The sequence below is a fragment of the Akebia trifoliata genome, chromosome 13 (assembly GCF_017979445.1).
Source record: "Akebia trifoliata isolate Shusen 1 chromosome 13, ASM1797944v1, whole genome shotgun sequence".
Classification (NCBI taxonomy): Eukaryota; Viridiplantae; Streptophyta; class Magnoliopsida; order Ranunculales; family Lardizabalaceae; genus Akebia; species Akebia trifoliata.
The window spans coordinates 31,627,239-31,699,327 of NC_141387.1; the positions used below are offsets into that span (position 1 = coordinate 31,627,239).

At 34.1% G+C, this 72,089-nt stretch overlaps 3 protein-coding genes across 3 annotated transcripts; 2 read left to right on the forward strand and 1 right to left on the reverse strand.

Moving 5' to 3' along the window:
- Nucleotides 1-2,516: 2,516 nt before the first annotated feature.
- LOC147388320 (aspartyl protease family protein At5g10770-like) lies at nt 2,517-4,849 on the forward strand. Its single transcript, XM_086421816.1, has 2 exons — nt 2,517-2,750; nt 3,440-4,849. Exons 1-2 carry the CDS (start codon nt 2,555-2,557, stop codon nt 4,684-4,686), a joined length of 1,443 nt encoding a protein of 480 aa, XP_086277942.1. The 5' UTR covers nt 2,517-2,554; the 3' UTR covers nt 4,687-4,849.
- A 12,210-nt stretch (nt 4,850-17,059) lies between these two features.
- LOC147388321 (aspartyl protease family protein At5g10770-like) lies at nt 17,060-19,705 on the forward strand. The gene is made up of 2 exons (XM_086421789.1): nt 17,060-17,279; nt 18,316-19,705. The coding sequence occupies exons 1-2, from the start codon at nt 17,087-17,089 to the stop codon at nt 19,560-19,562; spliced, it is 1,440 nt and encodes a 479-aa protein (XP_086277915.1). The 5' UTR covers nt 17,060-17,086; the 3' UTR covers nt 19,563-19,705.
- Nucleotides 19,706-63,506: 43,801 nt separating this feature from the next.
- LOC147388322 (centrosomal protein) lies at nt 63,507-69,218 on the reverse strand. Its single transcript, XM_086421085.1, has 2 exons — nt 68,973-69,218; nt 63,507-63,873 (listed from the first exon to the last, which is right to left on the reverse strand). Exons 1-2 carry the CDS (start codon nt 69,174-69,176, stop codon nt 63,688-63,690), a joined length of 390 nt encoding a protein of 129 aa, XP_086277211.1. The 5' UTR covers nt 69,177-69,218; the 3' UTR covers nt 63,507-63,687.
- Between the last annotated feature and the right edge of the window lie 2,871 nt (nt 69,219-72,089).

Sequence of the window (72,089 nt, forward strand, 5' to 3'; positions counted from 1 at the left end):
CATTTAGGTCATTCCTCATTACTCTAGATAACACCTAAAATAAGGGGGACAATATAATTAAAAAAAAAATATATATCTCAACTATTTATTAAAATGGTTACTTGTCCTATAAATTAATGTAAAATGACCTCATTATCCTTGTATTAAACTAAAATTCATTTGATTTTGTTTCCCAAAACAAGTCATATTCAACCTCTTGGGTAAAATCTTTAGTCTAATTTTCAACCTTACAAATAATTTAATTTAAACCTTCAAATTTAACGAACAAGATAATAATTTTGAATTGGAAGATGGTAATATTTTTTAATAGAAAATTCTAAGATTTTTTTGCAAAAGATTAAAGTGATGTTCAAATGTATTGAAGATGAAATTAATAGATAAAATTAATTTAAGGTTGGAGAGCATGAAGATGATTGGTTTTGGAAATTTGTTTTTTGAATTTTTGGTTTTTGGTTACAGGATTGAAAACGGGGATATTTAGATTATTTTTTGTACTCTGATAAAGAAGAATAAGATAAGGGGGGGGGGGGGAAGTTTTTTTATTTATTTATGCAATTCAAATAATTCAAATAATAAAAAATAATTTTAAACTAAAATTTTCTTATTGTGCCCAAACAGTAAAAAATGATTTATTTTGAAAATCATTTGTGTAATAGATGATTTGCAAACTAATATTTTCACTACAATCAAACACACCCTTAGTCAAAAATCATGAAAACGACAATACCATGTCCTTACAATCACGTTGATTAATTTTAAAAATTATAAAAAATAACCTATTTATGATAGAATCTTCAAAGCGTTTTTTTAATTAATATTTTAAATTACACATAAACCCTTCTTAGTGCATGCCACCTACTTTGAAAGAAAAGTACAAAGCAAAATAGATTGACCAAGTGAACGACCTTCTCATGCCGCAATCAAAGGAAATGTTGACAAGAAAAAGCAACCACTTATAAATGCCGAAATGTCACCAATTTAACGACACTTGACACTCCTTATCATTTAGTGGGCCTCACACGGTGTGAACTTATTACAAGTTGGAAACTTAAATAAGAAGAAAATTCCTTAGATCATTTAATTAAACCCTTTATCACTATCAGTCCAACCAAACTGGTGTTGATGAAGTCTAGGGTGGAGCCCTCGTCATGTGATGTGTGTGTCCACTTTCCTCCCCACAAAGACATTAATAATTGCAATACCTCTTAAAGCCATCCTATTGGGACAAACAAGTGATAGTTCTCTATTTTATATTTGTGAAAAATGGATTCCATCCAAGATCAAGGTTTTGAAAATCATCCAAAATCGAGATGATTCGTCTTGGAATATTATTCATGAACAAGTGAGATATTCAATTTGAATCATCATTGACATTGATTCGCTCGAGAGTCGATATGACTCGTCTTGTATTTTTAAATCTTGGCTACGTCCAAAACTTGGTCGAGTCAACTGGGACTTTGTATATTTTTATAAAAATAATTTATTTTTCATTATTTAAATATATAGCAATGAATTAAAAATATAGCCTTTTAACTAAGGTTGTTAATGGATCAGATCAGACCCAAAATTTGATCCATTCTGATATGACAACTTGTGGTATTAATCAGTAGTTTGGATTTTGATAAGGACTGATCCATTATGTCATTGGATAGATTCTCGATATATAATGTCCCAATCTGTTAAGGACCAGGTATGTTAAAATGTGAGAAAATATATAAATTATATAGTATATATTATTTAAGTATATGAACTTTATTTCAATTTTATATATCAAATCAGACTTGACCTGATATGATAAGTTATAAGTCGGATCCTTATTGGATTGGCAGATCCATTGACAGCCCTACTTCTGGCTCAGCATTTTGTAATCCAAACTTATTTTTATATATAAAAAAAGCTAAATTTATTCAAGTATATATAAATAAATAATAATAACTCAATTAAATAATTAATCTCATCCAAGACGAATCAGGCGTTTCAACTCTTGATATCCATGTGAAACGAGACGAAATGGAATACCAAGTTTTAAAACAATGCATATGATCTTAGTCATTATTTAATAACGCATATAAACATAGTTTTAAAACTCATTTTGACACCTCGTCTCATGTGCAAATCGAGTCGTCTTGAACGAGTTTTTGGATACATTTAAAACATTTTATTTAACAATGAGAAAAATGAACGTGGGGTTTTAAATCTCGTTTGATACATTAATTTGTCTATCTCGTCCATGCTTGATACTAAGACGACTCAAGCGATAGGCCTCAATCTTGGTCTCGGACGAGTTTTGAAACCATGCATGTAAATGAAGTATTAAAACGATCTTAGTCTTTGTGAACACATACATGCAAAGTCTTCTTAAAGTAATAATTTATGTCTTTTCCAAGTTTTTATAGATTGTTCGTTGTTGTCACTTTCAATCTTTGCCTAACGCGGAAAATAATGCAAAAGTGCAATCATTGCACATATGACCTTAATCCCCTCCCCTTCCCTCTTTATAAATCTAAGAATATTTCACTTCACGACTCAAAAGCTAGTCCAACAAAACCACACTATGGCCATCACCCACTCCTCCTCCTTCCATTGCCTTTACCTCTTCTTTTCACTCATTTTGTTTCACTCTTGGTGTTTGAACAAGGCCGCCTATGCCTATAGTGGTGGAGGGAGAGGCCCAGCAAAAAGCCATCATGTTCTTGATGCCAAATCCTTACTAACATCGTCAACTAGTTGCTCTGATTCCTTCACTAAAGGTAATTAAACACAAACCTATGATGTAATTTTGAAAAATCAATATAGTTCGAGACGGAGATGACTCGTCTATATTTTGAAAATATTTATACCAGTATTTTCAATATAAAATAAATACAACTCTAATTTTTTCATTATTTTGTAAAAAATCAGAAGTTCTTCTATTTGGGGATCACAAGAATGTGAACAGTAAAAATAAATAAATATTATAATGAATACACATAATATGTCTTTTGATAAATAATTAAATATTTTAAGAATATGATTGGACCAGTAATTTTGGCTTTATATTGCACATGACCATTTTGGTACTTGCCCCGGTTTTTTCTTAGGTTCCTCTGCGTTCAACTTACCAAAATTAGTATCAATTGTGGTCAAAAGAACGGTTGAGATGGAATTCCTCAATGGATTGATTAATGAATGAGTGCTGATTTTCTAACTATAAAGTCTTGACTTGGTTGAAGATTTGCAGTTGTGTATCTGAGAAAAAGATCTATGGTTCCATGTCCGTGCCATGTCAGCCGAGTATTGAGAAAGTTAGAAAAAAATAATGATTTTCTTGCTCCCCTCTGACGTGAAGCCCAAATGGGGATGGGAAGTCAGAAAATCACGACTCTTGATTAATAGGCCTAAATGAACCTCATTATATATGCCCGAAGACTTCATTCATATTTTAACATAATCTTTTCAGGTCCAAGACGATCGCCCACAACACTACGATTAGCTCATGAGCATGGGCCTTGTGCACCATTGGTCCACGGACACAATACAACAACGGCGGCTCCCAGTACCATCGAAATCCTCATCCAAGACGAATCCCGGGTCAAATACATCCACTCCAAATTTTCCAAACGAGTAGGAGATATTGAGGAGGAGAAGGCCGTCCCAGTCAGTCCCGGCCAATCCCTGGGAACTTCTAATTTCATAGTTAAAATCGGATTTGGTACACCCAAGCTTGATCTTTCGGTGGTATTTGATACAGGAAGTGACCTGACATGGATTCAATGCCAACCATGTGCCGGGAGTTGCTATCCGCAACAAGACCCAATATTCAATCCCTCTAAGTCATCCTCTTATTCCAATATCTCTTGTAGTGCCCCGGAGTGCTCCCAACTTAGGAGATCCGGTTGTGAATCGTCCACTTGCCTCTATGGTGTCAGGTACGGGGATAATTCGCAAACGATTGGATTCTTTGCACGTGAGACGTTAACATTGACATCTTCAGATGTATTCCCCAATTTCCAATTTGGTTGCGGTCAAAACAATGGCGGCCTCTTCGGGAAAACAGCTGGTTTATTGGGCCTCGGACGCAATAAGGTATCATTTGTGTCCCAAGCTAGTAAAAAATTTGGGGGAACATTTTCTTATTGTCTTCCACCTAGAGCAAGCTCAACTGGATACTTAGCTTTTGGGGCCACTGCCAAGACAAGTCTTAGGTACACACCCTTAGTAACTGACTTGCGTGGCCCATCATTTTATTTCCTAAAATTGTTAGGGATAAGCGTGGCAAATAAAAAACTATCAATCCAACCATCGGTATTTACGTCTTCGGGAACCATCATAGACTCTGGCACCGTAATCACCCGATTGCCTCCAGCGGCTTATGCGGTACTTCAGTCAGCATTTAAGCAATCGATGTCAAAGTACCCATCTGCTCAACCGATTTCAAAATTAGACACATGTTATGACCTTTCTGGTTACACGAACTTGTCGATACCAAAGGTGACGTTGCATTTCGAAGGTGGCATCGATTTGGATCAAAATCTGTCTGGGATTCTAATTGGATCAAGTGTGTCACAAGTGTGCCTAGCTTTCATTGGAAATAGTAATCCAAGTGATTTGGCCATCTTCGGAAATAGACAACATTTGGGATTGGATGTGGTTTACGATGTGGCTGCTGGAAGGATAGGATTCGGGTCTGGTGCTTGTAGTTCATAATTATGAGAACATTTCTCTTCGTTCACTAAAGAGGAAGAATGTGAGAATAAGTAGATATGTAATAACATGAACGAATAAGAATTTAGCTAGAACAAGTTTGGCATGGCATATATGAAGAAGAAATGAAAACCTTCAACAACTTTGTCAGAAAGATTAGAATTTATTTTTGTTGTTGTACTATTTTTACGGATCTATTTTATTGCCAATGTTATTAATTGTTGAAAATGGAATGGGTTCTTGATGATGTTTGTTTCAAATATTAATGTAATTCCTTCAATGTTCAAAATTGGGATTGAACGGATCTTGGAATACCATGTGAAATATTAAATCCTAGATAATATAGATTCTTTAAGCAGCAAATTGTAGTTATAGCGACGGCCAAAGCCGTCGGTATTTCCTACAGCAACGACAGCCAACTTGGTCGTTGGATGGCGCCGCAAGAAGCAAAATGAGATTTGAGCTTTAGCGACGGCCACTGGTCGTGGCCCTAGGGTGAGTTTATTTTTAAAAAATTGCTATTTCCACACAAACTTTTGCTAATGCCATACCTACTGTGATAATTAATAGAGAAACTAGTGTAGCAATAGTAAAATTTGGTGTGATGTGTACTAAGGCACTATCTTGAAGGGGACTACACTACACCAGTTTCCATAGAGAATTTCTTGCAGAATTACACCTTAGGAAGGCCAACCAAATTCTCCTATTAGCAACTCAAGAAGTACACCAACAATTTCACCCAAAAACTAAGCGCTTGTTTATTACCGTTTCAAAACACGGCTTTTACTGTGTTTGCGATGAAAAGCTGAGGTTCCACTCGTAATTATTGTTCGTTAAAAACAGCGTTAAAAATCTGCGTTTTGAAATGCAAATTGGAGAAGCTCGATTGAGACACTTTTTTAATCGCGTTTGCGGGGGAATAAAACACCGAATAAACTGTTGAAGTGAAAAGACGATTTTGCCCCTGCCCCTTTACTCTATTCTCTTCGACAGATCTCACCTTTCTCTCTCGATCTCACCTCTCTCTCTCTCTTTCTATCACACCTCTCTCTCTATCTCATGGTCTCTCTCTCTACTTATATTCGTTTCTTCTCTGTCGAGAAGCCTCTCACACAGCAGCGCACAGTTGTTCAGTCTCGATGTTGCACAAATCTCTCCATCGCGAGGCTTTCTCTCTGTCTAGCCACGCACAGATCTACGTGTAGTCGGAGTTCCACTTCGTCTCTTCTCTCTCAACAAATAGCGGAATCAAACGGGATTTGTGGTTCGATTTTTCTAACCCTATAAACATGGAAGTTTTTGATTTTTTTTTAAAATAATTTTAGGGGCTACTTTGATTATAGTTGTGATTATTATTTTGTACAAATTTCATCTCTTCTCTCTCGACAAACAGTTGAATCAAACGAGATTTTTGGTTCCATTTTTATAACCCTATAAACATGGAAATTTCTGAAATTTTTTTACCAATTTTAGGGTCTAGTTGATTATAATTTTGTTATTTAAACAAATTTCATAGTTTTTTTTATCAATTTTATTTAATTTGGTTCGATTTTTCTAACCATCTAAACATGGATCAGAATATATATATATATTTTTTTTATATATCAATTTTAGGGTCTCATTGATTATAGTTTAGGGTCTCATTGATTATAGTTTTGTGCAAATTTCAAAAAAAATTTTTTTATCAATTTTATTTAATTTGATTTGATTTTTCTAACCCTATAAACATGGAAATTTCAAAAAAAAATTTATCAATTTTAGGGTCTACGTGATTATAGTTTTGTTATTTAAGCAAATTTTAGAATTTTTTTTTATCAATTTGGTTCGATTTTTCTAACCATCTAAACATGAAAATTTCATAATTTTATTTAAATCAATTTTAGGGTCTAATTGATTATAGTTTTGTGCAAATTTCAAAAAAAAAATTTATCAATTTTATTTAATTTGGTTTGATATTTGTAGCCTTATAAACATGGAAATTTCAGAATTTTTTTTATCAACTTTATTTAATTTGGTTTGATTTTTCTGACCCTATAAACATGAAAATTTAAGAAATTTTTTTTTTATCAATTTAGGGTCTACGTGATTATAATTTTGTTATTTAAGCAAATTAAAGAATTGTTTTTCTCAAATTTATTTCATTTTTTGTAGGGTTTGGGTTTCTGAAGGGTTTATTATGTGGGTGTGTTTATTATTTACATATTCATAGTTGAATTAAATAGTCATGCATTACAATGGTTAGCTTCAAGAGTTTATGAAATTCCAATAAGGGCTGGATTCATAATGGTAGTATGATTCATAATGTAATGTTTGCTCGAGTAAGGACTAGATTTTAGCTTTGAATATTTGAATCATGTTTGTTGGATGTTGTAGAATTGTGATGGTTTTTTTTTTTTTAAGTTTGAACTGAATCACCACTAATTGAGTTTTAAAGTTTGAACATTTGAATCATGAATACTTTTCTTTATCTTACACATGCACACACACACACATCAATTACTATACTCTGTACAGTCAAAGATTAAGAACACAGGGATCCCTCACCGTGGGACTGAGAACTGTGTGTTCTTCCGGCTATCTATAGGATAGCCTGACATTGCCTCCTGGTTTCTCTCTTCGATTATACATTGTGCAAAATCAAAATATTTTTATTATTCTTACTTATTTCATATTTTTTTTTTTTGTGAACTAAAGATTTTACAAAAGATTGATGATGAGGTTGAAGTAGAATATGACATGTTTTGTTCCATGCACTACTGTTATTATTACCATTGACAGATGGAAGATAATAATTCAAAAAGTACGAAAGCATATTGGACATCCAAACAACATGAAGTTTAGGTCGAGATATGCAATGAATTAGTTAAAAAGGGGAAGAGACCACATAAAGTACTTGATAAGATTGGATATAAAACATTGGTGAAGGAGTTTAAAAGGATAACTAGCGTTTACTATGATAGAAGGCAAATGAAAAATAAGTGGGATAGACAAAAAGGACTTTGGGGACGTTGGAATAAAATTTGCACAAATACTGGTATCTCTTATAATGTTGAGACGGGTATATTAGATGTAAGTGAGGAGTGGTGGGATGGGTGGTTAGAGGTATATTTTTTTGTTACTTCTTTTTTTTTTTATTTAAATTTTTTTTATTTCTTTTATATATAATTTAGAATTTTTATTTATTAAAGCATCATCCAAAAGATGTAATATTTCGATTGAAGCCTTTGATGTTTGCGAAGCAATTAAATGTAATCTTTGGAGGCACATATGCTATTGGTAGCCGGATGAGATCGCCTGCATCATATACAATGCCATCTACATCAATAAACCAACCTGATAATCTTGGGGATGATCTAGAAGATGTCATGGAGATCTTGCCCCCGAAGTCTCAGATACCTTTAGACTTTACTCCTACTGATGCTGATGAGTTAGGGGATGATGCTACCGCTACTGTACCCCCACCCACAAATCATGTTCGACGCAGAAGTGACGATACTCTACAACCTCAAGGTCGTAGGCAGAAGATGACTGCTGTTATGCAAATTGGCCAGTTATTGGAGAAGTTCGTAGATGCAGTTAACAATCAGACATCTGCTTCTATCAATCTTACTTCTATTAAGAAAGACACTATTCAAGAGTCAATCGACCTCTTAGAGCAGCTAACCCCCAACAGTGATCTCTATCATTTTGCGTTGAAGATGTTTATGAAGAACAAGCAATTCAGAGAGATGTTTTGTGGTTACGATCAACAGATATTCGTTTTAGGTGGTTGGAGAGCGAGATGACTGATTATCTGACTGGGAGAGATTCTTAGACATTTTTTCATGTTATTTTTATATTATGTTGGTTTTGGAATGCACCTATAAGGTGCAATATACTGGTTATTTTTATATTTATATTGGTTTGATGATGCACCTATAGGGTGCAATATACATTGGTTACTTTTTGCACTAATATGATGTAATATACTCTGTTAGATGGATATGTTAATTTTTATTAGACATATATTATATTTTCTTATAGATGGATATTATTTGACTATTGGATGTTTATTGTGATTAATATTGTGGATAATGGGTTTTGTTGTATATGGTGGATATCATTTTATTGTATATTGTAAGTTTGATGTATATATAGCTAATATGGATCCATAAACAAGTCAAATGGATTAAGATGTTGATACCACAAATACTGTTGATACGACTGATGCCATTGATTCAAATGATGATATCAATAATACTGTTGGGTCAAGTGTTTTAAATATAGTTACGAGAGGAGTTATCCTAGGTTCTTTATTTTATTGTGAGAATGTCTTAGATAGGGAGGAACATAGTAATTGTCCGTTCAAGGGGATTCATTTTGTGCGAAAAACACTGAATGATAATACGATATGCTACTCATTGTTTAGAATGGAAAGCCATGTATTTGTGAATCTATGTTCCATTTTGGAGGAACGAGGTCTACTAAAGATGCAACGATATATTACTATTCAAGAACAAGTTGCGATGTTCCTATTGAAAATATAACATAATCAATGACAAATAGTAATTGTAGATTGTTTTGTTCATTTACTTGAAACGGTTAGCAAGTACTTTAACATAGTTCTTTTGGCGATTGTCAATATCCTTAATTTTACCTCCCGATCTCAATGAAATCTCTCCGTACATCCGTAACAAATCTCGTTTTTTTTTCATATTTTAAGGTAATTTCTTATATACATACACTTTAAATATATTTGTTTTATTAATATTTATAGATTAATATAATTAAAAAATATGTAGGGTTGTATTGGAGTGATAAACGTAACATATGTTAGTGCATTTGTACTAATAGCAGACCAAATACAATATCAAGGACATAAGGGACTCACACAAAATATAATGGCAACATGTTCGTTTGACATGTTTTCACTCATGTGGTGGTTGGTTTGGAAGGGTCGGCTAATGATTCACAGGTCTTCCTTGAAACATTGAATATTCCCAATTTAAAATTTGCATATCCTCCACCAGGTCTGTATTTAAAAGTTTGTCAATTATATATATTTATATTCAATTCTACAAATAATTTTTTTTGGATAATAGGTAAATACTATCTGGTAGATGCTGGGTACCCGCTTATAGAAGGTTATCTCGCACCTTACCGAGATGTTCGATACCATTTACAAGACTATAGGAGGTCATGGGCAAATAGTCGATAAGAAATCTTCAATTATTTACATTTTTCACTTCGAAATGTGATCGAACGAACCTTTGGGATTTTGAAGGCAAAATGGCCTATCTTGAAGATGATGCATTCATATAATTTGGACAAACAACGAAACATTATCGTGGCCTGCATGGCATTGTACAATTTTATAAAAAAATATGCGATTGTCGATGAAGAATTTATTCGATTCGAGGAAGAAGGGATAATGGAAGAGGAAGAAGATGGGATCATTGATCAAGAGTATCCAGTTTCCCCATCAGTAGGTCGTCAGAGTCAACAAACAATAAAAATGCATAGTGATTCAATAGTTGATGCCATTTTTACTGGTAATCATTGATGCATTTTCATATTAAATTTTTTTACTTTGTATTGTAATTATAAATACTGTTATTCGATGATGGAATAAATATAATACTATTTTTAATTATATTTCGAAGATTCTATGCTTATTTATTTATGTTCTTTGTGTATGATGAATAGCATTGATAGCAAATTATACTTATCCACCATGTTGTTCATGTGGTCGAGTGATGACATTAATCATAGTTAAAACAAAAAAAAATTATGGGAGGATGTTTTATAGGTGTCCATCTTGGCAGGTAATATGATATTGATATTAATGTTGGGTGCATATTTATATTTAGTGAGATTGATATTAATTCATGTGTTATTTAACTTTATAGAGACATATAGGGTCTTTTGTGTGGACAGATGAAGTTGACATTATCAATGATAATGTTCCTCAAGATAAAGTAACGGAGTCAAATAAGAAGAATGAAAAATATATTTTGTATGCATTTGTTGGATGTATATTTTACATGTTTTTATTTATTTCAATTTTACTTATTATATTAACTATGATTATTATGTTTAAATGATGTCGGAATGTAAATTAGAAGTTATGTGGATGTGTTATGTATATATAATGTGATGTAGATATGTTATGTATATATGATGTAATGTGAATGTTGAATTGCTTATTATGCAGGTATTTTGTTTATCAGAAAATTTTCATATGTCCATTTTTAAGAGGAGATGCTGCCGAAATTTCTGTAGAATTATAAATTTTTCTATAATTTTTTTTTTTGAATTATAAATATTTTAAAATTAATACAATTATTTTTAAAATTTTTTATATAATTTTATTACATTTATATGTATTTAGTGTAATTATATATTTATAAGGGTATTATGGTAATTTTTTATGCATTTTGAGTGTTTTATCAACATTAAAGGTATTCTGGTCATTTTAACCTAAACAGCAGATTCTAGAAGCTGTATTAAACAATAATTACTAGATTCTGGTCAACAGTACAGCACTTTTACAAAGTTCTATCAAACAAGCTTTTCAGTGGTTCAGTTTCTGACAGTAGATTCAGGCAGCTGAATCAAACGGGGCCTAAATGACTATCAAAAATCGAAAAATCTAATAAAAGATCACTAAAAAATACTTTTACTCCTAGTCATTAGTTCATATATTTGTCTATAATAACATATATACATGCAGGCAAAAACCCAGACCAAAACTAATAACATCTCATCTAAATTATGCAAGGAAACATGAACATATAACCATAATACAAGAATTTTTTACTTATTCTTTCTCAACATACCTAGGCCTTTATGCCTTGAAGACTCTCGCATCAAATCTACGCAAAATTTGTCTCCATTATTCAATGAATTTCTACTTACAAATTCTATTAACTCGTTGTAAGCCTCAGGGTTATAGTTTTGCTCTGCCAAATAAATGTAACAAATGAAATGATCGAGATATACGCGATTATATCTAACTACTCTGTATAATGCAGTATCCATCTTATAAGTAAATTTTCTAAGAGTCACAATGGACTCTAAACTACAACCTTATTTGGTTTGGCAAAATGGGTCTCTAAACTTATGCATTTTTTATTTCCTTAATAAATGAGTGGGATCGATTGTGATTTCTCTTTGTGGATGAATTTATTTATTCCTTGATTTGAACTAAAATTTGTTGGATGATTTGGATTTCTATGATGCAAAAGCTGTTTGCTTGCATGTAAGTTGTTTGCCTGACTAAATCCAATAATCAAAATGCCTACTTGATTTACAGAAAGATAGTGGTTCTCTTACAGTAAATAAACAAAGTAGTTTATTGTTTTGGGGTCAAAATCAAATAGGCTTACATACTCCACATGAACCTGAACTTGCTACTAACACACAAGGGACTTCTCACATCTCACTAACTTGGTCTAATGGATGGACCATACATAATAAAGAGTAGGAAATAACCTAGTCAAGACCAAGAATGCCGGTTCAGGTAGAGTTCAGTGTGAGGCATTTCAAACCATGATACCAACGTCCAACAAAAGTAAGTAAGGAAAAAAAAAAACATGAACAAAGAAGACAGTTGAATTCATTCCTAGGTAAACACACCGGCTATATCACAATTGTAAGCACTTATCCAACAGAGGTGTAATCTAGGAGCCACTTGGAAGTTGGTTACTTAACATATGGTGTCTAAGTGAATTTCTAACATGTGACTTTGTGGAGAAAACTGTTTGGAGGTATGATTGAGTTTTGGTTCTTCATTTTTCTTGTTTTATTCAACAAATCTTTTTAGCAAGGATGCATTTTTAAAGAAGAGCTTGATGGTTTGTTATGTTCCATATGAGTTTGAAGTTGAAGTATGTACTTAATATATAGGGTGTCCTTTCTAATGGCAAGGTACTTCAAGTACTTTACCTCTACAAGCAGGCTGGCTGGGAATAGATTAATGGCACCAGGATTATAACTGAAGTTGCTGGGAAAGTATGATGTAATCAGCATCAAATTGGGACGCAACATATATAAGCAATTAATTGAATACAGATCTTCGATTTTAATACAGAAGTAAAAGTTGTGTGATGTGTTCAAAATAATTAGAAATGTCTTATTGTTTCAGAGTATGGCAGAAAATGGCCAAGCAATTAATGAAACAGTAGAATGGTTTTTAGCACCAAAGGTGTTAGATGCCAAATGCCAATGCTTGTATGCTTATTCTTGGATTTGACACTTGTTGACTAGAAAACATAAAAAATTTGTAGTGTAAGGAGCCATAAGAGTCGGAACATTACCTGCGAGACAGTACTAGCTGCCACATATATGGAATGAAGAGCTCCTCAGGATGATTTTCTTGCTCATGTGTGAACCGTAATTGAGTAAACATCTGCTCAGATTCAATATTTCCAAAATACAAGTTAAAGGCACGTTATTTTCCATGAAAATAATTTTTCCTAAAAAATAATTGGACTACAATTTCTAATGCCGAATATACCAAGAACATTTTACCTTCATCCCTTCACCTCGCCAAGATCGACAATTGATGATTATGATTTGGAGGAATTCCTCCACAGACCATTCAACATCCATTATCTGGGCATCCATGCGGATATTGAAAAAATCTAATACCTAAAAAGATGGAAGGTCATAAAAATATGTTCCCCTTGAGAACATGGTATAACAGAGACATCAAGCACTTATACTCAGCTTAGGAAAACTATTAACGAAATAACAATTCAAAAGGCAAAGAAAACTAAGCACTCAAAGATTTGATAGCATATAGTATAAATGTTTTCAGGCAGTTCGTTAAAGCGTAGATGGTTCTTGAAAGGCTGAAAGAGCTTTTGCCGGTGCATTATTGCATATACAACCTGCACCAACGTGAAAATTCAGGAATATGAACCATGAAATAAATTGAGATGATCCCAAGCTGTAAGAGATATAACAAAATAGTTTCATATATGAGGAGACTAAAAAAATTGAAGCTTAATTAACAATAATTCTTTGTCGACCAGTACCATCTAGCATCACAAACCACAACACCATAGACCTAGAATTATCTAAAGAGGAAGAAAGAATGTTAATCTCTAAAACAAAATGTCTCTATTGGTGGAGAGGTTTATGAATTTTATCACCCTATAGCTCAAGGTGTTGTTGAAGGCATCCTCTCCAATTATACTTGTTTTTGTTCCCACACATTTTTCTGTTATAACAACGGAGGTTTTAGCGATGGCCACCGACGGCCCGAGTGGCTGGTCACTATATGTATTTTCAACAATTTTTTCGTAGGAGATGTGTATTTAAAAATTCTACCCATAGAATCTAATTATACTTGTTTTTGTTCCCACACATTTTTCTGTTACAACAACGGAAACTACAATAGTAATTTTAACCAAAGCTCAAACAACTCAAACATCAACCAATTTAATAATTCATCGAAAAGAAGTAAACCATAATTTAGTTAGGAAAAAAAATTCAAAAGACTAAGGAAGCCAAGGAATACATACATGATCTCTGCAACTCAATTCTCTGACTTAGCGCCATTAATGGCGTCTCACGTCCCTACTTCTCCCTACAACTTGGGGGTTTGTTCTCTTCCACATTTCAGATCTAGTTCAATCAAATCAGCACCAGTGAATCTTCGATCTAGTACCAGATCCAATGTTCTCTCTCATCAAAATGAAAATTATTCTCTTCCAACTCCACTCAAAACACCCTACCTAGGTTTTCTTTCTTCGAATCTCTCTCCAAAACTTCTTAATTATGCTCTCTCATTATCGAATCAAAGATTCACTGTTCGATCATCGGCTTCTACTACAGTAGTTCCTGCTAAGCCATGGCATGGAGCTTCGTTGAAGCCATTAATGGCTTCAATCATGACTGGAATCATTCTCTGGTTCGTTCCTATACCAACAGGTGTGACGAAGAACGTATGGCAATTACTAACAATCTTCCTCGCCACAATCGTTGGAATCATCACTCAACCATTACCATTAGGAGTTGTTGCTTTGATGGGATTAGGCGCATCTATTCTCACCAAAACCCTAACTTTCGGTGTTGCATTTTCCGCATTTGGTGATCCAATTCCATGGCTAATCGCTCTTGCTTTCTTCTTCGCTCGAGGATTCATTAAAATTGGGCTTGGTAATCGAATTGCTTATCAATTTGTGTCTCTCTTCAGTAGGGTTAGGTTACAGTTTGGGAAGAACTTATTATATCGATAAAGGTTCTCAATTTATCTTTTTTATAAATATACGATTCCTTTTGTATCCGCTAGAACAGGAGGAATTTTCCTTCCATTAGTTAAATCTCTTTGTGTTGCTTGTGGTAGCAATGTTGGGGATGGTTTACTTCGTTTTCAATTTTTAGATGAGAGAGAGAGAGAGAGAGAGATTTCGAGTTTCAGACAGAGAGGGGGACTGATTTGGAGTTTGAGACGAGAGACAGCGGGAGTGAGTCGTTGTGGCAAAATAAACCCTCCGTAGCGACGGTCAAACTTTGACCGCAACTAAAAGTTGTTGCGGTAGACCACCTTTCCTGTAGTGACTCTCTGATACCACATGTTATATATTTAGTTATTCACAATTTAGTTCTGATGATTTGATGTACTTTTGATGCACGCACCTTACGCAGCTTGATGTGGTAGCACATAACTTATTATAAATAAAAAAGAAAAAAAAAGAGAAAGAAAAAGAGAGTTTCTCTCTCCTATCCATAATGAAAAGAAAGAAACTTTCAGATCTAATCACCTTGTGACATTCAAAATCATGATCTCATGAAATGGGGTTGTAAAGGATAAAATTATATGAACTTTAAAAAAAAAATTAGTTTTCCCTGTTGAATTTTATTTTTAAATTTGGGTTCTCAGTAGCCGTCCATATTAAACACCTTGGATCAAGTTCGAAGAACAATTTTTTTAATTAAATTTTTTTTTTCAATATGAATATTTTTATTAAATCTAGATGGCTATGTTGTTGGATTTTCAATTTGATAATCAATGTGAGCCCAATAATCCTTTTTAAGATTTGAAATCTAAAAAAAGTAAATATGTGGACAGAGAATGGACAAGGGAGAGAAACTTTTTTTTATTTAAAAAATAGGTTATGTGCTTCCACGTTAGAGTGTGTCAAGTGCATGTGCCAAAAATACGTCAAATTATCAGCACTCTTCACAATATATATCCAAGAACACACAATTTCCTTGAGCTTTGAATCTAACATATATCTCAAGATTAACTATCATAGCCATGCTTATACTATTTAGAAGAGTTAGAATGTGTACTTTGCGACAATGTAATCCAAAGTAGAGTCTATTACTTGTTACACAAACTTCCCCTTAGTGATTCTTCAATTCTAGACTCACCTTGTCCTCTTTGTTCTATTGTTAGATTGATCAAAACTTTCCGTTCTTGATGGATTTCAATCTTAAAAAACCAAAGAGTGTTCACATTTTTGACTCCTTGATGATTGTATTAATCATTGATTAATAATTTACCTAATAGGGGTGTTGATCCATTCTTATATTAAGAGGAATAGAGGGTCTAGAGTCCCTCTTTTAATAGGATTTCATACCATCAAGGTTTCTTAATAAAATCCAATGAGGATCCTTTTTAAATCCAACGACTTGTAGGTTTCCTTAATATTGATAACTCTTATATTATAACCTAATTTTGGTTAAAACGTTAAAACGTGTACGCTGATTGGGTCACCCATAAAGTAAGTCTAATATTTCAATCTTTTCCAAGTCTTCTTAGATTGTTGTCGCCTTTTCAATCTATGCCTAACGACATGAAAAATAATGCAAAACTAAAATCAATGCAACTATGACCTAGAAGCAGATCCTCTGTAGCACAACTATCCTGTAACACCCCTATAACAATGTTTGGATGGTTGAAAGAGTACCACATTAGTGATACAATAAAATCCCACCCTAATTAAAAAAGATGTGGATCTAGCAAAAGCAAAAAAGAAAAAAAAATCTTCTTTTTCAAATTAGATCTAAACTATGATCACGAGATGGTTGTGATGTTATTTTTTCATACTATGGCTCTTTCTTACCTGTGGTGAGAGTGCTACATGATAATTGTGCCACAGAGGATCTGCTTCCATATGATCTTCCCTCCCTTTGAGGCTAACTTTGAAGCCGGCAGCCCGCTTCAAAATTTGAAGGAACCCTCCTCGCTACAAGACACATGGCATCTCTAATTTATTTCATGCCCCTACATTTCCACCAAAACTTGAAATACCTCATTGGAAATGCCACTTGTAATACAATGGAGAGGGTTCCTTCAATATTTTGATGCGGGCTGCTCACTTCAAAGTTCTTTCCCCCTCCCCATTCCCTCTATACAAATCTTAGTATATATTACTTCAAGACTCAAAAACCACACAAACCGCACACTATGGCTATCACCCATTCCTTATCCTTTCATTGCCTTCACCTCTTCATTTCACTCCTTTTGTTTCACGCTTGGTGTTTGAACAATCCCTATGCCAATGGTGGTGGAGGGAGAGACGCAACAAAGACTCATCATGTTCTTGATGTCAAATCCTTACTAAAATCATCAACTGTTTGCTCTGATTCCTTCACCAAAGGTAATTAAACACAAACCATGATAGCATTTTGGAAAAAAGTGGTAACAAAAATTATATAATCTGATACAAAGATGGCTCGTTTATATCCTTCTTGAATGAGTTGGATATTCAATGCGAATTGTCCTTCACATGGAATCATTCATGATCAAGATGACTTGTCCAATATTTTGAAAATATTGGCCAATTTAATAAAATTGCGTTCCAGTCAACTGGATCACTATGTGAAAAAACAGGTAAATTCAACCCCAAGTTCAGTCGAATTTAGCCTCTTTTTCACATAGGTTTTTTTTATTTATAATAATTTGATAAAATAAATACTTATTTTTGATAATTTAAAATTTTGTTATATAAATAAAAATGTGATCTTATTAACTTCAACAATTTATCTTGTCAAAGACTAGATGATTTGGAAGAGTCTTGGTACCAGTGGGGGACGATAATACAAAGTTTTAAAACCATGATAGCAACATGAAATATTGAAGTTGTTCTGTTGGTTATAATATTTTTTATATTGTGTAACTGGAAAAATTATTGAGGTTATTTTCAAAATAATGGCAAAGGATATCGTTATTTAATTAGTTTTGGCCTACCACACGATGTTTTTGTTACTTTCTACTCCAAGAAAGTGTTCAAAATCTTGATAATTTTGAGTTTCAACTAAAAAATGGTAGTAATGATCCTTATTTTTACAATTATTTAAATAATATAGTAGAGTCATGCTGAAGTGACATCTACGAGTCAAAAAGCATCTATGGTTCCTACACACTTTCATGTCAGGATGATATGAGGTAAAATCTTGAGGTCACTTCAGCATTATTCTTAAAAATAAAATGGGTTTGGTTCTAGCTATCATGATAGATGAACCAAAATGGACCCATAATATAATGCTAGGAAATCTTGAAAACTAATTCTAGGTATCCTAACAAACTGATTTTCTGTGAAATTAAAATTGTTCATAGAGTTGATTAATAGGCCTAAATGTACCTCACTATATATGCTCGAAGACTTTATTCATATTTTAACATAATCATTTCAGGTCCAAGACGATCACCTGCAACTCTGCTATTAGCTCACAGACATGGGCCTTGCGCACCATTGGTTCATGGACACAATACAACAACAGTGGTTCCCAGTACCATCGAAATCCTCATCCAAGATGAATCCTGGGTCAAATACATCCACTCCAAACTTTCCAAACGAGTAGGAGATATCGAGGAGGAGAAGGCCGTCCCAGTCAGTCCCGGCCAATCCTTGGGAACTTCTAATTTCATAGTTAAAATCGGATTTGGTACACCCAAGCTTGATCTTTCGGTGGTATTTGATACGGGAAGTGACCTGACATGGATTCAATGCCAACCATGTGCCGGGAGTTGCTATCCACAACAAGATCCAATATTCGATCCCTCTAAGTCATCGTCATATTCCAATATCTCTTGTAGTGCCCCAGAGTGCTCCCAACTTAGGAGATCTGGTTGTGAATCCTCCACTTGCCTCTACGGTGTTAAGTACGGGGACAATTCGCAAACGATTGGATTCTTTGCACTTGAGACGTTAACGTTGACATCTTCAGATGTATTCCCCAATTTCCAATTTGGTTGCGGTCAAAACAATGGCGGTCTCTTTGGGAAAATAGCCGGTTTAATGGGCCTCGGACGCAATAAGGTATCATTTGTATCCCAAACAAGTAAAAAATTTGGGGGAACATTTTCTTATTGTCTTCCACCTAGAGCAAGCTCAACTGGATACTTAGCTTTTGGGGCCACTACCAAGACAAGTCTTAGGTATACACCCTTGGTAACTGACCCTCGAGGCCCATCATTTTATTTCCTAAAATTGTTAGGAATAAGCGTCGCAAATAAAAAATTATCAATCCAACCATCGGTATTTATGTCTTCGGGAACAATCATAGACTCTGGCACTGTAATCACCCGATTGCCTCCAGCAGCTTATGCGGCACTTCAGTCAGCATTTAAGCAATCAATGTCGATGTACCCATCTGCTCCACCGATTTCAAAATTAGACACATGTTATGACCTTTCGGGTTACACGAACTTCTCAATACCAAAGGTAATGTTGCATTTTGAAGGTGGTGTCGACTTGGATCAAAATCTGTCTGGGATTCTAATTGGATCGAGTGTGTCACAAGTGTGCCTAGCTTTCATTGGAAATAGTAATCCAAGTGATTTGGCCATCTTTGGAAATAGACAACATTTGGGATTGGATGTGGTTTACGATGTGACTGCCGGAAGGATAGGATTTGGGTCTGGTGCTTGCAGTTCATAATTATGAGAACATTTCTCTTCCTTCACTAAAGAGGAAGAATATGAGAATAAGTAGATATGTAATAACATGAATGAATAAGACTTGAGCAAGAACAAGTCTGGCATGGCATAAATGAACAAGAACAATTATTTTTTACCGTTGAATTTTATTTTTAAATTTGGATTCTCGATAGCCGTCCGTTTTGAACACCTTGGATCAAGCTTGAAAAACAATTGTTTTTCATTTTTTAATTCTTTAGTTTTTTTTTTTCTTTTTGAATATGAATATTTTCTTGAAATCTAGATGGCTGTGTTGTTGGATTTTCAACGTGATAATCAATGTGGGCCCAATGATCCTTTTTAAGATTTGAAATCTAAAAAAACAAATGTATGGGCAGAGAACGAGCAAGAGAGAGAAACTCTTTTTTGTTTTGTTTAAATAAGTTATGTGCTTCCACATTAGCATGCGTTAGTAGCATGCGCCAAAAGTACGTCACATTATCAGCACTCTTATTTATATCCACGAACACACAATTTCTCTAAACTTTAAATCTAATATATATCTCAAGATTAATTATCATAGTCATAATTATACTATTTAGAAGAGTTAGAATGCGTACTTTGTAGCATTGTAATCCAAGGTAAAGTCTATTACTTGTTACGCAAACGAACTTCCCCTTAGTGATTGTTCAATTCTAGACTCACCTTATCCTCTTTGCTCTATCGTTTAGATCAATCAAAACTTTCCATTCTTGATGGATTTCAATCTTAAAAATCTAGAGAGTGTGTTCATGTTTTTAACTCTTTGATGATTGTATTAATCATTGATTAATAATTAATCTAATAGGGGTGTCAATCCATTCTTATATAGAGAGGAATAAAAAGCCTAGAGTTCCTCTTTTAATAGGATTTCTTACCATCAAGGTTTCTTAATAAAATCCAATGAGGATTCTTTCTAAATCCAACGACTTGTAGGTTTCCTTAATATTGATAACTCCTAAATTAGAATGTAACTTTATTTAAAACATTAAAATGTGTAGGTCGATTGGGTCACCCTTAAAGTAAGTTTAATATTTCATTCTTTTCCAAGGCTTCGTCGATTGTTGTTGCCTTTCAATCTTTGCCTTACGATGCGAAAAATAATGCAAAATTGAAATCAATGCAACTATGACCTAGAAGCAGATCCTCTGTAGCACAACTATCTTGTAGCACCCCTGTAACAACATTTGGATGGTTAAAAGAGTGCCACATTAGTGATACGATAAAATCCCACCGTTAATTAAAAATTTTGAGAGTTCAGTGGCCGTTTGTTTTTAAAGATGTGGATTTGGAAAAAAAAAAAAATCTTCTTATTTAAATTAGATCTAAACCATGATCACAAGATGGTTGTGATGTTATTTTTTCATACTATGGCTCTCTCTCACCAGTAGAGAGAGTGCTATATGATAGTTGTGCCACAAAGGATCTGCTTCCGTATGATCTTCCCTCCCCTAGAGCCTGACTTTGAAGTTGGCAGCCTGCTTCAAAATTGGAAGAAACCCTCGGACACAAGGCATTTCTAATTTATTTCATGCCTCTACATTTCTACCAAAATTTGAAATACCACCTTGGAAACACCACTTGTAATCCAATGGAGAGGGTTCCTTCAATACTTTGAAGCGAGCTGCCCGCTTCAAAGTTCCTTTCCCATCCCAATTCCCTCTATATAAATTAAAGTATGTTTTACTTCAAGGGGAAATGTTCAGCACCCTAAGTTTTACCACACACTTTAACAAACGTTTTTTGTCCTACATGGGTTAGAAGTTTTGGAATGAGCTGATGTTTGGTGAGGATGATCTCTATGATTAGAAGATCATCCTCCCCAAAAATCAGCCCATTCCGAAATGTTTAGCCCCATGTTTACACGTTGAAAAATCGTAGACCGTCCATTTTTTGTAAATCAATTTTGATGGGGTTAGAAGTTTTGGAATGAGCTGATTTTTGGTGAGGATGATCTCCTCACCATAGAGATCATCCTCACCAAAAATCAGCTCATTCCGAAACTTCTAACCCATGTAAGACAAAACGCGTTTGTTAAAGTGTGTGGTAAAACTTAGGGTGCCGAACGGGACCCTACTTCAAGACTCAAAAGCCACACAAGCCACAAACTATGGCTATCACTCATTCCTCATCCTTCCATTGCCTTTACCTCTTCATTTCACTCCCTTTTTGTTTTACGCTTGGTGTTTGAACAATGCCTATGCCTATGGTAGTAGAGGGAGAGACGCAACAAAGACTCATCATGTTCTTCATGTCAAATCATTACTAACATCATCAATTGTTTGCTCTGATGCCTTCACCAAAGGTAATTAAACACAAACCATGATATTATTTTGGAAAAAAGTGGTAACAAAACTTATATAATCCGATACATATATGACTCGTTTATATTGTTCTTAAACGAGTGGGATATTCAATGTGAATCATCCTTCACATTGAATCATTTGTGATCAAGATGACTTGTCCAATATTTTGAAATTATTGGCCAACTTAATAAAATTGCGCTCTAGTCAACTGGGTCACTACGTGAAAAAACAGGTAAATTTAACGTCAAGGTCTGTCAAATTTAACCCCTTTTTCACATAGGTTTTTTTGTTGTTATAATAATTTGATAAAATAAGTACTTGTTTTTGATAATTTAAAATTTCGTTAGATAAATAAAAATGTGATCTTATTGACTTAAACAATTTATCTTGTCAAAGACTAGATGATTTGGAAGAGTCTTGGTATCAGTGGGGGACGAGAATACAAAGTGTTAAAACCATGATGGCAACATGAAATGTTGCAGTTGTTGAGCTGGTTATAATATTTTTAAAAAATATTTTTCATTGTGCAATTGGGAAAATTATTTGGGGTTATTTTCAAAATAATGGGAAAGGATATTGCTATTTAATTCATTTTGGCCTAATACATGATTTTTTTGGGTAGTGTTTACAATGATAATAATTTCAAGTTTTAACTAAAAAATGGTAGATTAGATCCTTATTTTTAGGGGTGTACATTCGGGTAAACCTGAATCAGACAGAACCAAATTTTCGGATTCGGTCTGGGTAGGGTTGAAACTAAATCCAACCCTAAATATGTCAGTCCGAGTTCTAATTCCTAATGTTGAAACCGAACCGAAACGAGGAATTAAACCATGGTCATAATGGACACAAACCACCATTACTTACCATTAAACTAAGAAATTTTTTGTGTTAAACTTTTTAACTATTAATATATAATAATAAATCTGATTTATAAACATATTTAAAGAAAAAATCAAAATTTTACCATTACCCCTTTCAACAGTCAACCCGAAACCCGACCCAAAACCCAATTTTTTTTGGAAAAACGGTAAAAAAGATTTGAAAATTTTGTACCCACTCTCCAAAAGAATTATTACTATTTTTAAACCGTTGGAGGGAGGTGATAGTAAATATGAATTTCATTTCTCACTATTCCAAATTCTCTCAAAATTCTCTAAATCTCTCAATCTCTTTATTTTATTTGCATAATTTTGTACTAAATTCTCTAAGATCTTTATTAAATTGAGATTTATTCTAAATTAATTTGATTTCAAGTGATCAATATTCTTCTATATGGCAAAATCAAGATCAAATCATCATCAAAAAGATGAAATCTTTATCAAATGATCAAGATCAAAGTCATCATCAAGTAATCAATAATTTCTTCTACGTGAAAAAATCAATCGATCAAATCGAGACATGATCAACCAATCAAAATTTTCGACATAAGGTGTAGTGATTCTAATTTTTTTTTTTCTTAATATTATTAGATTAAGCTTCTCCTCTCCTTTTTTATTTTTTCTCTACTTGCAAGTGAAGTCTAATCAATTTCTATTAATTTTAATTTAGTGTTAATTTTTATATAATGGATCCTCAAAATATTACTATCAATGATTTTCAAAATTTTGATTTTAATTTATTTAGTTACAAAGGGGGTAGTAATGATTCAGAACCCTCTAATCCTAATCTTCTAAAAAAATTAAAAAGATTTCGATCCAAGGCATGACAACATTTTACTTTAATAAATGTTGTAAACCCGGACAGAAATAAAACGGAAAAAGTAAAATGTAATTACTGTGGAAAATTTTTAACTTAGTTCAGTACATCTAAAATAAGCACAATAAATAAACATAAATAAAATGCGTGTCCAAGAAGAAAACAATCCAATATTAGTCAAAATCTACTTAATCGATCAATTACCGGTGACATAAGCACATGGTTGTATGATGTTGAAAGGGCACGATGGGAAACTGTTAAATTTTTACTTACGAAAGAAATGTCATTTCTTGTAATTGAAAAAAATAAATTATAAATAATTTATTCAATAAGTATATTTTCTTAATTTTGAAAGTATTTTTAGAAATACATTAAAGAGGGATGTAATGAAAATGTTTAAAAATAAAAACGTAGAAATTAAAATTTATTACAAAATATACCTAGTAAAATATGCTTAACTTTTTATGTATAGATTTAAAATCAAGGTATCCCATATATATGTGTTATGGCACATTTTATAGATGAAAATTGGAATTTATAGAAAAGAATTATATATTTTTCTTTATTAAATGCAAAACATACAGGTTTAGTAATTTTTGAAGTTTTGCAAAATATTTTATTAGATTATGAAATTAGTAATAAAATATTTACAATTACATTAAATAGTGCCAGTAGTAATAATATAGCCGTAACTTACATTAAAGATGCATTATTTAACGAACCAATTTTAAAAGAATTATTACATGTTCGTTGTGGGACACATATTTTAAATTTAATTGTACAAGATAATATTTAATGTATAAATAATGTCTTTGAAAATATTAGTGAAATTATTAATACAACAAGAATATCACATATTAAACAAAAACGATTTGATAAATATTATGTATTATTTGATTTACTACCAACTAGATTATCATTAGATGCGTCACATCGATGGAATTCCATGTACTACATGCTACAACACGTGGTTCGTTATAAAAATTCAATAAAAGATTTTTATAAGACACATGTAGTGAAACACAATTAGAAGAAAATGATTAGGAAATGTAAATAATATTTGTAATTATTTTCAAAAAAAATTCGAAATTACAAAAGCTTTTCCGGGATAAAAATATGTTACATCCGTCGAATTTTATTTGCAGTTAGCTCAAATTAAAGAATTTTTAAGTTAGAATTTAAATAATAGTAATGGTACACAAATGAATAATAAATTTAATAAATATTGAAAAACTATTACACATAACTTAACATTTGCTTCAATTATGAATAATAAATTTAAAACTAAAATTTTAAAACGTTGTAGTAGCCATTGCTATTTAAATCCTCATCCAAGACGAATCCCGGGTCAAATACATCCACTCCAAAATTTTCAAATGAGTAGGAAACATCGAGGAGGAGAAGGCCATCCCAGTCAGTTCTGGCCAATCTTTGGGAGCTCCTAATTTCATATTTAAAATGGGATTTGGTACACCCAAGCTTGCTCTTTCGGTGGTATTTGATATGGGAAGTGACTTGACATGAATTCAATGCCAACCATGTGCCGTGAGTTGTTATCCGCAACAAGAGTCAATATTCGATCCCTCTAAGTCATCCTCTTATTCCAATATCTCTTGTAGTGCCCCGGAGTGCTCCCAACTTAGGAGATCCAGTTGTGAATCCTCCACTTGCCTCTATGGTGTTAGGTAGGGGGACAATTCGCAAACGATTAGATTCTTTGTATTTGAGACGTTAACGTTGACATCTTCAGATGTATTCCCAACTTTCATTTGGTTGCGGTCAAAACAATGGCGGCCTCTTCGGGAAAATAGCCAGTTTATTGGGCCTCGGACGCAATAAGGTATCATTTGTGTCCCAAACTAGTAAAAAATTTGGGAAAACATTTTCTTATTGTCTTCCACCTAGAGCAGGCTCAACTGGATACTGAGCTTTTGGGGCCACTACCAAGACAAGTCTTAGGTACACACCCTTAGTAACTGACCTGCGCGGCCCATCATTTTATTTCCTAAAATTGTAAGGGATAAGTGTCGCAAATAAAAAATTATCAATCCAACCGTCGGTATTTACGTCTTTGGGAACCATCACTGAACTCCCAAATATAAAACTCAAATCCAAATGGTAAAAAGATTACCTTTTATCTTTTAATGTTCTTAAAAATTTAGCTTTACGTCCATATGGCATCTGATCAATCGTGTTTTTCGATGTCACATGGACGGTCATGAACAAGATTCTACTTCAACCTTCAAACCTCAAGAATGAGTTAGGATTTTTAAAGTAGGAGATGATACGGTTTTAGATAGGAAGCTTGAGTGTTTTTTTACAAGGGATTAAGGCCAGCTTAGATATGAAGGATTGAAGCTAAGTTTAATATCATAAAAATAATTCACCAATGATGCGAAGAGCTTGAACATAACTGGTTTTGGGGTCAGATTTTATCCAAAATTTGAGTGATCCAAAATCCAAATTTAGCGGGTTTGGATCATTGGAGTAGATCTGAAAAAAATGGGTCAAATATGATTTGATGTCCCATGATCTAAGACAGATCCGGGTCAGATATGGATCCAACTATGTATCCACTTAGATCTGAATTATATTATTTTGAAAATTATATCTTTAGTTTTTCAAAATATCATTTTTCTAATAATTTAATGTAACATAAATTCTTATAAAATAAAATGATTATAGTGGAAAAATAGAATAGTATAATAATTAAAAAACAAGTATAGAAGAAAAAATGTTGAACGATTCCAAATTATCAAACCCAAATCAAGTAATTCGGTCGGGTTGGATCTTGATTTGGATTAAGTGATATCGAAATGGTTCGGATATGATTTATCTAGTAAGATCCGGGTTGGATTCGGATTCATGTCCAAATAAAAAGTTCGGATATGGATATACTCATCCTTGGCCCGGACCCGACTCATTTAAAGCCCTAAGCCTAGGCCTCATCAAGAAATAGGTACAGGTCAGGCCAGACCAGGTCTTGCAGGGTTTTGACCAAGAAAAATTGGGCTGGACCACCCTACAGGATAGTGGGCCAGATTTGCATCCTGGACTATAGTGTATAGAAAATAGCTGTCAAACCATTAAAATATCATAGCCACAAATCCAATCCCAACGGTCCTACTAGTACTTGATACTATTTGAATCATATATTTAAATGTGCCCGTTTTAATCATGGTTTTAAAACTCATTTTAATGTCTCGTCTAGTCCGTGAATGATACCAAATCATCTTGGACGAGTTTGCCAATACGTTTGAGTCATTTCGTTCAACAATGATAAAAATAAACTATGATTTTAAGTCTCGTCTGATACATTTGACTTTCTACCCGTCTTGTGGTGGACGATACTGAGACGTATCGGACGAGTCATCTGTCTCAGACAAGATTTAAAATCATGATTATAATGAAAATGAAGGATCCATTATACAATTATAACTACAATGATTTACAGTCTTTATTATCTTGATTGAGAGATTAATTCCATATCCATCAAGTTCTTGTTCTTGTTAATTAAATCCATGAATTGACATCCACACAATAATAAATTTGGTCCATTTGAGAAGGATAGAGCATCTGGTACCATTTAAAATTGCCAAGGTAAAGTTCTGAAGTCATCCATAAATATGTTAAAAAATGACAAAAATCCCAGCTACTATTCTTCCTCAAATGCAACAAGATTGTTGAGAAAGAGCTCGCCCATTCGAACGGACTTTTTTTTTTGAAAATTCTGATTGATCCAATCCGATCCAACCGTTTATTTCATCCAAATTTTGAAACTCTAATACAAATTGATCAGATTGAACCACTTTCCAAAAAGGGCAAATTACCAAGTTGAACAGAATTTTTGTCACAACGCAAGAACATGAAGGAATAGGTTGATAGTGTTGGGCTTTGAGGAGCCTAGTTATATTTTGATCCGGTTGACGACCCGACCCGACCCGAATAATGTTTGCGTGGTATTTGGATGGGATATTTTCTGAGGCTTAGTCCATGGAGTGGAGGTTTGGGCCCGTTTTGTAACCCATTGTGTATCTTATGCGCAATATATAGAAGCCGTTTTTGGTGATTAGGGCTTCTTAAGGTTTTGGTTGTCGTCTTTGAGACTTGAGCCGCACTTTGTAATTCTTCTCGAAATTAGTGAAATCTCTACAACTCCGTGGATGTAGGCAAATTGCCGAACCACGTAAATACTGTCTTGTGCGTGTGATCGTTCTGTTTTTTTTTTTTCGACGTGTGTGTTTTTCTCTATTTCTTGTTTCTCACAGGTTGGGAATTTCGGGTTGAATTCCTTTCAACTGATATCAGAGCCTAGGGTTAGGTTTGAGTGGGAGCAATGGTAGAGGAAGCAGGAAAGGCGTCTAGAATATAAAAGTTCGATGGCACAGACTTTGCATATTGGAGGATGCAGATTGAAGATTATCTTTATGGGAAGAAATTGCATCTACCTCTTTTGGGGGAAAAACCTGAGACTATGAAGGCTGATGAATGGGCTCTTCTTGACAGACAGGTACTGGGAGTTATTAGGTTAACTCTGTCTAGGTCCGTTGCACACAATGTTGTAAAGGAGAAGACCACAGCAGATTTGATGAAGGCTTTGTCTGGTATGTATGAAAAGCCGTCAGCAAACAACAAGGTGCATCTGATGAAGAAACTATTCAATTTGAAGATGGCAGAGAACGCATCAGTAGCACAACATCTGAATGAATTTAACACTATCACAAATCAATTGTCGTCTGTAGAAATTGATTTTGATGATGAGATCCGTGCACTGATCGTTTTGGCTTCTTTACCAAATAGTTGGGAGGCAATGAGGATGGCAATGAGCAATTCTACAGGAAAAGAAAAGCTGAAGTACAATGACATACGAGATTTAATTTTGGCTGAAGAGATTCACAGAAGAGACGCAGGCGAAACCTCAGGATCTGGTTCTGCCCTAAACCTTGAGACAAGAGGCAGAGGAAATGATAGAAATTCAAATCGGGGCAGATCAAAATCCAGAAATTTTAATCGGAACCGAAGTAAATCTAGATCAGGCCAACAAGTACAATGCTGGAATTGTGGGAAAACAGGTCACTTTAAGAGGCAATGCAAAAGTCCTAAGAAGAAGAATGAAGATGATTCTGCTAATGCTGTAACAGAAGAGGTACAAGATGCATTACTTCTTGCAGTAGACAGTCCACTTGATGATTGGGTTTTGGACTCAGGAGCTTCGTTTCATACCACTCCACACCGAGAAATCATACAAAGTTATGTTGCAGGTGATTTTGGTAAGGTGTATTTGGCTGATGGTTCAACCTTGGATGTTGTGGGTATAGGAGATGTCCGAATATTGTTGCCCAATGGGTCTGTTTGGCTACTGGAGAAGGTTCGACATATTCCTGACTTAAGGAGGAATCTGATTTCTGTTGGACAACTTGATGATGAAGGGCATGCAATACTATTTGTTGGTGGTACTTGGAAGGTTACAAAGGGAGCTAGAGTATTAGCTCGTGGAAAGAAGACTGGCACTCTATATATGACCTCAAGTCCAAGAGATATAGTTGCAATTGCTGAAGCAAGTACTGACACAAACCTATGGCATCGCAGGCTTGGGCACATGAGTGAGAAAGGGATGAAGATGCTATTGTCAAGAGGAAAGCTACCAGAATTAAAGTCCATTGACTTTGACATGTGTGAAAGCTGCATTTTAGGAAAGTAGAAAAGGGTGAGTTTTTTGAAAACTAGCAGAACACCGAAGGCTGAAAAATTGGAGTTAATACACACTGATTTGTGGGGGCTTTCTCCGGTCGCATCCCTTGGAGGTTCAAGGTACTACATCACCTTCATTGATGACTCAAGCAGAAAGGTATGGGTTTATTTTCTGAAAAATAAATCTGATGTATTTGAAATTTTTAAGAAGTGGAAGGCCATGGTTGAGACAGAAACAGGCTTGAAACTAAAATGTTTGAGATCAGATAATGGAGGAGAGTACATAGATGGAGGGTTCAGTGAGTATTGTGCTGCACAGGGAATTAGGATGGATAGGATGGAAAAGACCATTCCTGAGACACCACAACAGAATGGTGCGGCTGAGCGCATGAATAGAACTCTCAATGAGCGTGCTAGGAGTATGAGGTTGCATGCTGGACTACCAAAAACTTTCTAGGCTGATGCTGTTAGCACTGCAGCTTATCTGATAAACCGAGGACCATCAGTTCCTATGGAATTCAAACTTCCTGGAGAGGTTTGGAGCGGAAAAGAGGCGAAATTTTTCCATTTAAAAGTTTTTGGTTGCGTTTCTTATGTTCATATTGATTCTGATGCTCGTAGTAAACTTGATGCAAAATCAAAAATATGTTTTTTCATTGGCTATGGTGATGAGAAATTTGGCTATAGGTTTTGGGATGAACAAAACAGGAAAATCATCAGAAGTAGAAATGTGATATTTAATGAACAGGTTATGTATAAGGACAGGTCAAATGTAGTGCCAGATGTTACAAAGACAGATCATAATAAATCTGAGTTTGTCAACTTAGGTGAACTGACTGAAAGTACTATTCGAAAAATGGGTGGAGAAGATAAGGAGAATGTAGATTCACAGGTAGATCAGAGTACACCTGTAGCTGAAGTTCGCAGATCTTCCAGGACCACTAGACCTCCACAACGTTATTCACCTGCTCTAAATTATCTCTTGTTGACTGATGGTGGTGAGCCAGAATGTTATGATGAAGCCTTGCAAGATGAGAATTCAAGCAAATGGGAGTTAGCCATGAAGGATGAGATGGATTCCTTGTTGGGGAATCAGACATGGGAACTGACTAAATTGCCAGTAGGAAAGAAGGCTTTGTACAACAAGTGGGTATACAGAATAAAGAATGAGCATGATGGTAGCAAACGTTACAAGGCCAGATTAGTTGTTAAAGGGTTCCAGCAGAAAGAGGGCATTGACTACACAGAAATATTTTCTCCAGTTGTGAAGATGTCAACAATTAGACTGGTACTGGGAATGGTGGCTGCAGAAAACTTACATCTTGAGCAGTTAGATGTGAAGACGGCATTCCTTCATGGTGACTTGGAGGAAGACATTTATATGATTCAACCAGAAGGGTTTACTGTTAAGGGACAAGAGAACCTAGTTTGCAAATTGAGAAAGAGCTTGTATGGCCTAAAACAAGCTCCTAGACAGTGGTACAAGAAATTTGACAGCTTCATGCATAGAATTGGGTTCAAGAGATGTGAAGCTGATCACTGTTGCTATGTTAAGTCTTTTGACAATTCTTACATCATTTTACTGTTGTATGTGGATGATATGCTTATTGCAGGGTCTAGCATTAAAGAGATTAATAATCTGAAAAAGCAATTGTCAAAACAATTTGCAATGAAGGATTTGGGAGTTGCAAAGCAAATCCTTGGTATGAGAATCATTAGAGACAAGGCTAATGGTACATTGAAGCTTTCACAGTCAGAGTATGTGAAGAAAATTCTCAGCAGATTTAACATGAATGAAGCTAAACCAGTGAGCACACCTTTGGGCAGTCATTTCAAACTAAGCAAAGAACAATCACCGAAGACAGAAGAAGAAAGGGGTCAAATGAGCAAGGTGCCTTATGCCTCAGCTATTGGCAGCTTGATGTATGTTATGGTGTGTACTAGGCCAGACATTGCACATGCAGTGGGAGTTGTGAGCAGATTCATGAGTAAACCTAGAAAACAGCATTGGGAGGCAGTCAAGTGGATTCTGAGATACCTTAGGGGTTCATCAGATACATGTCTTTGCTTCACAGGTGCAAGTTTGAAACTGCAGGGTTATGTAGATGCTGATTTTGCTGGTGATGTTGATAGCAGAAAGAGTACTACAGGGTTTGTATTTACTCTGGGTGGTACAGCTATATCCTGGGCTTCAAATTTACAAAAGATTGTTACTTTGTCTACTATAGAAACTGAGTATGTTGCAGCAACTGAAGCTGGGAAGGAGATGATTTGGCTACATGGTTTCTTAGATGAATTGGGCAAGAAACAGGAGATGGGTATTCTACACAGTGACAGTCAGAGTGCAATTTTTCTTGCTAAAAATTCGGCTTTTCATTCAAAGTCGAAACATATACAAACAAAATACCACTTTATCCGGTACCTTGTTGAAGATAAGTTGATAATACTCGAGAAGATTTGTGGATCTAAAAACCCGGTAGACATGTTGACTAAGGGTGTCACTATTGAGAAGTTGAAGCTGTGTGCAGCTTCAGTTGGTCTTCTAGCTTGAGGATAGGAAGATGAGTTGTAGGGATGAGGGATTGTGTTTTGGAAGATTGCAGTTGATGTTGGTGGTTGAACTAGTCTCCAAGTGGGAGATTTGTTGGGCTTTGTGGAGCCTAGTTATATTTTGATCCGGTTGACGAACCGACCCGACCCGAATAATTTTGGGCCCGTTTTGTAACCCATTGTGTATCTTATGCGCAATATATAGAAGCCGTTTTTGGTGATTAGGGCTTCTTAAGGTTTTGGTTGTCGTTTTTGAGACTTGAGCCGCACTTTGTAATTCTTCTCGAAATTAGTGAAATCTCTACAACTCCGTGGACGTAGGCAAATTGCCGAACCACGTAAATACTGTCTTGTGCGTGTGATCGTTCTGTTTTTTTTTTCGACGTGTGTTTTTCTCTATTTCTTATTTCTCACAGGTTGGGAATTTCGGGTTGAATTCCTTTCAGATAGATCATGAGTTCATCCCAACAACCCTTCAACTTTGTGAAATACATCCCCACAGATGTTTATTCTTGGGTAAGAAGAGATGGCTTTCTGAATTTGAAAAATCTTTGGAGCATTACTCTGAGAAAATCGTTCTTTGAGGTCCTTCCACACCTTATGTGCCGATTCAGCATAAATGATGCTAGTAGCAAGGTCTTTGGATAAAGAATTCAATATCCAAGACAAAACCATATGATTATAACGTATCCATTGAGTGTACATTGGATCAGTTGTAGGTAACTTCTCGATTGAACCATCGACAAACTCTGTTTTGTTTTTGGCACTAAGTGCCATGATCATGGCTCTATTCCAAGTCGAGTAGTTATCACCCGTCAAGAGTTGTAAAACAAGCATGGATCCAAGGTTATCTGAATAATGCAAGAAGTAGGGACTAGAAAGATCATCCACCTTGTTGTCCCCAATCGAAGATGAACTCTGTGTACTTCTTGAAATCATGGAGAAACTTGTGGCTTTGTTAACAGGATCGACGTGCTCAGTGTTGCTTGAGCTCTGATACCATGATAAAAGAAGAAAATGAAGAATATTTATTTTTCTATATGTATTTTACATTGCCCATCTTGTGGCTCGACTAGCTATCATTGTCTCATTGGCCGCCTTATCTATCTCACGATTACACGGCCATAAATCGTTTATTCAATCCACATATTGAGCCAATTTATGGACAAGCCTTCTCAATCACATCTCGATGCTGCTCACTAAGTCCTTCGATATCTCAAAAACACTCCTGAGCAAGGCATCTTACTTTCTTCTTCTAGCACCTTGTAGGTTAAAGCCTTTTGTGGCTCTGATTGGGCCAGTTGTCTAGAGACACACCGATCAATTACAAGTTATTGTACCATGTTAGGTGGTTCTCCAATCTCTTGCAAATTTAAAAAGCAATCCATCGTCTCATGTTCTTCTACTAAAGCTGAATATCGTGCCATGGCCACTACTTGTGAGATTACTTGGCTCTCATATCTCTTATGCAATATTGGAGTTCAACATCCACAACCAGCCACTCTCTTTTGTGATAACAAGGTAGCATTACATATTGCAACCAATCTCGTTTTTCATGAACGAACGAAGCACATCGAGATTGATTGTCACATTGTATGCAATAAGATTTAGTTCAGTTTGCTTTACACAACATACATTTTGACTATAGAACAGCATGCAGACATCTTCACTAAACTGTTGGGTGCTGCTCAATTTCATTTTCTTATTCACAAGTTGGGTGTTTAGAATATCCACAAGCCAACTTGAAGGGGAGTATTAGGAATTCGTGGGGCCAGCTACAATCAAGGGATTTTGCTGATTGTATGTTCTCCTCAATTAAGGGATTTTGCTAATTGTATAGTCTTTTCAATCAAGGGATATTGTTGGGTGTATTTCCCTTTTCTGCTACATTTCCTTCTCTAAGGAGATTCTTTTGTAATTTATATATATATATCACCCAAGACGGGCAATGTAAAATACATATAGAAAAATATATATTCTTCATTCTCTTTTTTTATCATGGTATTAGAGCAGACTTTTCTCTCTTCCACGTCACCCAGTTCATATCTCCACACGTTTTGGCCCAGTCTGGCCCACACATGCGGGGGCGTGTTGAGTTTAGTCCCACATCGAACACTCATTGCCTTGTTTCTCTCCTTATAAGCTCTTGGGCCTCTCCTACAACTGATCCAATATAATATCAATGGATATGTTATTATAATATGGTTTTATCTTGGATATTGAATGCTTTATCCAAAGACCTTGCTACTAGATTCATTTACATTGAATCGGCACAAAAGGTGTAAGAGGACCCCAAAAAACAATTTTCTCAGAGTAATGCCCCAAGGATTTTTCAAATTCAGAAAACCATCTCTTCTCTTACCCAAAAACAAACATTTGTGGGGACGTATTTCACAAAGTTAAAGGGTTGTTGGGATGAACTCATAACTTATCAACCAATTCCTTCATGTTCTTGCGGTGTGACAAAAATTTTGATCAACTACAAACAAAGATAGAGGGTTATGCAATTTCTGATGGGACTAAATGAAACATATTTCGCTATTTGGAGACAGATACTCCTTATGGACCCTCTCCCACCGATTAACAAAGTCTTTTCTCTTGTACTTCAAAAGGAAAGACAGCGTGACATTGTTGCGTCATTCCCACGACCAAATGATACAGTTGCTCTTCTCACCAAATTTGAACCCAAGATTCAAGCTTCGGGACGTGATAATTGTAGTTCAAATAGAAAGAACCAGAATCCACGATATGAGCGACCCATCTGTGATCATTGCGGTTGGATGGGACACACTATTGACAAGTGTTACATCTTACGTGGTTACCCATTTGGACATAGACTTCACAAAGGGGGGAAACAAGCCATAGCAAATAAAGATGAAATACCCAATACAAGCAAAGTGCTTGAAAGTCTCAAATAGATCTGCTTTTCACGCCCAAGCAATGACAACAACTTCTTGCACTTCTCAATCAAGGAAAATCACAACCTATGGCTCACCAAGCAGGTAGTTTGCAGCCAACCACCAATCTTTCGAGTATATCCCTTTGTTTAAATTCCTTTAAAATCATTCCTTGGATCATCGATTAAGGAGCAACTAATTACATGGTTAGTTATGTTTCTCATCTTACAACAATTTCCTTCCTTGGTTATACATCTGTTAAACTCCCTAATGGGAATCTTGTACTTGTTTCTCATATAGGCATTGTCTCCCTGTCACCATCTCTTGTTTTGACTACTGCCTTATGTGTTCTCTCTTTCAATTTCAACTTGATATCTGCTAGTAACTTGCTTATGCATCCAATTGTTTTCTAAATTTTTTTCCTACTTCTTGTGTCATACATGACTTATCATCAAGGATGATGATTGGAATGGGTAAAGAATGCCATTACTACTTTTCACCCACCAATTATGTTGCTCTGAACACCGTAATCACTATTTCCTCCTTTGACCTTTGGCACCGACGGCTTGGACACCTTTCCCATAATCATTTGGAAGTTTTGGCTAATAATGTCTTTGAAATTTCAATTTCAAAGTTGGAAAATTGTAGTGTTTGTCCAATTGCTAAACAAACCAAACGTTCATTTCCTATTATTTATATTTCTACTACTACAACTTTTCAGTTAATCCATTGTGACATATGGGGACATTATCTTACTTCATCCCTTATTGAAACACACTATTTTTTGACGATCGTCGATGATTACACACGTAGCACATGGGTTTATCTCATGCGTCCCAAGTCAAAAACACATCATCTTCTCAAGTCATTTTTTGTTTTAATTGAAACTCAATTTGGTCAAAAGATTAAACAAGTCCGCAGCAACAATCAAATTGAATTTGACATACAATCTTTCTTTCAAGAAAATGGTGTTATTCACTAGCATAGTTGCGTTGCCATGCTGCAACAAAACGGTGTCGTTGAATGAAAACATTAACATGTAAACATCTTTTATTCACTCGATCAATTGGTTCCTCATTTACTATAGTACTTGTTTATGTCAATAACATAATCGTCGAAGGCAATAATATTAATTCGATTGATGCTTTCAAGGCTACACTCCATGAACAATTCAAAATTAAAGACCTAGGACTTCTCAAATATTTTTTGGGGATTGAAGTCGTACAGTCGAGTCATGACATTTTCCTCTCTCAAAGGAAATATGCACTAAAGATTCTTAAAGACAGTAGCTTACTTGGAGCTCACCCTGCCACATTTCCCATGGAGCAAAACTTGAAACTCACTACCTCCAATGGCCCCCCTTACCTGACCCGACTAGTTATTATCGTATCATTGTGCTGGGAAAACTAGCACACAATGTGTTATATAATCACAGCGAAAATTAAACCTTTTCCTCGTTGAGTGACAAAAATAGGCTAAAAATATCCAACCAATATCAACACCACCATTATACCGAATAATACCAGTCTAAGTGCAAGATAATCCAACTAAGCAAAATAAACAACCACAAGCAACAACACAAGATTTTTAGCGTGGAAAACCCTTCAAAGTGAAGGTAAAACCCACGGGACTTGTCCTGATAGTCCACACCCAAATCTTCCACTATCAACAATAATGGGTTATACCAAAGTTCTCTTAAGATTAATCTAGAAGCTCACAAGATTACAATCAACATCAAGAATACTTATTCTTGGTTCAACAATACAATAAACATCATCTAATAAAGATGGATTCCACAAGAAAACAAAAAATGGAAAAGTTTAGGTCTCACCAATGAAATCTCTCAATAGAGATGAAAAAGAGAAGTTAATCTGGAAAAATAAATCGGTAGAGTTGTAGAGATTGTTGCAAAGATTCTCCACTCCAAATTTGAGCCAAATCGGACAAAGTTTGCCCTTTAATCTTCTTGCCCTAACTCTCCAAAGTCCACCCCCTTTTCTTTTCTCTTTCTTTCAACCTTGCTCTTTTCTTTTCTCCCTTCTTGTAACCTAAAAAATAGTAACGCCCAACTTGAGAACCAGTTGCTGTCCCTTTTCTTTTTAATTTTAAGTTGAATGGGCTTTGTCCTTATTTTTTTGGGTGGCCCACATGAAGTGGACCCAGCCCAATAAATATCCCCCTCTATCTCATGTGAGGGGCTCTACCAAGCTCGCTCTTCGCCTACAAGCTTCTAGTTTCTCCTTTGGCAAAATCTTTGTAAACATGTCTGAGCCATTCTGACTAGTATGCACTTTCTCCAATTGTAACTCCTTAGCATCAAGCATATCCCGAATCCAATGATAACGAACATCAATATGCTTGAATCTCGAATGAAACGTCAAGTTCTTGGAAAGATGGATTGCACTTTGACCATCACAATAAACAATGTATTTCCCCTGTTGCAAGTCTAGTTCTTGTAAGAACTTCTTCATCCACAAAGCTTCAGTCACTGCAATATACTCAGCTTCGGTGGTGGATAGAGCAACACACTTTTGTAACTTGGACTGCCAAGAAACTGATCCCCCTGTAAAAGTCATCAAGAGGCCTGAAGTAGACTTCTTGGTATCAACATCTACTGCCATATCTGCATCTGTATAACCATCCAATACAAGTTCACCATTTCCAAAGCACAAGCACACCCTTGAAGTACCTCTGAGATACCTAAGTATTCATTTCACTGCTTCTCAATGGTCTTTACCCGGATTAAATAAGAATCGACTAACCACTCTAACTACATGAGCAATATCTGGCCTCGTACACACCATAGCATACATCAAACTTCCAACTGCGGATGAATAAGGAACTTTACTCATTTCTTGTTTCTCTTTCTCACTTGAAGAATATTGCTCGATAGTAAGTTTGAAATGACCTGCAAGTGGAGATGACATGGCTTTGGCTTTACCCATGTTGAATATTTTTATAACTTTCTCAATGTAGCTTTCTTGAGATAACTAAAGCTTCCCATTTTTCCTATCACGAGAAATCTTCATGCCAAGAATTTGTTTTGCCGATCCCAAATCTTTTATGGAAAAGGACTTACTAAGCTCTTTCTTCAACTTTTCAATTTTAATAGCATCATGGCCAACAATCAACATATCATTGACATAAAGTAAAAGGATGATAAAATCATCACTAGAATAATGTTTTGTAAACACACAATGATCAGTAAATGTTTTGTTGTACCCATGGCTCACCATAAAAAAGTCGAACTTCTTGTACTACTGCCTTGGTGCTTGCTTAAGCCCATATAAACTCTTGTTCAGTTTACATATCAGATGCTCTTTTTCTTTGACTTTGAATCCCTCAGGTTGCTCCATAAAAATTTTCTTCTTCTAAATCACCATGAAGAAATGCAGTTTTTACATCAAGTTGTTCAATCTCTAAGTTCAAGCGACCTGTTAAACCAAGAACAACTCGGATAGAGGACATTTTCACCATTGGTGAGAAAATTTCTTCAAAGTCAATACCTTTCTTCTGATTGAAACCATTCACAACCAACTGAGCCTTGTACCTTTGTGAGCTATTATTTTCTGTCTTCAACCTGTAAACCCATTTATTCTTTAAAAAATTTTTGCTTTGAGGTAACTTTTCCAAGTCATAAGTGTGATTTTCATGTAAGGAATTCATCTCTTCTTGTATAGCTTTCAACCACTCTTTCTTCTTCTCAAGTGAGATAGCTTCTTAGTAAGTTTCTGGTTCTCCCACGTCAGTAAGCATTACATACTCATGAGGAGGATATCTAGTAGATGGCTGATGCTTTCTTGTAGATCTTCTTAATTCAGTTTCAATAACTGATTGTGGTTGTTCTTGCTCAATCTGATTTGCTAGCTCAACTTCTTAATCAGCTTGATCATTTTCATCAACATTAAAAATTGTCTTCTTGACCACCTCCCCCATAATCAACATGCACTGGAGGTGGAGCAATAGGTGTCAGATCAACAGAAATGCTAGTGGAGGGATTATACTTCTCAGTCTTTTCAACATCTTCCCCAACTTGATCTTCAAGAAACACAACATCCCGACTTCTAACAATCTTCTTATTTACTGGATCCCACAACCTATACCCAAACTCTTCATGACCATACCCCAAGAAAATACACGGCTTTGCTTTACCATCATGCTTGGATCTCTTATCTTTAGGAATGTGAACAAATGCTCTACAATCAAACACTCTCAAATGATCATAAGATACATATTTTCCTTTCAAAACTCTATCAAGTACATCACCATTTAGAGGAACTGATGGAAAAAGATTAATTAAGTCAATTACAGTTCTCATAGCCTCCCCCCAAAAGAACTTAGGTAGCTTGGCATGTGACAACATACACCTAACCCTTTCTTCAATGATTCGATTCATCCTTTCAGCTACACCATTTTGTTGATAGGTCTTTATGACAATCTTCTCAAGCTTGATACCATGATTCTTGCAATAACTCTCAAAAGGACCTCTGTACTCACCCCCATTATCCGCTCGAACACCTTCAATTGTTTTCCAATTTCTCTTTCAACCTAAGCATGAAAATACTTGAAAGTCTCGAGTACTTGGTCTTTGGATTTCAAAGCAAAAGCCCAAACTTTTCTAAAATGGTCATCAATAAAAGTCACAAAATAAAGAGCATCGCCAAGCATTCTAATTTGTATAGTACAAACATCCGTATGAACTAAATCAATAACATTTGACTTTCTAGTTGGAGGATGTGTATGAAATGCAACTCTATGAGTCTTTCCAATTATGCAATGATCACAAGTCTTCAGAAAAATCATACCTTGCAATTGAAGTACAAATTTGTTCCTAACAAGAGTTTGAAGTCCCTCCTCGCTGATGTGGCCAAGTCGTTTGTGCCAAATATCAACATTTACTTCTTTCTGAATAGCAATCACCTCTCCTTTGTAAAGTGTAGCTTGCGTGACATAAAGAGTATTCAGTTTCTGTCCCTTGGCAACCACTAGAGAATCCTGGTGAGCTTCCATTTACCTTCACCTAAATGACTAGTAAAGCCCTCATCATCAAGTTTTTCCAGTGAAATCAAGTTGAGACGAATATCTGGAACATGTCTGACATTTCTGAGAATTAACTTGTTGCCGATGTTGATTTCTAAGTGTATATCACCAATACCCATAATCTTGGATGCACCACTGTTGCCGATTCTGACATTCCCAAAATCACCACTGGTATAGGATGTGAAGAATTCACTGTGGGAGGTTACATGGAATGAAGTACCCGAATCAACTACCCAATCACTATCCTAGTAGACAAAGTTAACACAACCATCATCGTAAACAATCACTGTATCACCATCATGAATGGCTATATTTATTTCTTTTTTATTATTCTTGACTTCACTTTGTTTCCTTTTCCAGAATTTGCACTCTCTCTTCATATGCCCTTGCTTGTTGCAGTGAAAGTAAGTAATGTTTCTTCTCAGTCTAGACTTAGATCTCCCCTTAAAACCATCCCTTCTAAAGTTTGCACGTGGGTTCTTACTTTGGCTTCTTCCTCGCCTATCTTCTTTTTCTGTAATGAGAACCTTAGAAGAAGACTCACTCATTTATTTTCTTCTAGCATCTTCATTTAACAGACTATCTTTAACCAAGTTCATGGTTAGTTTTCCATCTGGTGCCGAATTGCTAACTGTCACCATTAAAGTTTTTCAACTCTCAGGCAGCGAACTAAGAAGTAAAGATGCTTGGCTACCAACTTGTTCACTATGCTCTGAAACTGACTTGTATGCTCAACCATGTTACTCCTATTTTTATATTTCAAGTTAAAAGTCTTCTAATCAAGGTAGTCTTGTTTCTTGCAGTTTTCTTCTCAATGAGATTTTCTAGCTTTTTCCACAAAACATCGGCTTTAGTTTCATCACAAATTTTCTCAAATACATTTGGATCAACCCACCGTCTAATGTGACCAACAGTTTTTCTATGCATAACTTCTCAATCACCATCAGACATTTCAGTTGGTTTTACATCACCCAATTTAATTGGCTTGTACAAATCCTTGCAATAAAGCAAGTCCTCCATAATGCACTTCCAAGTGGAATAATTTGTTGAATTTAATTTGATTATGCCATCTATTCATTCCATTTTTAACACTCAAGAAATTAATTCGAAACAACCTTTATACTGATACCAGTTGTTGGGAAAACTACCACGCAATGTGTAATATAATCACAGCAAAAATTAAACCATTTCCCTATTTAAGTGACAAAAATAGGCTAAAAATATCCAACCAATATCAACACCACTATTATATCGAATAATACCAATCTAAGTGCAAGATAATCCAACTAAACAAAATAAACAACCACCTTCAAAGTGAAGGTAAAAATCACGGGACTTGTCTCGGTAGTCCACACCCAAATCTTCCACTATCAACAATAATGGGTTACACCAAAGTTCTCTCAAGATCAATCTAAACGCTCACAAGATTGCAATCAACATCAAGAATACCTATTCTTGGTTCAACAATACAATAAACATCATCTAATAAAGATGGATTCCACAAGAAAATAAAAAAGGGAAAAGTTTAGGTCTCACCAATAAAATATCTCAATAGAGATGAAAAAGAGAAGCTAATCTGAAAAAATAAATTGGTATAGTTGTAGAGATTGTTGCAAGGATTCTCCACTCCAAATTTGAGCCAAATCGGATAAAGTTTGCCCTTTAATCTTCTTATCCTAACTCTCCAAAAGTCCACCCCTTTTCTTTTCTCTTTCTTTCAACCTTAGTATTTTCTTTTCTCCCTTCTTGTAACCCAAAAAACAGCAGCCCCCAACTTGAGAACCAGTTGTTGCCCCTTTTCTTTTTAATTTTAAGTTGAATGGGCTTTGCCCTTATTCTTTTAGGTGGCCCACATGAGGTGGACCCAGCCCAACAAATTGGGCACCTTATCTATCTCACAACTACACGGCCGGACATCGTTTATTTGGTCCACATATTGAGCCAATTTATAGACAAGCCTTCTCAACCACATCTCGATGCTGCTCATAGTATCCTTCTTTTTCTCCAAAACACTCTCAGGCAAGGCATCTTACTTTCTTCTTCTAGCACCTTGCAGCTCAAGGCATTTTGTGACTCTGATTGGGGCAGCTGTCAAGAGATACGCCGATGAATTACAGGTTATTGTGCCTTGTTAGGTGATTCTCCAATCATTTGGAAGTCCAAGAAGCAATCTACCGTCTCATGTTCCTTGGCTGAAACTAAATATCATGTTATGGCCACTACTTCTTGTGAGATTACTTGGTTCTCATATCTCTTATGCGATCTTGGAGTTCAACACCCACAACCAGTCACCCTATTTTGTGATAACAAGGCAGCCTTATATATTGTAGCCAAGCATGTTTTTCATGAACAAACGAAGCATATCAAGATCGATTGTCACATTGTATGTAATAACATTCAATCCAACTTACTTCACACAACTTGCATTTCGACTACAAAACAACCTGCAGACATCTTCACTAAACCGTTGGGTGTTGTTCTATTTCATTTTCTTATTCGCAAGTTGGGTGTTCAAAATATCAACAAGCCAACTTGAAGAAGAGTATTAGGAATTCATGGAACTAGCCTCAATCAAGGGATTTTGTTATGTATATTTCCTTTTCTAAGAAGATTCTCTTTGTAATCTATATATACCACCCAAAATGGACGATGTAAAATACATATAGAAAAATAAATATTTTTCATTCTCTTCTTTTATCACAATGGATTATAATTATCTTTATTTACTAGGACACCATACATTAAATGCAAACTATTAAAAAAGTGATTTTGGTAAATAAGTTGTTTTTAACCGATTACATATTATAGGGGAACAATGCACATGGGAATAGGGTACTTATTTTAGTGTCAAAATTATATAATTTTAAAAGTTAAATATTTATCGTAATAGTAAAAATTATCTTTTTATAGGTAGTAAAAAATGTCCTTCGGTAAATATTTTGGAATGTGTTCTATCCTAGTAATTTTGAGACCACTCGCCTAATTGATCTCCCATTCAAGAGAGAGAAAGAGAGAGAGTGTGTGTGTGTGTGCGTGTGTGTCTGTGTGTTTTTTCAGTTAAATTCCAAAAATTAAAATTAAATTTGAAGTGGTTCACTGTCGTCTCTTTTCATCTCTATATTTTTATACATTGTAAGGGCAATTGCATGGGGGGCCAGAGTTGTCTGATTAGTTACTACCATCTTTCTACATTTGTGGGGTCCACTCAGTACTCCTCCGCTGGACACTGAATCAGTCTGCGTTGCTTCAAAGCGCTCTCACTTCTGCCAAAAAGGTCAAACAAATGGCCCATTTGTCGCTTTTTTATTTATTATTTGAAAAAAAACATTAGCATCAAACAAAAGGTTGAGGTAGATAGTGTACATTTGGATTCTCAAGTAAACGAATCTTAAGAAAAATATTGATCTAATTAATTTACAAAGTAGTATGGTGTCTTTGAAATTTATGCCTTCCGTCACATTTCAATCCCCTATTTGATTGATATATGATGGAGATTTCGAGGTTAGAATAGCACAATCTGAAAAAGCTTAAATTTGATGGCTTTGGACCGTCAAATTTTATAAAATTCAACAGACAAAAAGGTCGAATAGGAGTTGAATTTTTTATTGTCAAATTTTTTTTTTTTTTTATGGGTCAAAATTATCAAATTAATAAAGGATGGGAATAATTCGACAACTCTAAGTCGTCAAAGTTTGGAATATCTAGAATTTCGACGGTCTTAGACTGTCAAAATTCAGTTTCTAAAATTCATGAGTCTTGGCCTGTCAATTTTTTATTTTTTTTTTTTGTCGAATTTTCTCGTTTTCACATAGTGTAGGGTTGCAAACCAGACTGGTTGGAGGGTAGATCTAGGACCAACTCTACCCGAGCATTGCTCTTGAGCTCATCAACCAAATTTTGAGCTTCTAAACTTGGGTTGAGGTTGAGCTAACCCAAGTTAAGTTGTTTTTGTTGGGTTGGTCAGGTTAGGCAAGTTGGGCAAGTTGAACTAGCTAGGAATGTTAATGGGTCGGTTCCTAAGACACTTAGAACCATAATCATTATAATTTTTTCGATTCCTATTCTTGTGAGTTCCAATTTCAAAATAAGTAGAGCTAGAATAGAAACCATTAAAGAAACATAGGTACCCATTGGTTCCCGTTCTCAAGAGTCGAATGAGAGAAAATATATATCAAATCATTATAATTTTTTTTTCTTTAAAATAATTAACATGTTATCTACAAAATTATTAACTTAGTTATAATTTATTTTAATAAGGATAAAAGTTAATGATTTTGTTTTTCAAAAATAAATATTCTTGTTCTTTAAAAGTAATAAATTTTTAGAAGAGATGCTAAACTTCAATCCATGGATTATATGAAAAATTGAAGATCTTTATATGGCACACATTAATTTTGAAATAAAAGAATACTTTAAATAATCTAGAGTATAAAAAGAAATGATAAAATAAATCGGTTCTAGGTGCTCGTTGGAATCCATTAGATAGAACCAAATCGGTTCTGATTCTGGTGTTCCTAGGGTTATCGATTCTAATTTCAGTAAAATGGGTACCCATTGACACTCCTAAGTTGAACAAGTCAAATTTTATTTTAATTTGCTAAAAGAATTTATATATTAAATAAAAATAAATAAATAATACTTTATATATATAGGGTTCAGAGGCCCTAAAGAGAGCCAAACATTGTGCTAACCATTTTTTCAACATATGGGTTAGAGCTTTTAGAATGGGCCGATTTTTGGTTAGGATGATGTCTAAGGTGAGGAGATCATCCTTACCAAAAATTAGTTCATTCTGAAATTTCTAACCTCATTAAAAGTGATTTATAAAAGTCGGACGGTTCACAATTCTTCAACTTGTAAATTAGGGTTAGAAGTTTTGGAATGAGTTGATATGTAATGAGGATGATCACTTCACGATAGATAAAAAAACCAGCCCATTTTGAAATTTCTAACCCCTATTTTCAAACAAATTTGGCACAATGTTTGGCTTTCTTTAGAATCTCCGAACTCAGGCTAACGTGGATTTTCCTGAACCCTATACTTATCTCAACCCAAACAAGGTCGGTTGAGTTATCCTAATCTAGGTTTAACTTGTAACTGGGCAGAAGGCTCCCCGCCCAATTTGCACCCCTAGATTAGAGAAGTCTTATTTATTTTTGAGAAATAATAACCTCAAAACCAAGCGAACGGCTTACATGGAATGAGAATTGGATTAATTAGAAAATCAGTACTAATTCCTAGGAATCAAAAACCGATTCTAAGAAATTTACGTGTTTTTTTTATTATCACATCTTAGCTGTCTGTTTGATGGGGGAGTCTCGAACTTTGTTTGAGATTAGAAATTGTTATTATCTTTTCAAATATTCTAATCACCAACACATCTAATTCTTAAAGCAAGTCATCTCTTCTTCTTTCCCCACTTTACCTCTCTCTCTTGCTTTGTTTTGCTTTCTTAATTATAAGCAACTATACAAGGTATCTTTCCAGAAATATCACCTCTCTATCCTTTGCTTACTCTCTAAGCTCTTCATATTTCCATCCCTTTACTTACTACAACATGGATAGTTTTCTATTGAGGGTTGTTGGATGGTTTGTTTAACTCATTTTGTATGGCTAGTGATGAAAGTTTTACTGGTAAGAGGACTTGGTTCTCAATCTCTCTTCGTTTTCCTTTAGTTATAGTCATCTTTCTTCTACTTGTTTCGTGTTCAATCGCTTCGGAAAAAGAAAACAACATCTTGATGGATCCATCGAATTCTACAACTGATGAAATCCCAAAGAAAAATAGGAAGGAATTGACTATGAGGAGACATGATAGTAATTTGAAGACTAATGCAATCCAAACTCCTCCTCGTTGGAAGAGGAGCTCATATCGGTCTTCGTCGTGGTGGCAACAAGAGAGGTTCTTCAATGCTAGTGCTCATGAAGTCCCAAGTGGTCCTAATCCAATTTCAAATAGGTAAAGTGAGCAAAATCAAAGAATCAAACCAATCTTCTTCACCTTTACCATAACATTGAAGTTATCAGAATGAGATACACAATAGTTATTGGTGTCTCTCATCACAATGGAAGGTTGTGGTGTAAGATATATCAGAATATTATCTTTGTTTTTTACACCTACAAACATACTATCTTTCAATCATATAAACTTCTGAGAATGTATATTAGAAATCAGTGAAAGATCTTATTACTTTGTTTTATTTTCTTTAATAAGGAATCTTATTAGTTTCTTCAGTGGAATTTTTTTTTGTTTCGTGGGTTTGGCTTAAATTGTTGAAATTATTAAAGAATGTGAGAATGGAGTGTGAGATCTTAGTAGTTTCTTATTGGTTTTGATTGTTTGTTTCATGGGATTTGTTAGATTGTTGAACTTTTGAAAGAACAGGAGAATCCAGTGAAAGATCTTGTTAGTTTTCTTAATGGTTTTTTTTTTTCTTTTTCTTTCATGGGTGTTTGTAAGTTTGTTGAAAATTTGAGAATCCAGTGAGAGATGATCTTGTTAGTTTTCTTAATGAGTTTGATTGTTTCTTTCATTGGTGTTTGTAAGTTTGTTGAAATTTTGTAAGTAAATGAGAATCTAGTGAAAGTTCTTACAAGTTTCCTTAAAGGGTTTGACTGTTTCTTTCATATGTATTTATAATTAGGTTTATTGAAATTTTGAGAATCTAGTGTAAGATCTATAAGTTTCCTTAGTGGGTTTGTTTGTTTCTTTCATGGGGTGTTTGTAAGTTTGTTGAAATTTTGAAAGTAAATGATAATCCATTGAAAGATCTTATAAGTCTCCTGGGTTTGATTGTTTCTTTCATGGGTGTTTAAATTTTGTTGAAATTTTGAGAATCCAGTAAGATCTTATGAGTTTCCTTAATGGGTTTGATTTTATTTATTTATTTCATGTGTTTTTGTTAGATTGTTGAAAATTTTGAAAGTCTGTTTGTTGGGTATAGTTTTTAATCAATTTGCAAAGTTGGGACTTGTAACCAAAGAGGAGGGGCATAATCATTAAAATTGAAGATTTGGGTTTGTGATTTTGTTCAAGGTAAGACTGCATGAAATCATGAAAAGGGGAGCAAACCCTAGTTTTGCGTGAAAAGTTACATGGACCAAGCATCCAAAGCTGTGGTGAAGAGTCACTTTCCTTCACAAAATTCCCAAAATATCCCTTATTTTCTTTTTTTCCGATGGCATTGTGATTGTTCCTTTATCTTTAAAAGTTGAATCATTATGAAAGAGGGTTGTGTGTCCTATCGTGTGTTTTTTAAATCTGTTTTGAACTCTTCCTCTTGTTTTCAAAGGAAAAAGGGGATCATAAGAAAATTTTCCATATTTGGTCACTAGTGTAAATCTACTATAGTATGGGTATAAATGTAATTTCATCACACATATAAATATATAGTGTGGTTTTGTTGCAATCAACCAAATATGATATATTCTTTTTCAGGAAAAATATATATATATATATCTATGCCGCGAGTCGCTTATCATGAAATTCAATGATGATAAGTACTAATTCAATAAGAATTAAAGAATCACCATGCCTAGTAAATAATAGGTTAAATCACCATCATTTGAATGATGATTTGAGTTATCTTCTTAGTGAATGTTTAAGTTCAAAACTTATCAAGAGGATTATAATTATCAAAGATACAAATTAAAGCCAATGTGACTCATGGATTTATCTTAATTTTAAGAATATTACTCTTAAGTTGTGTTTGGATTGAGAGAAATTGAAAGAAGAGAAGAGAAGAAAAATTCAATTTCTCTCCACTATATTTGGATTGACAGGAGAGAATTTAGGACAGCTTTAGAATTTTAAAATATCTTAAAAGAGATCTAGGGGTAGATTTAGCATTATAAAATAATTTTAAATGGTTTATCTCTGTTTCTCTCCACTTTCGGAGAGAAAGAAAACTCACATCTTTTTTCTCTCATCTTCTCTCCCCACTTAACAATCCAAACAAGAGAAATGGAGGGAAACTCATTTATTTTTTGTTCTCTTCTCTTCTCTCCATTTCTCTCAATCCAAACATAGTGTTAAGGGATAATTTTACCAAATTATTGTTCTATTAAAGAAGGATAATCTTTATAAAAATGTATAAATCAAGTCCTTAGAATTTTTATCTCCATTTAGTTAAGCTCCAAACTTTTTAACCATTAATTTTAGTAATTTTTTGTAAGAATTTGTAGTTCATGGTCTAATAAGATAACTCATCACACCAAATATAGTAGTTGCAAAAATTCAAATTCAAACAAAAAGAACTTAAATGTGTGGGAAGTCATTAGGTTTATCTTCGGAAGCATCTCAAGAAAAGAACGATGACATGAAGATGATTAATTAGGCACAGTCCTCAAAAATAAATGATACGTTGAGACTTGTTATATTTGTTGGTTGGATGTCTTGGATTTAAGATCCTAGCGGATACTAATCATCAACTACCCAAGATACACTAAGTGATAAATAGAAAATTTGACAGGACAAGACCAACGAATTTCAAAAATTGAATTTCTTGAAATTCGTTATCCTAAGGTTGTTGCTATTGTTGATGTCCCCCCTTGATTTGACAACTTAGGGCTGTCGAATTTCTCCCATCCTTCATTAATTTGATGATTTCAATCTGGTGAAAAACAATCGACAATGAATTATGAAATTTGATGGCCTTGGACCATCAAATATGGGCTTTTTACACGTTGTGATAGGGACCACAAAAATTAGAGCCCTCAATCCAACAAAACTCTAGTAGATATATTTGACGTAAGGGCAAAGTACATTTCTGGAGTTTCGAAAAAGTTGGTTTCAGATTGTTAAACCTATGGTTTTATAAGTTTGGAATCTAATCATATGTTGAAGTAGGCTTAGTTGGACCATATAAATCTTGTGTTTTCTTGATTATTTTTCCATCATATGTATCAATGGGTCTAGGAATTTGAACTCACAATGTTCATTTTGGGTTGATCCTAGTGCGCATAGTCCCCATCCCCTCCTACACACACAAAAAAAAAAAAAAAAGTCGACGCATGTCATTTCATTTAGGTGAAGTGGGTTAGATATTATTATTAGCCAAACTAATTATTCTTCTCCAGAGAATTATTAGAAGAATTATTTGGCTACATAGAAGAAATCCATTGGGTGAGATTAACATTTATCATAATTCTTACTTTGTTGAGAAATAGACGAACAATCGAACTAAGAAACAAATCGAAACAAATCACAAATCACATACAGAAGTATAGAATTTTACATGTTTCCCGCAAAATTGAGAGACGTCCACAGATCACACCGATTCCACTATGAAGAGAAAACTCGTAGTTATAGATTACACCCTTTCACCAAAAACAAGAAATATAAATATCCTAGGAAACCTAACTAGGTTTTACATAATAATAGTGAAAGTACAAAAATACCCTTGAAAAAATTTCTTACAGTACCTCTTTTTTTACCAGTATTATCAGGCTCCACAAACCACAACAAACTTAAGAATTAATTATTTAACCAACCAATGTACCTTACAATTTATGCCTTGTTACAATCTTTAAATTCACCAAAACAAGACTCAATGTCAATGATCACTAAAGAAAAGGGATAAAGATTAAAAAAAAAAAAAAAAAAGATTTGGAAATTATATTTTCTTTTATGATTATTATCTTTGTTCATATATATAGGAGGGAAAAAGGGGTCGTTTCTTAAATAATTACAATAATTTTTGATATTTTCGAAATGTTATTAATGTTGACAAAGTCATCACGTAATGCAGATAATTTGATAATATTTTGTTAACATTATGTGATAGTTGTGTCAACATTAACAAAATTTCGGAAATACCAAATTTTTTTGTAATTATTTAAGAATTTACTCAAAATAAAAACCCCAATAATATAAAAATTATTAGAAGTAATTTTTGTAAAAAAAAAAAAGGGTAAAAACTGGAAAGATAAAAGTAGGAAGACAAGACAACAGGGAGAGGACTACATTCATCTGTCATTATTACGTGTAAAGGGTAGGGGTAGATGGATTGGTTTTATACCATTAAACTTCGTGTCTTTCCTCTTTGTCCATACTCAATATCGATCGTAGGCTCATCATCACATTTTGATACAAATGTTCGTGTCAAAATTTTGATACCGATGTACCCATGGTCACGGGATTTGCTCCATTGTGTCAGGTCAACTCGATGACTCGTACATAGACTTGAATTGTATCGTAGGGTAACCTTTTAACCGGAACCGAAATCGAAATTTTTTAGTCACTTTGTAAATCCGACAATCGATTGAACAGAAACCGTTACAACCGGTTTAAGGTTTTCTTACATATTTACATAAATTATTAGGTGAATTACCATTTCGTGAGCTGAAAATGAGTAATTTACAATTCCAGCTAACTGTACATTTTAATTACCAAAATGTGAATGATCATGTTTTTCAAAAAAAAAAAATTCAGAAATGATAATGAACTCAACTGCTATTAAACCAGCAAAATTGTCACTCTAAAAGCCTCCGAATTCGTTATCGTTCACGTTTTGATAATTAAAATGAGAATTGAGTTGAAATCGTAAATTAGTCAAAAGTTTATCTTTTTTTTTCCGTAAATGTCCCTAAATTGTTTAAAGTTTCCATAAAAACTATTTATTGAAATTTAGAATGGGTCATCTTTGGTAGAAGTTCATTACTTGTAAAAAAAAGATGAAATTTAATTTTTGAAAAAGTCACTAACTCATATTTTATAATTAAGTTGATGATTTTGTGGATAATATATTGGTTTTTGAAAGGAAAACTATTTTATGATTTCTAACTGTTTTTTATGCTTTGGGTTCTTAACTTAGGAATCAAATCCCTATATTGAGTCGTCTCGGATGAGTTTTTTGAAAAAGTAAAACTCAATTTTGTGTCTTGTTTCGTCCATGCCAAATATTGAGTCGTCTCGGATGAGTTTTTTGATACGTTTGAAATGTTTCCCTCCAAAATTTGAAAAATGAATGTGGATCTTAAATCTACTTTGAATTATTGACTTACCCGTTCATCTCGTCCATGCCTGATACCAAGATGACTCGGGCGATATGTCTCGGTCTCGGATGAGTTTTGAAACCATGACTTAGATTAGATAATAATAATAATATTATTATTATTTTAATTAGGAAGAGATATTTTGGGGGTATAATCTTAATAGTTCCATACATGAAGATCTAAAGATGTTATCTAAATTCTAAAGCAGGTGATTGAGGTTAGGTTGTAAAGTTTCAAAATTAAAGGGAGTTATTACGACATCGTATCTTCCTTCACAGATGATTGGATTATTTTTGTTGATAAATCTTATTGTATGTGAGAGGCCGATTATTATGTTTTGATGGAGTGTCGTGGTTCATGATTTGCCAATGTATAAAGAACCCAGCTCATAAGAGTAGGTAGAGATAATTCGTATGTTGGTTCACTAGGCTCGCTAAGTCAGTTCATTTGTGTATGAGTCATTCGTAGAGCGATTGTGTGAGACATTGCATTTCACGCCATGCTGACATGCAAGTGCACATAGAATCGTAGATTATTCATTTTTACCTCAAGTAAAAGCATATACGGTGTTGTGTACACGTCCATGTTAGCACAATGTGAAACATAGTGTCTTGCTCAATTACTTCCAACATTTTTCTTTTTGAGTATACATATAATATGGGCTAGGTTCAAGAGCCAAACTTTTTGTCTTATATGGGCTAAAAGGTTCAGAATAAGCCAATTATTTCTAAGGATGATCTCTACGGTGAGGAGATCATTCTCATCAAAACCATTGAGATCATCATTGTAGATATACCAATTTGAATGGGCCCTCAACACAAAATGTCCAAAAATACGTAAAAATTGGGATAGGTATCCCCCTCCCCCCCAAATTTAAAAAAAAAAAAAAAAAAAAAAAAAAACACAAAAAAAAACTTGTCTAATTTTTGAATAAATGGCCTGAGGCCCCCTTTTACTTGGCCCATGAGCTAAAAAACTGAACCTTTCTTTTACCATCATCACTTCAACTCTCAATCCAACACTAACCAAATTCAACCTAACCCAATCATATAAATATTCTAATCCAATCAATTTCAACCCAACACCTAAGTCAATTAGATCCATTTCTCTAACCGAATCTCTTTACTTAGATTTTAGGTAGACCATACCTTTTTCATGATTGAGAGTCACTACAATGTCATAAAAAAAATGATTTTCAAAAGAATCGACTCGGGTGCCCATTCACACCCATTTACAAAAAAGAATGGTGGCGACTCCAAACCACGTAGCATTGATGTTCAAAAGTGAACATTTCTCATGTCTACAAGGAGGACAAGTAGGGGAGTGATATATGTAAATGTGAAGTAATAGGTGAAAAGTAAACCTTAATTTATTTGTAAATAACTCATAAAGTAAAGGTGGATATATATTTTTGAAATTGATTAATGGAAGAGCTCCATGTATGTACTTGAAGATTCCCACCTTTTGAATGTATGATTGAAAATTCTCTTAACTTTATGGATTATTACCAAAGATCAAAGAATCTTTTTAGTTTGATCAATCCTTTTTTATTGGAGTATCCTTGGATTTTCACAAGAGAGAATTGACTCTCCAATTAGATAATGTATTGGATTATGAGGGCTTATAGGAATCAACATGTATCACCTTTTGAAGGGATGTGAGAGAGTAGGCTTGGTATTGGGTTTAGAATGAACTTGGGTTATAGACTTCGGGATTTGATAGTGAACTTGATTTTGGACTTAGAGAATGGACTTGATTTTGGGTTAGAAGGTGGACTTTGTCTTGGGCTTAGGTTAGGTTAGGAAGTAAATTTGATTTTAGGCTTAGATTGGATTAAGAAGTGGACTTTAATTATGGTATGGGTGATGGATTGATTAATGGGGAATGGACTGGGTTGGTTCATGAGAGTGGGTAGAAAATTAGAACATGACATGATGAATGCATGTATGAAGATGATACCAAGTGATAATGCGGACCCCTTGAGAAGCTTAAGTTCTTAGTTGGAATCAATCTCGAGGAAATTCGAACTTTTTAAAAAGGGTTTGCGTAAATTGGGGTGTGTACATCTACCCACATAAGAAATACAACTAAATTATTACAATTTTATATTTTTGAACTGAGGGTAAATGTCTCCTCAGGTACACAGTTTTGTGGTTGGACAAATGTCCCACCGACCTACATCATTTTTTTTTCTTTTTCACTCCTTCCAACTTTATTATATCTCCTCTTTAACCTATTTTAAGATACCTTATTATTTTTCATCTTTTACCTTTTAACTTCAAAATTCTTTAATAATACTCTTTCAACTTTTTTTTTCATTTTTACCCGTTAACCCTCCTATCAAACTATAGTTTTGTGAGATTCCCTTTATTTTTTTTATACTTCACCCCTATAACTTTCCTATACTTCCTCTTTTAATCCTTTAATCAATTGTCCCTTTAAATCTTTTCAATAATATCTTTTAACTTTATTTTTTACACTTATAACCCCTTAACTTGAGAGAGGATGTTCGTGTCATAGGCACAAGCAAACCCTTATATATATATATATATATATATATATATATATATATATATATATATATATATATATATATATATAATAAAAGGATAATGCCTATGAATGACTTTTTCTTGAGAATATATATCGAATAGTCTCTTAATAAAGAATACGGAGCATTTAAGTCCAACTTAATAAATTATTAATCTATTAAGAATCTTTTGGAGATTTTTCAAAGAAAATATTTGAAATACCCTTTTAACAATTTTACAAAGTGGTTCGATCTAAAATATACTAAGTCAAACAAAAACTTGACCCATTCAATATGGATGTGAAAAATATTTTTATCCTTGGGAAAAATAAAAAATAAATATTTTTATTTATTTAAAGTCATTCATAAATTCAATATAATTTTATTTGACTCATTTAGTTGACTTGTTAATTTTTTAGTTGAATCAATTCGATAAATATTTAAGTCGAGTTTTAAAATTATGTTTTAATTGTTTATATATTTTAATAAATATGATATTCATACACCAAATCAGTTTGATGATGATGACAACACATATCTCCATCATCATCATTATCATCATTGTAGTTATTATCATTATCTATATGAGTTAAAGATTACTAGTTTTGGGAAGAGAAAATAAGGATTTTTTTTCATTTACATTTTTTTTTTTCATTGATCTAAAGATGACCATAATCAAGGGGTATGTCATTAATTTAAAACATTAGAATACCTCAAATATTCTCAAATAAACGTGTTTCTTTAAACCTTAAAAATCATTGAAAGGGTAATTATGGCATTTTCGCTTTAAAAATCCTCCTTTAGACAAATATTTGACAAAACTAGTACTAAAAAGTCCATCTTTTTTTATAAGGAACTTTTTAAACATATTTTCAAAAAAATAGGTCTTTGCGATCATTGTCCCTATAATAAAACAACCGTAGGACCCACTTTTGTGGGAGACAAATTTTCATCTAAATAAGATAAATATTTCATCCAACAATAATTTTTGTGGGACCTACTTTATTGTATTTTTTCTTCCCCTCTCTAACTTTACTATAATTTCACTTTTGCTCATTTTAGTATTTTTCATCTTTTACTCTTTAAGCTAAAAAAATTTAATAATACCTCCGAACTTCATTTTTACCACTTTTATAGTCTTAATCTCAAATAGGATTCACACGACACAGGTGAGCTCTAGTATATAATAAAACACAAGTAAGTTGCTACAATTTTGTTGGTAGGCAAAAGTCCCATCAACTACAATTTTGTGGGTGGACAAATGTCCTATCTTTTTATGGGGTCAATTTTATTCTTTCCTCTTCACCTCCTATTAACTTTATTATATTTCTTCTTTAAGTCACTTTATTATTTTTCCCCTTAACCACCATTTTTTAAACCCCTCCAACTTTATTTTCTCAATTTTTACCCCCTTAACCCTAGAGAGGATGCTCATGCCGTAGGCACGGACGAACTCTAGTATATATATAACTTAAGCATGCAAGTTACAAATACAACTATAACATTAAAATGGAAAATACTGAATTGACTTCCTTAGACACTTTGTTGGCGTGGTACTATGCAAAGAACTATAGATTTTTCTCCTTGTATCTCGAGGAAAAAATATATATAGTTCTTTGCACACTGCCACATGAATATAGTATTGAGCGTAGTGTTGAAGGACGTCAGTTTAGAACGATTTATTGAATTTCTTTTAAGGATTAGATAGAAAAAAATTCCATATTTGTTCTCTTTTAAGGATTAGACTTGAATTTCCCATAATGGTTGGGTTTGTGAATTTTCTTCGTACGGGTTTGTTGTATTTCATAACCCAATACAAATTGTTCCATGAATTGGTTTCTCACTAGTTCACGAATCGATCTAGTATGAACAAATTCTAGAACATTGACTTGGAGTGGGTGTAAGCAAGGAGGTAGAGAGTTATAACCAAATTCTAGGGGTCTAAAGTTGGATCATTTCCGGCCATATACTTAGGGATGTCTTTGGAGGTTAGATATAGCGCCAAATATCTATAAGAGCTTGTTATTAAGAAGTGGATAGAAGGCACGTATCTCCTAGATCATGAGTAGTTAGCTGTCTAAGGGTGATTGATTAACTTTGATCAAGAGTATCTTAACAAGCATCTTGTTGTACTTATTATTCCTAGTTGTAATGCCTTGGAAAGGAAGTGGCAAATTTTGGTGAAAGAATAATGTTGAGGCACATAAATCTCATATGATTAAGTGGATAAGATGTGCACCCCTAAGAGAGGATGCGACTTAGGGGTTAGGAGGCTAAAATGGCTGAACAAGCATGCTTGAAGAAGTGGCTTTGGAGATTTGGAGAGAAAGTTTTAGTTTATAAATAAGTAATTGTTGAAAAGTCCCGAGTGTGATGAATTTGGTTGGGAGAGTGTTAGGGGTGAAAACACTATATGAATGTGTCTTAAGATGGACTATTTTAAATCGTAAGATAATTGTTAATGAGACCAAAGGTTTTAAAGTGGAAAAATATATGGAAAATGCAAGAGTGACTGTGTTTTTCACTGAGCTGATGTGGAAGTGTGCATGGAACCATAGTACTTTTCTTGAGATACGAGGGAGAAGCATCTATGGTCAGCGTAGTGTGAAAAATAGTGAATAGCGCATTCAATCCACCATGACTCAAAATAAATATAGTAATATTTTGGGAAGACAAGTGGTGTGGTGGCTTTACACTTACAGCACAACTTCGTCCACTTTGTTATCCTATAAGTAAGGTGAATCGATGCTGTGTGATTCTGACTTCTATCACTAAACTTATTAACAAAACAAATATAATAAAATTACCTAAAAAACAAAGTAAACGAATGAATCAGGCCTAAAAACAAAAACTCAATCGCACAACAATTGGTCTTGACAATCTCGACGTTTCCATTTAAGAATGGGTCTCCTTGGATGACTTTGAAGCCATCGCCCCTCCGGATCCGTGGGCCTAAGCCTTAGGCTTGGACTTTTGGCTATCCAAACATTCCAAGAATTCTTCTGCAACTTATCCTACATCGGTTAAACTGAATTTTTGATTTTAGAATGAATTTAAATGATTGGGAGTTGGAATTTGTAACTAGATTTTAGTATATAAAAAAATTATTATTTTAATTCCCCAAGAGTTGGGGAATAAGCATAGAAAGATTAAGAGAAAATACAAACAATTCTCGATCAAAGCTTTGTATTCTTCCCTCTCTCGATCTCGCTACCAATATTTTCATAAGCCTTCGATTTGGGGTATCTAATTTTTTTTTCCTTCTTTTTGGTGTGCTACGTTACAATTGATCATCTAATTGTTCCAAAAAAAGTATTGTTGTAAATTTCTTATAATGTTTTTTTTTTTGGGCTAGCTGGTCCAATATTGAACTTAAATTTAATTTCATACCACTTTTTTCAATCTCAAGTAAATCTTCATACCAAGGGTATAAAAGTAAATGTAAGTAAATAGTTTGATAAAAATAAAAATTAAAAATTATTACCAAACAGGGGATTTTGACTTCTCCTTAGATGTGTTTGGTAAAATATCCATAATAAAACTATTGATCATCCCTACATGATCTTGCTATCTCACTCAACCTTTCAAGAGTCTTTCCCTTGGTTCTTTTAATAAAAGCTTAAAAGTAGAAAATATTGGCTGAAAGACAATTAACCAAAATTAAAAACACAAAACAAAACGGACTCTCAAATCCACTTTGATTAGCTTCAATTATTAATAAAGAAGAGTTGGTTGATAGGTCTGATAGGAAAGCTATGAAGAAGATCACATCACCCTATCAAGGAGACAACATGACTCTTTTTATATGTGGGCCAATCTTTGATTGATATCTCTACAGGTTGAGTCTTTGATACAAAAGGTCACCAAAACCCAAAATGGAGGACAAAATGATGCTTCACTGTCAAATTAGGAAAAGAAAAGTTATGACTTAAAATAAAGATGCCAAAAAATAAAAACAAAGAGAGAGAAAGATTAACAAGTTATGAATTCTTCTGACTTGGAAGAATTCTTTTAGAATCCAACATTGTTGGATGCTTTTAAGTCCAACGACAACTGAGATAACAACATGTGGGAGAGGATACATATGGCATACGTTTATTGGTTGTTGGACATCATCATTAATTCTTAAATATTTTTGAAAAAGTTATTTGAAATGATGGGAATGTATTCTAAATAAATCATTTGCATTTGCAAATGATTAGTGGTAAAATGCTTTGCAGTGCAAAATTTACTATTGTTTGGTAACTAACATAGAAAATCTCCTTTACTTTATGCTATTCATTGATTTTTGTAATGCAATAATTTTATAATGATTTTTTATTAAAATGAAATTGAGATTTTTTTTTTTTAAATTTATTTTACCTCATTTTCATTCTCTTATAAAAATTCACAATTATTTTTTTTGTTAAAAATCCATTTTCAGTTTATCCTTTCTTATTTTTCGAGGTTTGAAGGTTGAAGTAGATAGAACCTTGACATTAGAAAAGAGAATAATTATAGGGATGCGGAGTACAATCTTGAAGTTGAAGATTGTTGTGCTTTGTGAGGCCTGATAGTATTGTTCAACAACAAATTTTTTCAAAGGTATTTTTATAATTTTATTAATATTATGCAAAACCCTAATTATGTTTCTTTGGGTATTTATATTTCTCATTTTTTGTGAAAAGGTATCATCTGTAACTGCGAGTTTTTTCTTCATAATAGAATCAGTGTGATCCATAAACATATTTCAATCTTGTAAAAACCACATAAAAATTTGTGTTTCTGTGCGTGTTTTATGTTTCGTTTCAAGTCATTTCTTAGTTTGATTGTTCATGTTTTTCTCAACGAAGATGAGAATAAAAAAAATAAAAAAATTATACCTTTGAAATTTAAAACACCTGAGTTTTGGGAGAAAAATAATCAAGAATTTTTGTCAAGAGGTTGAAGATGATTTGGGTATTTTTTTTAACAAAAGTAATGATTTTATAATCTTATATTAAAAATCTATTATTATTATTATTAGCATTGAATAGTTGTAAACATTTAACCAAGCTTGGGGGGGGAGAATACCCTTTGCAAATGTTTTGCAACACTCACTTTTTACATTGCAAAACATTCATAGAAATTTCTTAAGAATTTAAGTTGTCGGTGGTCCACGCAAAATTTTATAATGGAAATCATTTTCATTTCATCACTGAGAACCCGTGAAATTAATTCAATTATATATATCACCTCCATTAACCATCAATCCCCTTGCTTGCTTGGCATAAAAAGAAAATTCAAATGATTTGCAATGCTAAGATATATCTTGTATTTTTGTTGACAACAAATTTCATCATTTACCTCAACATACGTAAAATCAGATCATAAATAATTTTATTGATTTTGATAAGAAAAAAATGTACATATCGATATCAATACACTCGATCGATAGAGTGTTCACCTCTGATTAATAGTCAAATAAAAAATAATATTGATTTCCGTAGATTTCTTCTCTTTTTAGAAAATATTAATCCAAACCGTAGAAAGCTCGATCCCAATCAACGAGTCCTAATTTAGATGTATGGGTCCAACTTTTATGATTTTTAGTGGATTTTCAATAATTTAAAAGTTGTAGGATCGTTTTAAAATCTGGATGCCTATGTCTCTATAATTATAAATCATGTATAACAATATATTAGAATACATGACTCCAATAAAGTTGTTATTAAACTAATTTCTATAAATATATTTAATATAAAATTAATATACTTATTTTCTATTTGAGAAACCTTTTCCTTCCTAACTTAGTAAGATCTTAAACCTTACTCAGGGTTGTTTTGCTCAAATGGATTACCACATCAACAATCCAACACTACACCCCTCTAAGTTTCTTTTAAAAACTCTGAGTCAAAAAATAAATTTCAAAAACCAATTTCTTTAGAGTTGGATACATGATTTTGAAAAAGAACAGCTACCAAATTTCCACATAACTCCCAAACTTAAAATTGAAATTCAACGGTGAAAAATGACTTTTTTGGAATTTATTTTTTCAAAGTTCATAGAATTTTATCCTCTACAATCATGAAGCATCAGATCATATTTTGTATGCAACAAGGTGAGCCGAAGGACCCTTAGTGATGGTAAAATTCTTACTAACTTAGTAAGGCTAGACTGACTCTTTCTATGTTATGCAAGGAATAACACAACTCAGTTGTCTTTCAATCTCAAATGACGACTCATCAAATCAACTCTTTTAGTCTATGTCAATGGAGTCACTTCACCCAATACCTTTACCAGAGAAGTGATTTGAAGGTTCAAACCATTAGTACCCCTGATATTCAGAAAAAAGAGAGAAAAAACAAAAGTCACCTTAAGATTCCATCAAACTGAGTTGACTGGGTTGAGTTCGGAGCTAGCCCATTTTGAAATATGACTCTGTCAATTCAACACAAAAAAACCTTTCGAACCTTTATTAATTCATTTGTTCAATAATAATAATAATAATTATTATTATTATTATTATTTTAGAATAATGATTTTTTTACTCTCTTTCCTGGCATAGTCAAAATACTCTCTTGATATGGCATGTGCTAGAATAATAGATCTTTTTTCTCTCGAGATACATAATTGTACATATTATCGGGATGTGTATCTAGAGAAGAAAAGATCTATGACTCTTAACACATGTCACGTCATAAGAGTATTTTGAATATACCATGTGAAGGAGTTACATTATCACAACTCTAATTTTAAGAGTCGTGATAATATGACACCCCCTTTCGATAGTTTCAAATTTCTTATAAAGATCCAAGTCCATTTACTTACGAAGAAGAGTAGACAAAGTTATTCCCATCCCTACAGACAAACTAAGCATGGTAGTCGAGTGGATGAAGACCGTACAACAACAATAGGAGTGTCTAAAGTATTTTTTAAATAGATAAACACCCATTAATGCAGAAATGGGACGCTAAATTTTATGGTTGATTTGGCAGTCATACGTGACTTTGCACAACTCATACTTCGCATCCAACTTGAATCCGATTTTTTTCCATTAAAAATTGATTTTTGGGCTCATCCAAAAAACTATGAAAGTTTATCTAATTATTTTTATTAGAAAATGAAATCCATTCCCAAATCAAAACCATAGATTCTTGTTCCTCCCCACAAGCATTGTCACCATCAACCCCTAAGATCGTCACATGTCTCTCTCTTTGTTTCTTCCTCCTTGTTCTTAGATTTTTTTTTCCTTAGTATTTTTCCAAATGCAACAAACCAATGAAATTTGATTTTTCCATCCTACCCACTTTTCTATTAATTTTAAATTCTATAAAATAAAATAAAATAAATTAATTTTCATACTGCAGACATCCAAATTTGATCGGGTCCTTGATGCAAACTATCCTAAAGTTCATAAAAATGGGAATGGGTCTCAAGGTACAAACCTTCAAAAATTCAATGTCTCTTATAATTTTCTTGCAATAAATGATCTAAGTCTAACCTACCACGTGACCCACCTCATCACTCTACACTTCTCAACCTACCCCAACCCACTACCTAATTATCCTACCCAAGACTAATCTACCACCTAAACCCATTAGACTTAACCTATCATCCATTATTATCCTACCCAAGCCCAATCATTATAACCTAACTCAAGCCCAATCATTCCTCAACCCAACACTATAACTATCAAATCCATTACCTAACTATCCTACTCAAGCCCAACTTTCAACCCAACTCAAAGATCTCCAAAGATTATAACCAATCACACATGATCATGAAGGTGGGATATATGTCACTACCCCAACTCAACCCCCTTATCCAATTACTAACCCCCATCACATTTTCTCTAAAAACATCATCTACCCACATCTCAATTCATACATTCCTCTAACCTACCCGTATCATTCCCTACAAATTCATTTTTACAAATCAAACACACACCCTTCCTATTTAATCAAATACTCATTCTTTTCAATCAACACATCAAAACACTCATTCCCCATACCTTTTGGCACATGTCATCATCTCCCTCACCCTTTTAAAACCTAATTAACTAACCTTCTTACACCCCCATTTTCTTGAACCAAATACCATTCCTCTTCACCTCACCAAACGCTTAACTAATCAACCACCCTCTTACACCCCCATTATCTCAACTAAATACTATTCATTTCATCCCACCAAACACTCAATCCAAATGAGTTGAAGGATCCAACTCATTTGGGTTACAAATGATCCATTTAAACCCCCTTAGACAAATGCTTCTCAACCACCCTTAATTTACAAATACCTTCTCTCACAATCCTTAAACCATTTTACTTTATTTCATTTTTTCACCCAACTTTACCCATAAAAATAACTCCCAAAATTTTATAAATCCGCTCTCATTCTCAACACAACCACCCAATGAAAAAAATACCTAATGAAAAACTAAGTAAAATACCATCTAAAACTATTAAAATACTTTCTCAATCCTCAACTCTCTCAACTCACTCTTAAGTCAAGCATCACTCTCAAAATCAAGCATCATCTTCTTTTATCTTTTATCTAAGACAAGTCAAGAAGATTCATTTTTTAAAGGTCCAAGAAGATCAACTTAGAACAAGGTGGGCTTTGGACAAACAATCCCCTTTCTCTCCCTTCTAACTTTCCCTCTTCTACTTTTCCCCTTCTCTAAACTTTTGTACACACCATAAACGGCTTGAGCCATCAAAAAGCCCCTTTTTCAATAAGAGTGTCCTTAATGGTTTGAACCAATATCAAAGTCCCTCACTCGAAGGCACATATCGCATCTTTTCGATTTTCTTTTTTCTTTTCTTTATTTTATTTTTAAAATGATCAAATCTGAAGTTATCGCCAACGATGGATGGAGTAAGGTGCCTAACACCTTCCCTACTCCTTAATATAGACCCCCTTACCTAAATCCAAAGTTGGACCAATGAGCCATATCCGAACAAGAGCTACTAATAAAAAAAATTGATTTTTCAGAATGCTTTTCAAGTGACTATTCACACCTTTTTAAAAAAAAAGATGGTGGCGACTCCAAAACCCCCAAAGTGGGAAAGATATTTGGAAACGAAAAATCTCATGACCACATATACAATCAAACTGACCCTTAGAGTTAGTCCATATTCATTTATGGGACTTCTTGTTAGCGTGAGCATTAATGATTTTAGGACTATTTCGCATGCACCAAGCGGTCTTCGCAAAATGCAACTTAGATCTTCGTCATTTAGTTCATTCTCAAAGTCTTATAATTTGTAGTTCTGCTAGAACTACTCTTCTATCACTCAAAAAGAAATTATAATCAAACTCTTGTCAACCCACAATTACTTGAAAGGAGGCAATCAAATCAATAACCCTATTGGCTTCTCTTAAAAATGTGAAAGGACACATCTTCAAGGTTAGGAAGGGTTAATACACTTGTTCTAATATTATCTCCTAGTAGTTTTGCTAGTCCATATCTCTGTTCTATTCAATTTATCTTTCCTACTTAGTTAAGTGGTAAGACTTGTAAAGTATTGTTCCCAAGTCCTAGGTTCAAGTCCCCTTAACCCAACTTCATATGCTAACCACTAATCCTATACCTATTAAATATAGGTATTGTCGGTCTTATGAAAAAATTTCCTTTAATTTGATTGCAAAGCATGTCACATAAACACAACCGGAACACACGTCAACATTAACCATCAAACTCTGATTTTATGGTTATGCTAATGATTTTCTGACTCGAAAACTTTCACTCGGTCTGTACTTGGCTGATGTATCAAGAGCACAAAACTGTTGATTGTTTTCCTTAAATATCTGGAAGAAAAGATCTATGGTTCTATGCCCTTGCCACATATAGATCGAGTGAGAATTTCCGGGTCAGAAAATCACGACTCATGGATAACATTTTCCTCAATCTCTCCATGTTTTTGTACAACAGAGATGAAACAATGAAAGCAATTGCATCGAAGTATTTCATTTCTTGACTACTAAGTTTGACTAGACATTCCTCCTAGATCTTTGGCTCTTTCAAGATGAAGATTGGCAACCTCAGCACCCAAGATTTGAAATCACCCACAAATCAATCTTTGAAATTACAGCCATGGGACCCTTAGAACATTCCCATCATTCATTGTTCAAGACAAACACTCTAAAGCATTACTCACCAAAGAAGAACCCTGGACATGGGAGGCACACAAATGACTACCACAAGTATAAGAGAATCTGAGTCGGCTAATCAAACTGAACGACCGTACACAAGAAAATTTAGGCAAAATATCTCATTCAAACTTCTTCCTAACAAGCAGGGTGACAAGGTCCGTTCTGAATGCTGGAACAAGAGAATAACAATTACGGTACTCGTCATGATCTATTCCAAATAGCCTGAATCCAATAAGAATTTATTATCACATCTATAAGAGTCGTCATGGTAGACAAGAGTAAGGCCTACTGCTTCTGTTCCTTATCAGCTTCAGTGCTGGTTTGCTTTGGTATAGGTTGAATCCTCACGTATGGTTTTCGGGTTAGTGTCTCTCCTCTTAGGGCAGCTACATATCGGTCGTTTGTGTCCTCTTTCCGTTGCAGCTCCCCAAGGTATTCTGCCAACCTCTCTCGATTAACTTGCCCCATCATCTAATTAACAAGTTAAAGCAAACAACTACAAATTTAAATGATCAAAGATTCAATAGTGATCTTTTTCAAGGGTGTGTTACGTTTCAGAACAATGTACTAAGAAAAACACCGTAAGATTTAACTCTAAACACAGGTATTCTGATAGAAGTCAAACTAAAACGAGTTCTTATGAAATTTTACTATTATAATTCCTACATGAATAGGTATAAAAAGAGAGATAAAACAAGAGCTCTGCTATAGGCACCCCAACTTTTACTTATTACAACCCAATTAAAAATAAAGAAAATAACTGAATGGTTGAGAATAAGTAAAAGTGGAGGTGCCAAAAAAATTCTCCCTTTTTTTTTTTTTTTTTTTTTTTTGTGTGTGCTAAATTTCTATTTTTGGGTTTAGGATTTTATATGAGCCCTGAAATTGTTTGAACAAGTGTTATAATGTTTTGTAATGTTGAGATTATAATTTGAGACAAACCTTTGTAGTGTTGAAGAGAATGTTGTAATCTTTAATTGGGGTGTGATAAATAATTTAGGAAATAGGGATGTAATAAGTAAAATCTGGGGTGCCAATAGCAGCTCAGAATTATATCTGTAAAACAAGAAACCAATGAAGCACACACAATAACATAGAAGTGGAACGACTTTAGAGCAACAGAAAAAAAAAAAAAAAAACATTTTCCTAATAAACTCTATCCATATCTTTAATCAATGCAAATGTTGTCCTATCTTTCCTTAAAGTAATTTTTGGCCTTTCAGTCCATTTTTTGAGTCTTCAACTTGCACCAAAACGCTCCTTGCTTATATTTTTTAATCTTAACCTCCTCATCCATGACAACAGTCTCATTACTGCTAAGCTCATTCTATGGGCATGTTTTCTCGAGTGCTCAACATTCAGCTAAAAAGAGCATAACTGGTTTTACTATTGTCATCTAAAATTTCCCTATAGATTCAATCAGTGCACATAGATTATATAATACTCCAAAAAAGATCCATTGTATCAAGCTAGAAATATTTCTTTGGCTCACAAACTCACCATTTTTCTATCTATGTAATTGAACCTAAAATAAGTGGTCTCTTTGGAGTACTTGCCCATAATTCTTTACTACCATCTCATCCCTAAGAGCGATCTTTCTAAAGTTGTATTCTTTATATCATTCTTCTTTACTTCTTGGGTGTTCACATTACATATACTCTGATTTGGTCCTACTTATCTTAAAAGTCCTAGTTTCTAAGGGACCCTCCCATAATTCTTAGTTTCAAAATTTCACGACTATATTGTTTGCAATAGCAAATGGGCTCTCCTTGAATGAGTAGTTAATCCATTCATCCATGTTTATTTTTTTTAATGCTAAAAAGAAAAAAGTAGACTTAGGGCTAACCCCTGGTACAAAACCACTGTAGTTAGAAACTCCCTATTCTCACCACAATCACACATTCTAATACTAGTTATAAGTTCTAACTGAAACACGATGTCCTCAATACCATCAATATAGTAGCTTGGGATTTTGTTTTTTCCTAAATATTTTTGAGAAAATATGGTTTTACTTCAGGACCTCGAGATCTGTTTTACAAACCATCAAGATCTAAGCCCACTCAGCCACCTCGAACTACTACCAGTTACACCTCACTTCAATAAGAAAAAACTCTTCGCTTACTCTAACAATAAGGTTTTGATTAAGAAAAATAGAGATTTGCTCAATTTTGATAGAAAGATGAATTGATTAAGAGAGATGGAGAAAGAGATATGTGGGGTGACTTCATCCAAGGGGCCTAAGTTCGCATTCTTGCCACCCAAAAAAGAATGGGTTCCCTTCTTCATTTTTTTTGGAGTCAGTTGAAAGGAACCTTTCTTTTTGGCTGATTTTAGTGATAGTTTGGAATGTTTTAGCATCTGCCTTTTGATGGAAAGGGTGTTTTATGTGGAATCAAGGTACATACCTGATTCAATTTGTTGCTTGATTGTTCCAAAGTACAAAGTTAGAGGTGAATTTTTTTAGGAAGTGCAATCGGACCAATGAAGTGCAAGGGGAGCTTTTTTAAGTGATGGAGTGTGATCAGTACTAGGTGATCTGCAACTAGTTGGTCTCTAACCAAAGCACTCTGAAGCTCAAGTCAGACCATGAATAAAGCAATATTCCAGTCCAAGTAAGGAGAACTGAATCCTATTTTAGTCTTTTTTTTTTATGACTTATTTCATGCTTTTCCCTTTTAATAAGTTCCTAAGATAGCCAAGGATTTCCCCTTGATTCTTTTCTCTGCGATTTTCATGATTTCCCATTTATCTAATTCTACTTTTTAGGTTAGCTACTATTTTTGTTCATCTCAAACACCTTGCTTACAAGTAAGGTTTCTCAAATGATGTGTATCTCGAGAGGACATGTGTTACACTAGGAATAAAATCATATTTCTATACTCATAACTCATCCTTCTTGGGAACATAGGACGATGAATTCGGGCTTGAGACTCCATTAGCTACAAGAGTCATCCAGTCCATTCAACATGCTACTTCTATTTTTGACATGTTTTTATTTTATGCAGTTAATACAACATCTCTTCTTTAATTCAAGTTCTTTTTCTCTTCTTTTTTTTGTTGTTGGAATTTTTCAAGGCAATGATGGTGCCTCATACATGTTGCTAATGTAAATGCCATATGTTGCGTGTGGAGGACTCCCTCATTTCCTTTATAAATATGAGGGAGTTTGGATAAATCTCCCTTCTTCGAATCATTTGTTCAAGAGCTTGATAGAAAGAAGAAAAGAAAAGAAGAAAGATAAGTTTATCAAGGAAGAAAGAACTCAAAGCCAATGTTGTCAAATGCGGTTGCATATGCTATTTTCAAAATGAAAATCGCATAGATTGTCATCGCATACACCCAAAATATGCCATTGCACAATATACGATGACATACAGTAGTACACAATGGCATATTGTCCACATAGATTTCTTTTTATTTTTTTAGCTAAACTCACTTTTCTCCTATAAATATCCCACTTCTACCCCCATGCTCCTTTTACAACATCTCCTTTACCTTCTAATCTCTTTCTTACTCTCACAAAACCTCCAACTTTTAAATCTCATTACATATTCTACTACATTTTCAAATAATTATAAATATTTTTTAATCTCTAATCTACACTATAACTATGATTCTCAAAGTTCAAATATCAACTCAAGTCACTCTCAACTCTCAACTATCAAGACTTAAAGACAAAGGAAGATACTTAAGAATCAAGATTCAACTATACAAGAATCAAGATTCAAGTTCAACCTTCAAGATTGATCAAGAATTCAAGGTTCAAGTCTCATAGATCAATATTCATCATCAATACTTGAGAGAGTTGTCTTTGTATGACTATTTCTAGTTACTTAGACATTTCTCTTTGATTATATGTACGACTATTTCTATTTGACTTATTGTTGACTACTTTAGTCTTCTACTTGCACTTTTTTATTTGTGAATTATGATTTATGAATGAAAATGGACTTATGATTTATTTGAGCACTTTTTAATGTAATGCACATTTTTCTAGAATTTTTCAGCATATTTTTAGAATTTTTAGCATTTTCTTCCCAATTTTTTTCCTTTGAAGAATGTGCGAACAGCATGTGCTGGTCGCACATGGTCACATGTGCTATTTAACAACATTGTTTAGAGCAAATAAAACTCCCATACTCCCAAAACGAAGTGGGCCCCCTTACTCAATCTCTCTTAATTTCATCCTTCTTTTCAGCTCAGCCATCTTCTCTTGAAGCACTCCAATAGTTCCAAACTTTACGATTCCTTAATTTAGTTTGAAATCATAGAGATCGTTAAATCTAGTAGTTCGACAAGGTTGGCGAGAATAGGGACAAGGCCTGCATTTACCTAGGATAACTTAATGTAGATCTCTATTCTCTTCTTCCTTTCATCAAGGAACTCTACTTTTATGATTGGGCTCTTGGGAAAATGAACAAGAACTTTAATAGAATTGCATATGCAATTATTATTATTATTTTGGATACCTTGGGTAATTGGGCCTCTTAGAGCACCCTACTAATCCCACGCGACCTGCATGTCTTCCCTTCCACATGTACCAGGTGTACTGAGATAAATCCCAGGGGGTGGCCACCAAGGGGAGGAATCGAACTTAGGACCTCTACTTCTCGAGGTGTGGTCTTGGCCATCTCACCTACCACTCAATGGTTGAATTGCATATGAAATCATAAGCTTGAATGAACAAGAAGGACAACACATTACCCCAATGGAGAAGGCCATCATTTTTTGTGCACTATGTGACTATGCAAACGTGATAGCATTTTACATGACAAACAACACATTGTACGCATGGTGAGATCAAATGCTCATGCATTGCCCAATGTTACTTCTAAAATCCAAAGTGAAATCATGTACATGGACGAAAATCCAAGAAGAAAAACATGATCTGACATTGCAATATTAAAATACATAGAAGGTGGTGATGATAATGATAATTATGATACTCCCCTACATTGAGAGGCACAATATATACTTTTCTTTTAAATTTCACATCTCTTTCTATATCAATTTACTCACAAAGGACAACAAATTTTCTCCTTTTAGTTTCCACCACCTTATTATTTGGCATCCTTAATTTTTGCCCTCTCTTCCATCTTTCAATGAAAATATATAAAACCTCACAATATTTGCAATTTTATTGCTCAATTCTTCTAATTGAGGAAAACAAAAATCTATCAGGCTGTTATTGATTCCACACTCAAGTCTTTCATGCTCCTCTCTCTCTCAATTGATAAAAAGGGAATTACTAGAGTTTCAAACCATACTTTCAAATCAATAAGAAAAACCCAATACGAATCAGGAAATCAATTAGAACCTCTAACATTGAGAAAATTTCAATCAGGCTGTTATTGATTCCACACTCAAGTCTTCCAAATTCAAGTCGTTCATGCTCCCTTTCTCCAAAAAAATCAATCTTTTCTACCTCTCAATATTTTAATTGATAAAAAAGGGAATTTCTAGACTTTCAAGTCCTAGTTTCAACTCAACATGGAAAACCCAATACGAATCAGGAAATCAATTAGAAACCCTAGAAAGAATCACAGAGAGAGAGAGAGAGAGATAGGTACCATGGATTCGGGTCTGGCGTTCTTGCGGAGCTGAGCTTCGAGTTGATCGTTGCGAGAGTTGGTGGCTTGCATGACACAATAGCCAATCACACCTGGGACGACACCACATATAGTAGCAAAGGCTACAAAGAAGGGTTTCGACTCACGTGTCCTCCGCACGAGCCATCTCCACATCTCGCTCTTCTCCCACAGTAGCTGAGACATCTCTCTCTCTCTCTCTCTGATTTGTTGATTCTGTTGTTGCTTGAGTTCTTTCTCCAGTTGTTTAGGGCTCAAAATTGGGCTACCTGTTGGGCTTGATTTCTAGGGCTATCAATGGATCGGATCAGACCCAAAACCGATCAATTTTCATCGGATAACTTTTGATCTGGATACAGGGTTTGCATCTCATAAGTTTCCGATCCAGATATGTCATTCGATCGGTTCTGCATCATTTACTTCCCCAACTGATCATAAAATGTGAGGAAGTATGTAAATTATATTATTTGTTTTACTTAGTAATTGAAGTTAATTTAGATTTTGTATTTCAAATCGGGTTTGATCCATTTTGGACCAATCCGATAGTTATTAGATTGGTTGGTTTTAATTTTTTTATATATCGATATTGGGTATGAATCGTAATATCTAGTTCTGATAAAAACTTGTTCTAATAAGAGTTCGATCCAATGCTTATCAGATTGGTCAAAAATGGACCTCGATTTGATTCATTGGTAGCCTTACCATCTGTGCATGGTTTTAAATCTCAAAAACAGATCGAGATCACTTGGACAAATCAGTTTGCTTTCGGAGATATATGACTGAGATATCCAATGTGTCTTTATGACTCATTCGCGGACAAGGGTCTCATGAAATTGGGGTTCATTTGTGGAAAGATGGAAGAGAACTATGGTGGAATTGGTCGATTTTTCTTTCCAAAAATGAATGTCGTATCAAGTTGGTCCATTTAAATTTAAAACCACATCGGCTGCACAGCTAATTGATCCCATGCATATAGTTGTTAGAGTATTAGCAACGGTGCACTGTGCTCTCATGAAGACTAGGATAGAAAAATTAGATAAGATTTCTTTCATCAAGTGGAGTCTAATTCTATTTATGATTGTTTTATTTTCTATATAAATCACATTAGAGTCCTGATTTTAAATCTTGTTCGAGACGAATATTATACACGGTGTCTCAGCCATCACATCATCTAGCGAGATAAACAAGATGAGTCGGACAATATTTTGAAAATCTCGATCAAGTCAGTAAATCTTGGCCAAGTCAATAGGGATTTTGTAGACATTGATTAAAATGATTAATTTTTTTAGAATTAAATATTTATTTTATGAATAAAACATGATTTTTTGACTAAACATCTTTTAATCTCTCATATTTTATTAAAAAAATTATAATTATTATCATTTAAATGGTTATTTTGTCCGAGACGAGACGTCAAACCAAGTTTCGAAACCATGATTAGAGTACATCATATTATGACCTCATTATCAATGATTCATTTCTTCTTTATGGTATCAAAGTTCAAGGTCTATTAAGCACAATATCTTGGTAATTGTGCTTTTGTCGATACTCACACCCCATGATTCTCAAACTATTCCACAAGTTTTTTCTTGTGATCATTACATTAGAACCCATCGATGTCTCACATTGTTATGCCACCACCACTATGCACAATGCTCAAGGATGTATTGATATCCTTTCTATTTTATGGTTGTACATTCGTCGTTGGCATCATCTGCAATCACCACACTCATAGTCATCCATCAGCTTCTTTTTTTTTTTTTTTACCCTCTCTCTTAGGGTTGATTTTGGAGGGAGGTTGAAGACAAGTTTAGGGCTTAAAATGGGTTGGGTTGAGTTCGGGTCAAATATTTAAGTATATCCAAATCCAAATCCTATTTTCTATTGGGATTCGACTCAGATCCTATTAGCTAAAGTCATATTCAAACGATTTTTCTTTCACTAAATCCTGATTTGAACTGACCGATTTACTTGATTCAGATCGGTTAGGTTAGATAATTTCATACCATTCAACAATTTTTTTTTTTTTTTGCTATATTTCTTCTCTAATTGTTATACTATGCTATTTTACTATTATAATTGTTTAATTTTATAAGAATTCATGTTATATTAAAGTAGTAGAAAAAAGATATTTTCAAAAATATAAATAAATAAAAAATGTAAATTTCAAAGCAATATATGGCTACTTTTGTAAGGGACAAACTTCTATCCAATTAGGATAAACATCCTATCAACTGCAATTTCTATGGACCTCCTCTAATTTTTTCTTATACACGACCGAAGTCTAGTGTATATATATAGGATAATGTTCAACAGACAATCTTAAGGGGACAATGTTGGGAGACAAAATTTGTCCTATATGACGTAAAAGTTTTAGATTTGATTGATTTTTTGTGAGGATGATCACTTCACCATAGATATCATCCTCACAAAAAAAAAAAAAAAAAAAACAGTTTAATACGAAACTTTTAAGTCATATAGGACAAATTTTGTCTTCCACTGTTGTCCCCTTAAGATTTTTGCCAAACACTCCTTATATATATATATATATATATATATATATATATATATATAGGGTCCCTATCCGTGGCCAACAGTTTGGCAAACATTTTGGCAAACACTTTTTCAAAACATGGGTTAGAGGTCTTGGAATGAGCTGATTTTTGGTGAGGATGATCTCTACGGTGAGGAGATCATCCTCACCAAAAATCAGCTCATTCCAAAACTTCTAGCCCCATTTTACAAGTTGAAAAATCGTGAACCGTCCATTTTTTGTAAATCATTTTTGATGAGGTTAGAAGTTTTGGAATGGGCTGATTTTTGGTGATGATGATCTCCTCACCATAGAGATCATCCTCACCAAAAATCAGCCCATTCCAAGACCTCTAACCCATGTTTTGAAAAATGTGTTTGCCAAAATGTTTGCCAAACTGTTGGCCATTGAACGCTACTCATATATATATATATACTAAACAATCCAGTCATAAACATAATTAATGTTCTATGATGGAGTTGTGAAAATCCAATGGTTGAGAGCACTTCACAAATAAAACCCAACCTAACTACCTAAAAGTATATGTTTTCCAACTTTCAAATCCT

What these genes read in the sequence shown, in the direction of transcription:
- LOC147388320 (XM_086421816.1), top strand. Translation starts at nt 2,555, where the DNA reads ATGGCCATCACCCACTCCTCCTCCTTCCATTGCCTTTACCTCTTCTTT. An exon ending in CTCTGATTCCTTCACTAAAG is followed by an intron (nt 2,751 to 3,439) that starts GTAATTAAACAC and finishes TAATCTTTTCAG; the next exon opens with GTCCAAGACGATCGCCCACA.
- LOC147388321 (XM_086421789.1), top strand. Translation starts at nt 17,087, where the DNA reads ATGGCTATCACCCATTCCTTATCCTTTCATTGCCTTCACCTCTTCATT. An exon ending in CTCTGATTCCTTCACCAAAG is followed by an intron (nt 17,280 to 18,315) that starts GTAATTAAACAC and finishes TAATCATTTCAG; the next exon opens with GTCCAAGACGATCACCTGCA.
- LOC147388322 (XM_086421085.1), bottom strand. Translation starts at nt 69,176, where the DNA reads ATGTCTCAGCTACTGTGGGAGAAGAGCGAGATGTGGAGATGGCTCGTG. An exon ending in ACGCCAGACCCGAATCCATG is followed by an intron (nt 63,874 to 68,972) that starts GTACCTATCTCT and finishes CTTGTTAATTAG; the next exon opens with ATGATGGGGCAAGTTAATCG.